At 46.6% G+C, this 72,089-nt stretch overlaps 3 long non-coding RNA genes across 3 annotated transcripts; 2 read left to right on the plus strand and 1 right to left on the minus strand.

Moving 5' to 3' along the window:
- Positions 1–18,540: 18,540 nt before the first annotated feature.
- LOC144590569 (uncharacterized) lies at positions 18,541–28,878 on the minus strand. The gene is made up of 3 exons (XR_013546443.1): positions 28,802–28,878; positions 24,220–24,286; positions 18,541–18,600 (listed from the first exon to the last, which is right to left on the minus strand). It is a non-coding gene; the product is annotated as an uncharacterized LOC144590569 (long non-coding RNA).
- A 25,091-nt stretch (positions 28,879–53,969) lies between these two features.
- LOC144590566 (uncharacterized) lies at positions 53,970–61,080 on the plus strand. Its single transcript, XR_013546441.1, has 3 exons — positions 53,970–53,995; positions 59,619–59,677; positions 61,026–61,080. It is a non-coding gene; the product is annotated as an uncharacterized LOC144590566 (long non-coding RNA).
- Positions 61,081–66,589: 5,509 nt separating this feature from the next.
- LOC144590567 (uncharacterized) lies at positions 66,590–71,585 on the plus strand. The gene is made up of 3 exons (XR_013546442.1): positions 66,590–66,639; positions 69,483–69,569; positions 71,552–71,585. It is a non-coding gene; the product is annotated as an uncharacterized LOC144590567 (long non-coding RNA).
- The last annotated feature ends 504 nt before the right edge of the window (positions 71,586–72,089 follow it).

A 72,089-nucleotide genomic window follows, 5' to 3' on the forward strand; every position in this document is an offset into this window, starting at 1 on the left:
TGGACAGGTTAGGCCGAAGCAGCTGTATCCATGCTGTAAGAGATAGATTGTAGGAAATGTTTCCCAATGGTACATGTGTCTAGGGACAGAGGGTGTTGGTCTAAGGAGGATCCGAGGAAGACCTTTATCCATTCAGAGGGTGATTGGAATCTGGAATGATCTCCTTGAAGGGATGGTGGAGGCAGAAATTTTCAGTGTTGAAGAAACATTTGCATGAGCTCCTGAATTACCAAGACTGAGTAGGGTGCGGACCAAGTGGTTGGAGTTGGATACCTAATGGTCAGCATGGACACAATGGACTGAGGGTTCTGTGTTGCATGATGTGGCCATAACCCTTGCATTTCTCTTTGCCACTCTTTCTTCTCTTCTCTATTTCCCTCTCCTTCCTCCCGGTCTACCTATCTGCCTCCCTCACACTCTCCCCCCAAACTATCTCTCCCCTGTACCCCTCTCATCTCACTCTGCCTTCCAGTTCTCTGTTTCACTTCTCTCACTCACTTCCTGTTCCACCCATTGTCCTGTCACCAACATCACTTCTCCCCACTAGCGCTTAGTTGCAGACACCTTCTCTGGATCGAGTGTTCGCTTTTATACTCAGGACTTGATACTCACTTTGTTTCCATTTACGTTTCCCCAGATTATTTGCTGTGAACAGAGAGCGGAAAGATAAGGTTACCAGGTACGGACGGATCTAAGTTAGGACATCAGGAGCAGAAATAAGGAGAGATTATCAACTACTGAACCGTGGAGAGGGAGAGCCAGGCACAGGGTGGGAACAAGTCCCACATCCCCTCCCCCTCTGGAATTCCAGATTGGATTTGAGAATCGGTGAATGACAGGAGTCCACTCAGCCCATCAGGCTTGTTCCAGCTTGATGGTGGAGCTCCTTGCTGAGTCTCACTCCCCATTCCTCCCCACAGTCCAGACTTTCTCCAGTTCCCTTTACCCAATGCTGTGAATCTACTGAGCTCCATTCAGGCAGCACATCCCAGATCACTGGAGTTCCTCGCCTGAAACATCTCTGCTGTTGTCAATCCCCTCCCCCCCCCCCCCCCCCCGTATCTTCTGCTCTCCCTCTCTCCTGCCATCCTCCATCTATTCAATCTCTGAGAGGGCTTTCAGGGGTTTGATGAAGTCCTACCCTCAAGGCTGTGTGAAACTGGGCCAGAGGGGGTTAAAGATTGGGTAGCAGCATGGACCGGCGGCTGAGAGTGGGGGATAATTGTATTTCAGACTGTAGGCAATGGAAACATCAAATTCATATCAAATCCAGTAAAAATTTGTGTTTCAATGAGATCACCTCTCATTCTTGGAACTAGAGTTTAGACCAAGTTTGTTCGTTCTCTCTACAGAGGAGCAGCCAGACCCCATCCCAACCCACCATTCAACCTGGTAAAGCAATGCGGCTCACCCTCCATTGAGGGTAATCTTTCCTCAGGCAGGTACAGCGGATCTGTACATATTTCAGGTGCTGTCTCACCAGTGCTCCATATAATTGGAGCAATCCTCTTAAAATAAAGCTCAACACACAACAAATAGCTCACTACCCTACATGTGAACTTTCAGTGGTTGGTGTGCAAGAACCCCATACTTGGACCTCTCCCAACACCAACACCGTTCAATTTCCCACCATTTAAAATTCTCCACCTTTCTCCACATTATTTTCCATCCGCCATGTTCTGCCCGATGTCTCTGCATAATCCTGGCTTGGTATCGTCAGCTACCTTGGATATATCATGCAGTGAGCTGGTGCAGGATCCTGACCCCAAACAGGCACCATCCCTCTGCCTCCACTGATGCTGAGTTCCTCCAGCAGTTTGTGTTTTGCTTGGACATATCCAACCTGATCTTCTAATACAATTCAGGGATATCAATTGTGAGCAGCTGGGCCCAGCATTAATCCAGCATCATTCCTGGTCACAGCCACCCAGTCCAAAAAATGACCCATTTTATCCCACTCCATCTTCTCTCAGTTGACCAAGTCCTGGCTCGTATATTATCCTCATGGCCGAGCATGTAAATTTTGTTTAATAACCTCCTATACTCCACTTTATTAAAGGCCTCTGAGTCCAAATACATATCAACTGGGTCCTCTTTTTCATTCCTGCCTGTTGCAACTTCGAAAGACATTAAGGTTTCAGGTTGGGACACTTCTTTGGACTGATTTTGGGGGTGGGTGGGGTGGGAAGGAAGTTGGATGAGAGGAGGGGCAGGACAAAGCCTATGAGTCACGGGTGGACACAGACAAAGGTTTTTTGATCAGCGAATGGTTGAACAAAGTCCAGAGGGTGAGTTGAAAATTGTGAATGAGCTGCCGGAGGTAGTAGAAGCAGGTAGTATCACAATGTTTAAGAAACATTTGGACAGGTGCATGGATAGGACAGGTTTAGAGAGATATGGGCCAAACATAGGCAGGTGGGGCCAGTGTAGATGGGACATGTTGGTTGGTGTGGGCAAGTTGGGCCGAAGGGCCTGTTTCCGCACGGTATGACTCTCCTCCTGTCGCCCTCAGTTCTCTCTCCAACGCCATTCTTGCGAAGTACATTAATGACTTGGATGAAGGGATTAAAAGTACCATTAGCAAATTTGCAGATGATACAAAGCTGGGTGGCAGTGTGAACTGTGAGGAAGATGCTATGAGGATGCAGGGTGTTTTGGACAGGTTGTGTAAGTGGGCAGATGCATGGCAGATGCAGTTTAAGGTGGATAAATGTGAGGTTATCCACTTTGGTGGAAAGAACAGGAAGGCAGATTATTGTCTGAATGGTGTCAAGTTAGGAAATGGAGAAGTACAAAGAGATCTGGGTGTCCTTGGTCATCAGTCACTTAAAGTTAGCATGCAGGTACAGCAGGCAGTGAAGAAAGCTAATGGCATGTTGGCCTTTATGACAAGAGGAGTTGAGTATGGAGCAAAGAGGTCCTTCTGCAGTTGTACAGGGCCCTAGTGAGACCACACCTGGAGTACTGTGTGGAATTTTGGTCTCCAAATTTGAGGAAGGACATTCTTGCTATTGAGGGCGTGCAGCATGGATTCACTAGGTAAATTCCCAAAACGGTGGGACTGTCGTATGTTGAAAGACTGGAGCGACTAGGCCTGTATACGCTGGAATTTAGGATGAGAGGCGGTCTTATTGAAACATATATTATTAAGGGATTAGACACATTAGAGGCAGAAAACATGTTCCCAATGTTGGGGGAGTCCAGAACCAGGGGCCACAGTTTAAGAATAAGGGGTAAGCCATTTAGAACGGATATGAGGAAATACTTTTTCATTCAGAGAGTTGTAAATCTGTGGAATTCTCTGCCTCGGAAGGCAGTGGAGGACAATTCTCTGGCTGCTTTCAAGATAGCGGAGTCAGGGGGTATGAGGAGAAGGCAGGTACGGGGTATTGATTGTGAATGATCAGCCATGATCACATTGAATGGCAGTGCTGGATCAAAGGGCCGAATGGCCTACTCCTGCACCTATTGTCTATTGTCTAAATTTGTTGTAATTTTAAGGGGTTGCAGCTCAGGGTGAACTTGTTGTGGTACATTTGGACCAGAGTGATTTTGTCCTGAGGAGAGATTAAGCAGAATGGGCCTGTCCTCTCGAGTGGAAAATAATGAGTAATAACCTCGTGATAATTTGCATATCCATTATAGGCATTGGGAGGGGATTTATTGCAATGTTGGTTCCTCTAGTTGAGAAGTGTAGAAGTAGGGGGTTGTTGGGATTGCAAGTTGGGACAGGCTGTTGAGCACTGAGATAAGAAAAAAATCCCCATCCTCATAGGTGGCGATTCTGTAGATTTCATCACACAGGGGTGTGGGAGCTCAGCCACTGAGGGCATTCACAACAGAGATTACTAGATTTCTGGATATCAAGGGGAACATGGATTATGGGCTGGTTGTGAGCTTTTTTCATCAGGACCTGATACTTACGCAATCTTTCACAATTGATAGCTTTCTGAAGCATTTTTCGGCTTTCTGTGAACAAAGGAAAGTGGAGGTTACCAGGAGTGGACTGACCAGCTATGATCCTTCAGACAGAAAAGACGATGACAAACTAATGAAACGCGGAGAGGGAAGTGCTCCGAGCACATTACATCAGCATGTATTACTGGATGACGGATTGGCTGGAAATCTAAATAAAATAGAAAACAATAAATAACCTCAGCAAGTCAGGTAACGTTTATGGGGAAAGAAACAGATTTAACATTTCAGGTTCAACATCCCACTACAGTATCGGCAAAGGAAAGCACAAAAGGTAATTGAAGTTGCAGAAACATCCTGAAAAGGTCAGGAAAAAGGAGGCTTGGATCAGGTCCAGGTGGCTGGGACAAAGCGTATCCCTGGAGAATGTAGCGGACTGGAGGGCATATTTATAGTAATGGAATCACACAGCACAGAAACAGGCCCATAGGCACAACCTGCCCATGCTGACCAATATGCCCCATCTATATTAGACAGTAGATAATAGGTGCAGGAGTAGGCCATTCGGCCCTTCGAGCCAGCACCGCCATTCAATGTGATCATGGCTGATCATTCTCAATCGGTACCCCGTTCCTGCCTTCTCCCCATACCCCCTGACTCCGCTATCCTTAAGAGCTCTAACTAGCTCTCTCTTGAATGCATTCAGAGAATTGGCTTCCACTGCCTTCTGAGGCAGAGAATTCCACAGATTTACGACTCTCTGACTGAAAAAGTTTTTCCTCATCTCCGTTCTAAATGGCCTACCCCTTATTCTTAAACTGGCCTCTGGTTCTGGACTCCCCCAACATTGGGAACATGTTTCCTGCCTCTAAGGTGTCCAACCCCTTAATAATCTTATATGTTTCGATAAGATCCCCTCTCATCCTTCTGAATTCCAGTGTATACAAGCCTAGCCACTCCAGTCTTTCAACATATGATAGTCCCGCCATTCCGGGAATTAACCTAGCAAACCTATGCTGCATGCCCTCAATAGCAAGAATATCCTTCCTCAAATTTGGAGACCAAAACTGCACACAGTACTCCAGGTGCGGTCTGACTTGGGCCCTGTACAACTGCAGAAGGACCTCTTTGCTCCTATACTCAACTCCTCTTGTTATGAAGGCCAACATTCCATTGGCTTTCACTGCCTGCTGTACCTGCATGCTTCCTTTCAGTGAATGATGCACTAGGACACCCAGATCTTGTTGTACGTCCCCTTTTCCTAACTTGACACCATTCGGATAATAATCTGCCTTCCTATTCTTGCCACCAAAGTGGATAACCTCACACATATCCACATTAAACTGCATCTGCCATGCATCCGCCCACTCACACAACCTGTCCAAGTCACCCTGCAACCTCATAGCATCTTCCTCACAGTTCACACTACCACCCAGCTTTGTATCATCTGCAAATTTGCTAATGGTACTTTTAATCCCTTCATCCAAGTCATTAATGTATATATTAAATAGCTGCGGTCCCAGCACCGAGCCTTGCGGTACCCCACTAGTCACTGCCTGCTATTCTGAAAGGGACCCATTTATCCCCACTCCTTGCTTTCTGTCTGCCAACCAATTTTCTATCCATGTCAGTACCCTACCCCCAAAACCATGTGCTCTAATTTTGCCCACTAATCTCCTATGTGGGACCTTGTCGAACGCTTTCTGAAAGTCACCACATCCACCGGCTCTCCCCTGTCAATTTTCCTAGTTACATCCTCAAAAAATTCCAGAAGATTAGTCAAGCATGATTTCCCCTTCGTAAATCCATGCTGACTCGGAACGATCCTGTTACTGCTATCCAAATGCTCCGCAATTTTATCTTTTATAATTGACTCCAGCATCTTCCCCACCACTGATGTCAGACTAACTGGTCTATAATTTCCTGTTTTCTCTCTCCCTACTTTCTTAAAAGTGGGATAACATTAGCTACCCTCCAATCCACAGGAACTTATCCTGAATCTATAGAACATTGGAAAAGGATCATCAATGCGTCCACAATTTCAAGAGCCACCTCCTTAAGTACCCTGGGATGCAGACCATCAGGCCCAGGGGATTTATCAGCTTTCAGTCCCATCAGTCTACCCAACACAATTTCCTGCCTAATGTTCCTTCAGTTCCTCTGTCACCCTAGGATCTCTGGCCACTAGAACATCTAGGAGATTGTTTGATTGTTATATTAGTCCCACCTACTTGCACTTGGCCCATATCCCTCCTTCATTATCCATGTACCCATCCATATACCCAACATTCCATTTACCCACCACCCTCTGTGTGAAAAAGTTGCCCCTTAGGTTCCTATTAAATCTTTCCCCTATCACCCTAATCCTATGGCTTCTGATTCTTGATTCCCCTACTCTGGGTAAAATACCTTATCTATTCCACTCATGATCTTATACTCACTCCTCTGTAAGTTCATTCCTCATCCTCCTGCATTCCAGGGAATAAAGTCCTAGACTGCCCAATCACTCCCTGTAGCTCAGGCCCTCAAGTCCTGGCAACATCCTTGTAAAGGATATTCGTAAAGGAAAACTAAAGGGCAAAAAAGAAGGCCTGGCAGACCTCTGGCAGATAAAATGCAAGAGACTCCAATGAGTCTTTGTAACATTTTATGTATGGGTGGGGGGTGGGACACACGACATGGGGGGGGGGGGGGGGGTGTGGGGGTGGGAGACACGACATGGGGGGGGGGAGATACGAAAAGGGGTGGGGGGGGGGAATACGGAAGCGACGGCGCCAAGGACTCCTGTACATTGGTAACATTAGGTCCCTGTCTCAGAACACAAACACCTTGCAACAAAGAACCATTAATTGAGCATGACTTACCTGTGGTGTTACTTTTTCACAATTATTCAGACGTCTGCAACAAAAACAAAGAAGTTTTGTTTCCGCTGCACATCAACATTCAACGCTCATAAGTAAATACAAATTCTTGTATCCCTTCCTCCCCCTCACCAACATACCGTCCCCACATTCCTCACCCTCTCTGCTTAATCCCCATTAAGCCATGCGCTCCCTCTCAGTATTCCCACCTCTCCACACACTCTCCCTCTCTGGCACACAATCACATTGGAGAGTAGCAACGATTTGTGACCGAAAACTGATCTGTGTTCCTGTTGCATTGTGCAGATCTCTGTCCATCTACACAGGTTCACAACCCAATGGTATGAACATTGAATTCACCAATATCAAGTAATACCCCCATGCCCTCTCTTGTTTCCGTTCCCCCTTCCCACACCCGGAGCAGCCCATTTATTTCACTATCTCCCATCTGCCCCTTCACACCCCACCATTTTCCTTCCTCAGTGTGCTCATCTCCCATCCCCAGATCCCTCATTTCTCTTTTATTCCCCCCTCTCCTCCCCCCACACAATACTGCACACAATACTCCAAATGTGCCCTGACCATAGTTTATAAAGCTGCAACATGATCACCTGATTCTAAAACCCACATCTGACTGATGAAGGTAAGCAAGCTGTCTGCCTTCTTTACCTCCCTATCCATGTTGTGCTTCCACTTTCAGTGAACTATAGACTTGCTCCTCAAGATTCCTCTGCAGATAATGCTACGGAGGGTTTAATTTATGACCAGACTCAAAAAGCAGAGGGCAAAGCTTTAAAGTGAGAGGGGCAAAGTTTAAAGGAGAGTGGTGGGTGCCTGGAACACACTGCTGAGGGTGGTGGTGGAGGCAGATACAATAGTGACATTTGAGGCCTTTAAATAAGTACATGGATATGCAGGGAATGGAGGGATGTGGATCATGTGCAGGTGGAGGAGATTAGTTTATCTTGGCATCATGAACAGCACTGACATTGTGGGCCAAAGGGCCTGTTCCTGTGCTGCATTGTACTGATAGGCCTGGAGCAATGCAGGGTGTAACACAGGGAACTTTGATCATGTGGATGATCACAGTCTTTTCCCAAGGGCGGGAGAGTGTCAAACTAGATTTTCAATGAGAGGGGAAAGATTTAAAAGGGATCTGAGGGTGGTGGGAGTATGAAATGAGCTGCCAGAAGAGGTAGGAGGAGCGAGTACAATAACAATATTTCAAAGTTATACGGACAGGTACATGGATTGGAAAGGTTTAGAGGAGTATGGGCCAAACGCAACCTAATGGGTGTAGCTCGAGGTGAACACTTTGGTTAGCATGGAAGAGGTGCTGAAGGCCCTGTTTCCATGCTGCATAGCTCTCTGTCTATATGATCTATATTCTGCCTCTCCCTCTACCCATCCATCTCTTTCTCCCTGCCTGTATAGCTCTCCATCTCTTCACATCTGTCCTCCTCCCCTCTTTTCACACATCTATCTGTAACTATCTATCTATCTTCCTGTGTCTGCCTCTCTTTCCCACATCTGTTTGTTTTGTCAGGCATCTGTGCATCTCCCCCTTCTCTCTCTCCCTCGCTGCATCCTTTATCTCCCACTCTCTCTCTGCCACTCATACTCTGTTGCTCTCTCCTTCCACTCTCCATCTTTTCCTTCCCATCTCTTTGTGCTCTGTCCTCAATCTCCTCTCCTTCTCATTGTCTCCCCCTCTGTCACTCTTACTCTCTCCATCACTTCTCCCTCAGACTCTCTCTCTGTCCGTCCTCCTCCTCTCCCTCCTTCCATCTCTCTCTCTCTCTCTCTCTCTCTCTCCATCTCCCTGCCTCTGTCTCTCTTCTTCCATATATTTGTCTCTCTGCCACCCTTCCTCATTTTGTCTCTCTCTCCTCCCGTGGATGGCGGTGGTGGGGCTGTATATCAGTGAGATACACACATCAGGTCCTCACCTGTAGTAGTTCAGACCTATGACAAAGTACCGATGCACTGTTAATCTCTGAGTAGCATACTTCCCATGTTCATACCACTCATGGGACCTGTGGAAAGAGATTAGGAACAGCAATGTTTCAATATGAAGAGTTTTCAAGAGTGCAGAGCTGAAAGATGGATTGAAGGAGAAACAGAAACTGTCTTTGAATGATATTGGTGGTGAGACCACACTTGGACTATTGTGCAGAGTTCCAGTCACCCAACTACTGGAATTATTCCAACTAAATATATAGGAATAATTTCAACTATGGGAACCCCGTCATTAAGTTGGAAAGGGTACAGAAGAGATTGATGAGGATGTAACAGGGACAGGAGGGATTGAATGATATGGAGGGACTGGACAGGCTGGGGCTGTTTTCACTGGAGCGAAGAAGGCAATAAAGTGACTGCTTTCCCAGGGTTGGGGTGTCTAAAACATGAGGGCATAGGTTTAAGGTGAGAGGGGAAAGATTTAAAGGGGATCTAAGGGGCAATCTTTTCCACACAGACGGTGCTACATTAATGGAATAAGCTGACAGAGGTCATGTAGAGATGGATTTAAAAGACATTTGAACAGGCATATGGATAGAAATGTTTAGAGGAAGTTAAAAACAAGTTGGTGGAGACCAGACAGTATCTGCAGGGAGAAAATGCACAGATGACCATTTTTTCCAGTCTGAAGATCAGGAACCAAAACATTATTTGTCCAGTTGGAAGGGGAGGGGAGGGGAGGGGATGGGGAGAGTGGGTGATGAAGGAGAGTGTCCATGGTGGGGGTGGGGGTGGGGAGAGTGGGTGATGAGGGAGAGTGTCCATGGTGGGGGTGGGGGTGGGGAGAGTGGGCGATGAAGGAGAGTGTCCATGGGAGGGGAGGGATGATGGGGGAGAATGTCCACAGGAGGGGTGGGGGCAGGGAGGGTGGGTGATGAGGCACAGTGTCCATGGGTGGGGAGGGGGTGGAGAGAGTGAGTGGTGGGGGAGAGTGTTCAGAGGAGGGGTGGGGTTGGGGAGAGTGGGTGATGAAGGAGAGTGTCCATGGTGGGGGTGGGGAGAGCAGGTGATGGGGGAGAGTGTCAGTGGGAGGGGTGGGGGTGGGGAGAGTGGGTGATGAAGGAGAGTGTCCATGGGAGGGGAGAGGTGGGGAGGGTGGGTGATGAGGGAGAGTGCCCGTGGGAGGGGAGGGATGATGGGGGAGAATGTCCACAGGAGGGGTGGGGTTGGGGAGAGTCGGTGATGAGGCACAGTGTCCATGGGTGGGGAGAGTGGGTGATGGGGGAGAGTGTCAGTGGGAGGGGTGTAGAGTGGGTGATGAGAGTGTACGTGGGAGGGGTGTAGAGAGTGGGTGGTGTGAGTGTCCGTTGAAGGCTGGGAAGGGGGTGGGGAGAGTGGGTGATTGGGGAGAGTGTCCATAGGAGGGGTGGGGATGGGGAGAGTGGGTGATGAGAATGTCCGTGGGAGGGGTGGGGATGGGGAGAGTGGGTGATGGGGGAGAGTGGGTGATGGGGCAGAGTGGTGGGGAGAGTGGGTGATGGGGCAGAATGGTGGGGAGAGTGTCCGTGGGAGGGGATCCAGTGGGTTGGAGATTTGACTGATATGAAGGTACAGCACAGCAGTCAGTTATTTGGCTTATTGAGTCTGCACTGACCACCAAGCACCCATTTTATGATCAATTGCCCCATAGATTCTCCCCCTTCATTTATAGCAGCCAATTAACGTAGCCCTCACACATTTTTTGAATATGGGAAGAATCCAGAGCACCCTTGGGAAGCCCACAGAATAACAGGGAGAATGTACAAACACAGGCAGCAGCAGATATCAGGATTGAACCAGGGGTTACTGGAGCCGTGGGTGGTAGCTTTACTAGTTGTGCCACTGTGCCACCTAAACCATTGAACAGACAAACTTTGGTGTTCAAACCCAAGGATTGCAGGTGTGCAGTACACAAGGTTGCCAGCACAGGTGTGCACAATATTTCCCTTCATTTGTCAGGCACTCAATAAGAACAGTGTTACAACTTTATCTATTGGTCAGGCCACACCTGGAGAACTGTATAATTCTGATCTAGGATTAGGCACCTGAATTATGAGGAACGACTGGATAGACAGCGTTAGCTTTCCCGGGAATTGAGGAGGCTGAAGGGGACCCGGTGGACATGCACAAAGATATGAGAGTAAGAGACAGAGCAGATAGTAGGAAACTAGATGGCTCACTTTTAGGAGAAGTGGGAAAAGATTTAGAGATCTGAAAATAACTTTTTCAAGAGAGGGTAGTTGGAATCTGAAACACACTGCTCGAGGCAGTGGAAGCAGTGACTCTCACAACATTTAGAAGTTAGAAGAGGATTGATGAGGGCAGTGTGGCCTGCTAAATTCAGCAAGGCCTTTGACAAGGTATCGCATTGTAAGCTCGGCTGGAAGGTTAGATCACATGGGATCCACGGCAAACTAGCCAATTGGTGAGAAAATTGGTTTGATGGCAAGAGCCAGAGGGTATAGTAAAGAGTTGTTATTCAGATTGGAGATCAGAAACCAGTGGTGTGCCACAGGGATCGATGCTGGGTCACTATTGTGGAATGACCGAATGGCCTAATTCTGCTCCAATCACTTATGACCTTGTCATGGCCCAGCTAATGTCCACATAGACAACGATCTTTAACCTCAATCAATCCTCTTGGTCACCTCTTTAAAAAACTGTCTGCTTTGTGAGATATGATTTCCTATGATTATCCCTGATCAGTCTTTATCTATCAACTGCTGGTAAATGATGTCCCTCAGAATCACCTGCAGTTACGTACCCACTACTGATGCAGGCTCACTCACCAGTGGTGCCCTGGCTTGTCCTTGGTGCCCTTAAATAACTGTACATTAGCCACCCTCCAGTCTACTGGAACTTCACCTGTGCCTAAAGATGATGGTAATATCTGTGCAAGGGCTCCACAATTTCTACCCTAGCTTTTCACAAGGTCAACTATACATTTGGTCAACCCCTGGGGATTTATCCACCTTAGGTACAAACCATTACCAAAGACTTCTATTGCCAGTCAGATCTGGCCAATTGTTGTTCAAACGTGGTAGTAAATCCTGAAAATAAACAAATTAACAGTTTGTGTCAGGACAAGAGTGAAATAAAAACTGAAAATACAAGAAGGAGAACATCACATACCCTACACAGCGATAGCAGCTGGATTGCAATCAAGTTGGTCAGCGATATGAAAACAGATGCAGGTATCTGGGAATAGGGTGGGATCTAATCCAGGGATTTGGGGGTTTGTAAATAAACAGATACTCAGGAATTACAGGTTGGAATCCAAGTGAGGATTTCCACATAATCTAACAGAAACCCAAAAGTTATGTGTAGACTTGAATATTGAATCGTAGATTTATAGTTATAGAGTCATAGAGTGGTACAGTGTGGAAACAGGCTCTTCAGCCCAACTCGCCCATACCGGCCAATAGTGGCCCAGCTACCCTAGTCCCACTTGCTTGGTCCATAATACTCCAAACCTGTCCTATCCATGTACTTGTCCAACTGTTTCTTAAACGATGGGATAGTCCCAGCCTCAACTACCTCCTCTGGCAGCTTGTTCCATACACCCACCACCCTCTGTGTGAAAATGTTACCACTCGGATTCCGATTAAATCTTTGCCCCTTCACCTTGAACCTATGTCCTCTGGTCCTTGATTCCCCTACTATGGGTAAAGGACTCTGTGCATCTACCCGATCTATTCCTCTCATGATTTTGTATACCTCTATAAGATCTCCTCTCATCCTCCTACGCTCCATGGAATAGAGACCCAGCCTAGTCAACCTCTCCCTATAGCTCACACCCTCTAGTCCTGGCAACATCCTTGTAAATCTTTTCTAAACCCTTTCAAGCTTGACAATATCTTTCCTATAACATGGTGACCAGAACTGAATACAATATTCTAAATGCGGTCTCACCAACATCTTATAAAACTGTAACATGACCTCCCAACTTCTACACTCAATACTCTGACTGATGACGGCCAAAGTGCTGAAAGCCTTTTTGATTACCTTATCTACCTGCGACGTGACCTTCAAGGAACCATGCACGTATTCCTAGATCCCTCTGCTCTGTAACACTACACAGAGGCCTACCATTTTACTGTGTAGGTCCTACCCTTGTTCGACGTCCCAAAATACAATACCTCACACTTCTCTGCATTAAATTCCATCAACCACTCCTCCGCCCACCTTGCCAATCGATCCAGATCCTGCTGCAATTGTTCACAACCATCTTCACTATCTGCAAACCACTAACTTTGGTATCATCAGCAAATTTGATAATCTTGCCCTGTATGTTCTCATCCAAATCATTGATGTAGATGACAAACAGTAATGGGCCCAGCACCAAACCCTGAGGCACACCACTAGTCACAGGCCTCCATTCTGAGAAGCCACCTTCCACCATCACCCTCTGCCTCCTTCCATGGAGCCAATTAGCTATCCTTTCAGCTATCTGTCCTTGGATCCCATGAGATCTAATCTTCCAGAGCAGCCTACCATGTGGAACCTTGTCGAACACCGTACTGAAGTCCATTAACACAACTTCTACAGCTCTGCTCACGTCTTCAAAAAAATCAATCAGAATTCAGAGACATGACCTCCCCACGTACAAAACCATGCTGACTATCCCTAATTAGCCCTTGCCCATCCAAATGCCTGTATATTCTATCCCTCAGAATACTCTCCAGTAACTTAGCAACTACAGATGTTAAGCTCACCGGCCTATAGTTCCCAACATTTTCCCTGCAGCCTTTCTTGAAAAGAGGCACAGCATTTGCCACCCTCCAATCTGGCACCTCTCCTGTATTTAAGGATGACTCATAAATTTCAACCAGGGCTCCCGCAATTTCCTCTCTAGTTTCCCGGAATGTCGTCGGATATAGACAATAGACAATAGGTGCAGGAGTAGGCCATTCAGCCCTTCGAGCCAGCACCGCCATTCAATGCGATCATGGCTGATCACTCTCAATCAGTACCCCGTTCCTGCCTTCTCCCCATACCCCCTCACTCCGCTATCCTTAAGAGCTCTATCCAGCTCTCTCTTGAAAGCATCCAACGAACTGGCCTCCACTGCCTTCTGAGGCAGAGAATTCCACACCTTCACCACTCTCTGACTGAAAAAGTTCTTCCTCATCTCCGTTCTAAATGGCCTACCCCTTATTCTTAAACTGTGGCCCCTTGTTCTGGACTCCCCCAACATTGGGAACATGTTTCCTGCCTCTAATGTGTCCAATCCCCTAATTATCTTATATGTTTCAATAAGATCCCCCCTCATCCTTCTAAATTCCAGTGTATACAAGCCCAATCGCTCCAGCCTTTCAACATACGACAGTCCCGCCATTCCGGGAATTAACCTAGTGAACCTACGCTGCACGCCCTCCATAGCAAGAATATCCTTCCTCAAATTTGGAGACCAAAACTGCACACAGTACTCCAGGTGCGGTCTCACCAGGGCCCGGTACAACTGTAGAAGGACCTCTTTGCTCCTATACTCAACTCCTCTTGTTATGAAGGCCAACATTCCATTGGCTTTCTTCACTGCCTGCTGTACCTGCATGCTTCCTTTCATTGACTGATGCACTAGGACACCCAGATCTCGTTGAACTCCCCCTCCTCCTAACTTGATCTGATCAGGCCCCGGAGATTTGTCTACCGTCATACACGACAGTACCTTCAGTACTTCCTTGACGGTAACAATGACTCTCATGACACTTCCAGTGACTGCTCCAATTTCCTCTGTCCTACTGTCTTTCTCCTCGGTAAATACAAAGGAGAAATACTCATTTGAGGACCTTGCCCATAACCTGTGGCTCCACACAGAGGTAACAGTTTTTATTCCTGAGATGTCCCACTCTCTCTCTAGTTACCCTTTTCTCCCTTAATTATTTATAAAATCTTTTGGAATTGTTCTTGAGGCTACTCGCAAGAGCTATCTCCTGGCCTCTTTTTAGCCTTTCTGTTCTCCTTTTTTTAGTTGCTCCTTAGTTCCCAAAACTCCTCCAGGGGTGCACTTGATCCCAGCTGCCTATACCTGTCCCATGTATCCTTCTTGTTTTTGACTAACATCTTAATTTCCCTCATCAGCCAAGCTGCCTTGTTTGCCTGCTATGCCTTTCACTCTAACGGGGACGTACACATCCTGAGCTCTCTTTAGTACACTTTTAAAAACATCCCACTTGGCCGATGTTCCTTTCCCCATCAAATAACCTGCTCCAGTCAACTTGAAGGTTCTCTCATACCCTCAAAGTTGGCCTTACCCCAGTTGAGCATTTTAACACATGGACCCTCTCCATTCCGATCCATAGCTTTCTTAAACCTCACCTGAACCCTTCATGCTATGATTTTCCCAGTCTATATTAGGAAAGTTAAAATCCCCTACAATAACAACCTTATTTGACCTGCAGCTGTCTGCAATCTCCTGGCACATTTGCTCTTCTAATTCCCGTTGACTATTTGGGCGTTTGTAGTACACCCCTTTCCTGATCATCCCTTTCTTGTTCCTCAGCTCCACCTATATAGTTTCACTAGACGAACCGTCCGTAATGTTACCTCTGAACTTAACCTCTGAACCTAGCCGTGCCATCCTCCTTAATCAACAATGCAACTCCCCCTCTGCTTTTTTCCTCACCCATGTCTCTCCTGAAGCTCCTGTACCCCGGATCATTGAGCTGCCAGTCCTGCCCCTCCCTTATCCATGTTTCAGTCATGGCTTGCATTTTACCCAACTACACTAATCCCATTTGCCCACATTAAGACAGTATCCCTCTCTGCCATGTCCTATTTAAGCATTTGTCTCAAAGCTTTTTAAACATAAGATTCAGATTAACATTCAGTGCGGAAACGTGCCCTTTGGCCCAAGTCCTCGCCAACCTGCAACCCCCGCACATTACCACTATCCTACACACACTAGAGATGATTTTTTAAACATTTACCAAGCTTACAACCCAAGAGTATGAACTTCGAATCCTCCAATTTTAGGTGACCTCTAACAACCCCCCCCCTCCCCCTTACCTGGCTCACGCCTATTTCTCCCTTCCCCCTCCTCTTACATCTCTTCCTATGGCTTCACAATTTGTAATCCCCCTCCTCTCTTCCAGCTTTCTTTCCCCCCACCTCTTACAATCAGTCTGAAGAAGTATCCTGACATGAAACGTCTCCAATCCACATTCCTCAGAGATGTTGCCAGACCCACTGAGTTACTCCAGCACTTTGTTTCTTTATTTAACACAGACCAGACTTAGACCCAACCAGTGACCCAACCAACACAATCACTGACTTGTCAGACCCTGGTCATCCTTCTCCCTGTTCCCTTCCAGCAGAAGGTACAGAAGCTTGAAAGCGTGCAACACTAGACTCCAGAACTGCTTCTTCCCCTCTGTTATCAAGCTTCTGAACGGTCCTTCCATTAACTAGGGTACTAAACCAATTCACCTCTACTGCATTGCAGACATTGGACTTTGTTTCTGGAACTAATGCACTACAAAGCTGAGAAACATATTCTCAGTTACTCCAGCACTCTGTATCTTCCCCTTTGTTCTATCTATTGCACTCGAGTTTGGCTTGATTGTTTTTATGTATAGTATTTTCTGATCTGATTGGAAAGCATGCAAAAGAATGCTGTATCATTGCTGTATCATTTCACTGTATCTCGGCACATGTGACAACAATAAACTTAAGCCGAACCTAAACCTAATATTGTGTAGGAAAGAACTGCAGATGCTGGTTTAAATTGAATGTAGACACAAAATGCTGGAATAACTCAGTGGGACAGGCAGCATCTCTGGAGAAAAGGACTGGATAACATTTCGGATAAGACTTCTTCAGACTGAAGGGTCTCGACCTGAAATGTCACCCAGTCCTTCTCTCCAGAGATGCCTCCTGTCCCGCTACACCTAATATTCACAGGTGAAATACTACAAGATTGGAAGGCTTGAGTTATTAGGTGACATTGGATCAGCTGTGGACACAAGAAACTGCAGGCACTGGAATCTTTAGCAAAAACAATGCTGGAGTAAGATGCTGGATTTAGGCAGCATCTGCAGAGGGAATGGATAGGAAACCTTTTGGGTTGGGAACCTTCTTCAGATTGATCAGACTGAACAGACAGGGACTGTTTTCCCTGGAGTGAAGGAGGCTGAAGGGTGATCTTATGGAGGTTTATGAAATCATGGGAAGCATAGAGAAGGCGCATGGTCACAGCCTATACTCCAGCATAGGGGAGTCTAAAACTAGAGGGCACAGCTTTAATGTGAGAGGGGAGAGACTTATTCCCACACAGGGTGCTGGGTATAAGGAAGAAGCTGCCAGAGACATTGGTAGGGATGGGTAGAATTATAACGTTTAAAAGACATTTGTACAGGTTTATGCATAGGAAGGGTTTAGAGGGATATGAGCCAAACAGGCAAAGCTCACTAGCTTTGGTAGACATCTTGATTGGCGTGGATAAGCTGACAGGTCTCTTTGCATGCTGCATGATTCTAATATCAGATATCTGTGGGGGAGTAACATGCTTGGATCTATGGCAGGAGTTCAGATAGTTTATGTGTGGAAATAACAGATACCAGAGTTACAGAGTGGGAAGTCATTCATTGTCTGTAGGAAGTCATTTACACGTTGAATAACAGATACTAGGAGTGGGTTACAAACTGAAGGTTTTCAATGGGTTTGTGTGTTTCTGTACACAATCTCAAATACTGCAGCTGAGGCCAATGTAAAATGCCCAGAGAACAGACCTGAGGACACTTCCTGCTGCTGTGTGATTTGAAAAGCCCACCCACCCTCTAGAGAAATTGACCAAAGGCCTGTGTGCCAGCGTGTCACCCCAGACCCAAAACCCACGATGGTCTTGAACCGTAAGTACTACTGACCTTTATTTTGTTGTAGTTATACGGATCCATATTCACATTGCGACCCTGGGGGGGCCTGGAAGATAAATGGATGGGATGAGTTACTACCTCCAAGCTGAAGAGTTCCTGCACTTTGCTGACAACTTCTTCACAGGGACAACACTTCCTGTTCTGTCTCAGTGCCAGAGACCAGGAGCTCCGTGGTACCTCCAGCGTTACAGAATCGGTGCTCCCACACTGCAGCTTGGAGCAATGACAGCAAATATACCCCGTCCCGGGTTTGCCGGGTGTGAAGTTAACCATGTTAACAAATATACGTGACCCACTCCACATTTCTTGCTATTAAATATGATATTAAAAGGTTGCATGCTCTGAGTCAGCAGAGCAGTCTCTGGCTTGACATGTTATTGTGAACAAAGAAGTTAATTGTCACTCACGTCTTGAATATATTATTCCAACAGAGGTCTGGCTTTGTCTCTGCAGACCTTTAGTGACATCACAACAGATTCTTGGTCTCTTTATTTAAAGAGAGGTATAGCTGCCATGGAAGCAGTTGGGTGAATGGTGAAAGGTTGAGTCCTGGGATGGGGTGCTGTATGAGAGATTGAGCAGGTTGGGCCGAAGCTCACTGGAGATTTTGGAATGGGAAGTGATCTTCATGAATTGTCTAAATTGTGAGGGGGACTGACAGGGTTGTGTCAGATTCAGGGGCGGCCATTTGAGGTGGAGCTGAAGACCTTTGCTCAGAATGCAGCCGTGCAGCTGCAGAACCAGCTGTTGTTCTGGTGCTGGTGCCCAGTGCCTGGGCTCAGTGGAGACCACAGCCCAGCACCACAGCCCGACACTACCACTGGAGACCCCCCTGTCAGCTCTCCCTGACAACTCCCATCTCTCACTAGAACCCATCTGAGTAACGAGACTTACCACCAGCCATGGATGGTCCACCAATTAAAATTACATTCTGAGCTGGTCCAGTTCTTCACCTGGAGAAAGAACAAAGAAAACCCATCACTGAAACAAAATGGATGAAAAAGGTTTAAAAAAAGATAGATCATTGGGGTCATTGTCAGGCAGAGAGTGGGCAGGCAATGGGAGGGTTTGGCAAAAGGACAGAGGGATGAGTGAACAAAGGGAGGGGTGGAAGAGACAGGTGGATGGGTCAAAGTGACTGTGGGATTGGTTGCTTCTCTCCAGGTGGATGTTTCTCTGCTTCTCAGGATATGAGTGAGAGGGTGCAGAGGAAAGTGGGACCCAGAACAAGTGGTACACATTGGTACCAATGTGGAGAAGGCAGCAATGGAAGTCTGTCAATGTTGCCAGAGGTGGACAGGTGGCAATCTCTGGGTTGCTGGCACGGCGAGGCTTCAGGGAGAACAGAATATGAAGAGAAGGTGGTGATAGACTGGTAACATCCATGGTGCATACAGGTACATTCAGATTCAGAGGCAGATGAAACCTGTATGAGATGGACGGGTCACAAGTTAATAGGATTGGGACAATGCCCAAGTCACGACAGTTGAATCAAGATCAGCAGGGTATGGGCATACCAGGCAATAACAGCAAAAATAAATAAGGTGAACAGAGGGTGTGAGTGTTGGATGATGACAGAGAAGGAATTGTTGGATAGGAGCAAATTGAGAGACACAATCTGGTGTCCACAATATACACAGAATGTGATGAGTAAGATTGGTGAGCTGCAGGTACAAAGAGCCATGTGTGATTATGATGTGCTGCTGATCACATGGCTCATTCTCGGCAGAACAGACCTCTTAATATTCAAAGATATGGTGGTCAGAAAAGGCAAGGATGGAAAACAGGAGATGGGAGGCAGAGGAAAATGGTATTATAGACTATCGATTAAACATTCCCTTCTCCAAACAAGACAGCATCAAAGCTTCACCGTCGCCTCTCGCCGATGGACGGATGCCAACTACTATAGACTGAAGAGAGGGGATGTCCTTGAGGCCATGCACAAACTCGCTTGGGCTGGAATTCACTTTGCAGAACTTCCTCTTCTTCCTGACGTCGTTCATGCCCATGTGCACAACCACTTCTGGCTGTTCACCCTTCCTCTTGAGGATGTTCTGAAGTCGGTCTGTGACATATTTAACCCTGGCACCAGGGAGGTAACAGACCATCCTGAAGTCCCGCCTGCCGCTACAGAATCTCCTGCCCACACTTCGGACAATGGAGTCACCTACTACTATGGCTCTGCCTGACGTCGGTCTCCCCAGTCGAGTCTCCTTGCCAGGATTGGAGCCACCGACCTGTTCACCGCTTGGACTGGAAGCGTCTTCTGCTCCGACAACTCCTAAGGGGGCATACCTGTTTTCATTCGGCACAGCCACCGGGGTCGCCTGCTCTCCACGTTTACTCCCTTTTCTCCCAGTCACCCACCTGCTCTCCTCCTGAATCACTGGCTTAACAACTTCACTTGTCCAGGAAACTCTCATTTTCCAGGATGGCCCTAAGGTCATCCAGCTGCTTCCCCAGTTCCCCAACACGTTCACTCAGGAGCTGCACCTGGACACAATTCCTGCAGGTGTAGTCTCCAGAAGCTCCATAGGCATCCTTGACCGCCCATAACCTGCAGGAAATACACTGCACCAACCTGCCTGCCATTTCTTCAGTGGACAAAAAATCACAAGTTTCAAAGATCTGGGATACCAAAAAAAATTAGAGATTGCCAAATTTTATTTGGAGAAAAAAATAAATGGACAGAACACTTTTCAACTCTTGTTTCCTTACGCAAGCATAGATAATGTGCTTTGTGTTAGTAAATCGCGAAATGGACTGCTCTCCCCAGTCCTCATGTATCACAAGTGTTGATATTGTGGCAGCTGGCACCGTCACTGAAGAATGGGGAATGTTTTATGTACAGACGAGGAGTATTCCCACACCAGGGAAAAGTAAAGGAACTCAGGTGCTCCCTGGATCACCCAGGAGGGAGTGAAGGAAGGAGTGAGCATGAGGAAGGTGAGACTTCAATGGAAACCCACCTGAATGTGGTGAGTTGGGAGAGGCAGTGAGTACAAAAGGAGAGAGGCTTTTCAAGGGAAAGTGGAACAAAGAGCCTTCCAAAGGCCTGTAAATGGGATGAGCGGAGTGTGGAGATCAGGGTATAACGGAGTGATCTGCATCAAGGTAGAGGCACAGCTGGAACATGGCTGAGGGCATTGTATCACCCGTTATCAGGAAATGGGAGCTGCCAGAAGCGGAGTGATGCAGATCTGGGAGAGGGGGTGGGGGTAACTGATGAGGAGGAGGAGGTAACACTAACAAGTCACTTGCACCGGAAGGGATAATCCCAGGTTGTTAAAGGATGCAAGGGTCATGGAGCAGGTGGCTGTAATCTATGTTGCCACCACCTTCTGTGTGAAGAAATTGACCCTCAGGTTCCAATCAAATCTTGCCCCACTCACCTTTAACCTAAGTCTTCTTGTTCATGATTCCCCCGCGTTCGGTAAAATACCCTATCTATTCCCCTCAAGACCTTATACTCCTTTATAAGATCATTGCTCATCTTCCTGCACTCCAAAGAATAACGTTCTCGCCTACACAACCTCTCTCTGTAGCACAGGCTCACAAGTCCTGGCAACATCCTCTTCAGCTTCTCTGTGCTCTTTAAGCTTAATGACATCCTTCCTATTGCAGAGTGACCAAAACTGAACACAATACTCCAAATGCAGCCTCAAAGTCTTGTGCAACTGTAACACAATATTGCAACTTCTTTACTTAACACCCTGATTAATGAAGGTACCAAAAGCCTTTACTACCCATTCCTCAAACCTCCCTGAGAGGATGTTAGTCCTTTTCCAGTTTTGATGCACCCTGTCCCTCTTGTACAGGTCACACCTGCCCAGAAGTTATCCCAGTGATCTCATCAGCTAAAGGCCTGCCTTCTGCACCAGTTCTTCAGCCATGCGTTCATCTATTCTAGTGTTACCATCGTTGGCATATGGCACTGAGAGGAATTTTGAGATTACACTCTGGAAGTTCTGCTTTGTAAACTTCTACCAAACTCTCTAAGTTCACCCTGTCGGATCTCACCTCTCGTTCTGCCTAGGTTGTCAGTACCATTGTGTACAGCAATCTCAGCTGTTTTCCCTCCCCTTTCACAATGTCCCGGATCCAATCCAAGACATCCCTGTCCTTGACACGAGAGAGGCAACAAACCATCCTGGGATCTCGCTCTGAGCCAAGGGGAAGTCCATCTCTTCCCCACACCACAGCTCACTGAGATGTTTCCTTGCCCTGCTGTGCATCACAGCCAACTGTGGTGCCACACCTTGGCTACTGCTGCAACTTTCCTCTGAGAGACCTACTCTGTCTGCGAGGGGAATGACCACAGGGCACTCACTCCTGCACGACCTGCCTGCACTTACTGCTCCTCCTGGTCATCCACCTCCTTCCTTTCTCTACCTGCAGTGTGACTAATTGCTAAATTCAGTCAACAAAGTTCTCCGTAAATCAAATTCTCCACGGCACTACACAGTGGGAAGCTGCAGCTGGACACAGCCTCCTGCAGGTGTAGTCAGACACACCAGAAATGTTCCCAAACTCCCACAGGAAGAGCAGACCACTGGCCTAACCTCCATAACCTTTCCTCTTGTTCTACCCTTATTAGACCTTTGATGTATATGGTCTCACTTCCACCTGACATTGCTCTGCCCATCTTATTAGATCAATATCACCATGTAACCAATCACTCTTCAGACAGAAATCCAGATACACACATTCTGTCCCAAATAAACCTCCTCACCATGGGTGGCACATTGGCGCAGTAGTACAGCTGCTGCCTCCCAATGCCAGAGACCCGGGTTTGATCCTGACTACGGGTGCTGTCTATATGGAGTTTGCACGTTCTTGCTGTGACTGCGTGTGTTTCCTCTGGATGCTCTGGTTTCCTCCCACATCCCAAAGACGTGTGGGTTTGTAGGTTAATTGTCCCTAGTGTGTATGATAGAACTAGTGTACTGGTGATTGCTGTTCAGCACGGACTCAATGGGCCTGTTCCACTCTATATCTCTGAAACTAAAAACATGTACACGTTACTGAAGGAATCACAGATCAGAGGAGCAGGACATGACACAAGAGGGTCTGATGTCAGAAGGCAGCTGTTTTATGGATCGCTGACTGAGGGCAAACGATCAGGTGGTGACAGAACAAGTTTCAGAGATGCTCGTACAGTATTCTTGAAGCCTTTCAACATCGACACACTCCATTGGTGACAACAAACAGTGGATTGTCTTATTTGGCATACCTGCATAAAGTGTGTGCTCGGTCGTAAAGAGTTATCATGGAAACAGCCCCATTGATCGAACTCGTCCATGCTGACCAAGGTGCCTCACCTAAGCTAGTCCCATTTCCTTAGGTATGGCCCATATCCCACTAAACCTTTCCTGTCCATGTGCCTGCCCAAATGTCTTTTAAATGCTGTTATTGTACGTGCCTCAATGATCTCCTCTGGCAGTTCATTTTCCATACCTACCACCCTTTGTGTGAAGAAATTCTTATTAATTCTTTCCCCTCTCACCTTAGGCCTATGCTCTCAGGTTCTTAATTCCACTATCCTGGGTAAAAAACTGTACATTCACCATATCCATTCCCTATGACTGATGAAAGCCAATACACTAAAACTCCTCTTTAATACCCAAACCACCCGTGATGCCACTTTCAGGGAACTACACTTTACACTAGCACTTTCACTGCTTAGTTTTTAGTTTAGTTTAGAGATACAACGTGGAAACAGGCCCCTCGGCCCACTGAGTGCGCAGATGAGCAATCCCCACACATTAACACTAATCTACACACACTAGGGACAAATTACAATTGTACCCCGCCAATTATCCAACAAACCTGTATGTCTTTGGGGTGTGGAAGGAAACCTAGAGAAAACCCACACAGGTCACGGGGAGAACTTACAAACACTGTACTGACAAGTACGTAGTCAGGATCGAACTTGGGTCTCTGGCGCTGTAAGGCAGCAACTCTACTACCGCACCACCGCCCGATCCCTCTGCTCTACAACACTCCACAGGCCCCTGCCATTCACTGCGAAGGTTCTACCTTGGTTTGACTTTACAAAATTTAACATCTTGCACTGATCTGCATAAAACTCCATTTGCCTCTCCTCGGCCCACTTGCCCAGCAGATCAAGACCCTGCTGTAATTTTTGATAACCCTCTTTGCAATCTGCGATACCACCTACTTTATTGTCATCTACAAACTTACTAATCAAGCCTTGTACACTCTCATCCAAATCAGTTGTAACCTGAGACAAGCCTCTTCATTGTCCACTATACCACCAATCTTCTCTCAACCTTATTGTTCCAAACGTGCGTTTCAAGGTAGATAAGGAAAGGTACAAGGATTAGAAATTAAGGATCTAAAGTGGGGAAGGATGATATGAATGTCATGAAACAGGACCTGGCAAAAGTTGACTGGGAGCAGGTACATCCATAAACCTACCAGTCATGCCATCCAGATTCTAATTATTAATATGGCAATATGATCTCTAAAGCAGCTTCTGTGATAATGACACTATTTGCATGCTCTCACAATCAAAGCACTCAGACTGGCACACAAATAATTCCATTTACCTTACAGACATTTTTCGGCCATTGAAGTGCCAGAATATTATCGGGAGGAACTTCCAAGTTAGATTTGCTATAAAACAAAAGTGTTTTCATTAACGGATCTGTGAACTGGCCACACGAGGAAGTGCTGATAGAGCAAATAGTAATTGGCGGTACAGCCCCCATTCACCTACTGCATATAAACCACCACAACACTCACTCACCTGGTAACTCCAGAGATGGGGGTAGAGATGTCAAAGGGAGGGAAAGAGTCAGAGTGGTCTAGGTGGGAGCAGAGTCAAAGTGGCAACAGGGATCATGAAATGTTTACATTCCATCTGAGTACACCAATCCAGTCATCTAGGTAGACAGAGCTCGGTTCAGTTTAGTTTATTGTCACATGTATCGAGGTACAGTGAAAAGCAGTGAAAAGTGACCAAAGGCAGCAGATCAAAACACCATCCACATTCCCCTCAGCCCCACACTTTCTGAACTTGGATGTTTCTCCTCACTTGCTTCCAATCCACTCACCACCCTCCCATTCATCTAGGCTTAATCAATGTAAATGCTGCATTCTCCAAGTTTATAATGTGAAGGTGTTTCTGGGGCTGCTTGGATTATGAATCCAAATCAGGTCTTACATTGTTCAATCCATGGTCTATAAAGAATATCAAGACAATAATGAATACTCTCCACATTCCTAGATGCGTGCACTTCCAATGACACTCGGAATGCTTGACTCATGTCTAGATGACCAAGGCGAATAACGCATTTAATGAGCACCCAGTCTATTCACACCCTCCACAGTGATACACCATGGCTGCAGTGTGTCCAGATTAAACTTCATCAGTCGTTTCTCTGCACATATTTTCAACCTATCTATATCCTGCTGAATCATTCGACAAGCCTCCTCACTATCCATAACTGCACCAATTAGGCAGCATCTCTGGAGAAAAGGAATAGATGATGTTTCAGGCTGAGTGAGAGTGTCAGTCCGAAGAAGGATTCCGACACGATACGTGACCTAGACGTTTCTCCGGAGATGCTGCCAGACCAGCTCAGTCTTTGCATATGCATGGGCGCAATCCCTTGTTAGGACAGGACGAGGCACTGGCACCTCAGGCTTGCCCCGGCCACTTGGCCTTAGTCTCAGTGGAAGTGCTGGCTGTCTCGGATTTTTTCCTGACAGCCCAGTCTTGACCACACAATGGTACTGGCAGACTCAGTTTTGTCCCAGTAACTCAGTCTTCCTCGGACTTGTGACAGGGGAACACAGCTAGCAGGGAGCCCTGCGCCTTGCCCCTTGCCTTTCCCTTTCCAACACTCTCTCTTTTCGCTAGAATGCCTAGGTTTATAGGGAACAGGCTGAAAAGGTTCTGGTGACCAAACCAATATAAGCTAATTGCCCCCCGCTGTTACCAATGATGCTGAGAATTGCCTCTCCTGGCCTGTCAGCCAATGAGAGGGATCAGAGCGGCATCTGAAGGAGGGGTCCCTCTCACATTGTGCACATCAACTTTGAATTCAATCTATCAAGTCTCTGTGGATCTCATGTACTTTAGCCTTTACATCAGCCTACCATGAAGGCCTGTGTTGAAAACTTTACTAAAATCCATTTATTCAACACCCATTGCCCTACGTTCAATTATCTTTGTCACCTCCTCAAAAAAATCAACCAATTTTTTAAGTTATCATCTCTGCCTCCCAAAGTCATGTTGACTATCCCTAAAAAGACTTATTATGGATAGATTAGGATTCTATCCCTAAAAATCTTCTCCACCAATTTTTCTACCACAGGCTCACCATCCTATGAATTACCTGTTTTGTCTTTATTTCCTGCCTCAAATGAAAGAATTGCAATGGGGTACCTGCAGAACTTTGGGATCTTGCATGTGGCTAAAGAGCATACAAAGATCTTTGTCAAGGCCCCAGCAGTCTCCACTCTTGTATTTTCAATGATCTGGGATAGATCCCATGAGGCCCTGGGGAGTTACCCACTATATTATTCTTCTAGAAAACAATACCTGTGCCACAGTGGCCCAAGGGTGATACAGTGACACAGCTGGTAGAGCTGCTGCCTCACAGTGCCTAGGACCAAAGTTTGATCCTGACCTTGGATGCTGACAGTGTTGAGTTTGCCTATTCTCCCTGTTCCTACATCCCAAAGACATGCGGGTTTGTAGGTTATTTGGCTTCCGTAAATTGCCCCTGATGTGTAGGAAGTCCATGAGAAAGCAGGATAGCATGGAATTAGTGTGTATTGGTGATCAATGGTCGGAATGGACATGGAGAGCCAACGAGCCTGTTTCCATGCTGTATCTCTGAACTAAAGCAGAGTAAACCTCCTCCTTCTTGATCACATGTCCCTAGAATATCAATATACCCCTCCCTGATCGCACTATTCTCTCCTTGGTGAATGCAGGTGCAAAGTACTCATTTAGTACCTCACCCATTTCCAGATCCAAGCATCAATTTATCCTTGACTGGTCCAATCCTCTATCTAGTTACCCACTTGTTTGTCAACAATGGGTAAAATATCTTGGGATTCTCCTTAATCCTACTTGCCATGGGAGTTTCATTTTCCTCCTATTGTCTATACATTTCTCAAAGGGCCCAATTTCAGCTTCCTCAAACTTCCTTTTTCTTTTTGACTAAACTTGCAGCATCTCTTGACATCCAAGGATCCTGAGCCTTGCTATTCTTGCCTTCCGTCCTCTCTCCCCAGCACGTGCCTAATACTGATGTCATTAGCCTCACCTCAATGTAGCACATTCCCCGAAGGTCCAGGCTTATCCTTGTCCGTAACTTACTGCAAATATATGGAGTTGTGTTTGCTGATCCCAATATGCTCATGCATTGAAACTCCAATCAGCTGGCCAGGCGCATTTCCCAATACAAGGTCCAGTATGGTCCCTTCCCTGGTTGGATCTAGATATTGTCAAGAAACCCTCCTAGATGCACCTACAAAAATTCTGCCTCATCTAAGCTTTTGGCACCACCGGAGACCGAGTCCATATTGGGAAAATTAAAGTCACCCACTACAACTCACCCTCTGCTTTTACATCTTTCCCATATATCTGTTCCAGGGGTTTACTTGGACACTATAACATGACACAGTTGCATCAGTCACTTCTCCAGCTGTGATTTTTGTTTGATATAAAGGGTGTCAGGGGAAAGTTCAGAGCAACTTGCAATGAAACTGGACAGGATTGGTGCGTAAGATTCAAAATGGTGGCGGTTGCAGTAAAAGAACGGTGCTGCTGGGGTCTTTCCTCCCACACCTTCGGCAGCACTCTGTGCTCAAGGTTGATTGCGGGGTGGCACCCTGGGGATCGAAGGCTGAGCAGTGGCCGTGTGAGGCGAGGGACGACATGTTTATGGGTGGATGTCCCCTGGTCAAAGTGTCGGTGGAGTGGGCCACTGGAGGCCCTGCAGCAGCCGGGGGCTCGAGTGGCTCAGGTGCCGCTCTAAGAGGCCGAGTGCGTGGATCAGAACCAGCCTGCTGCAGCACAGAGTGGCGGAGCAGGGGTGGAGGACTTTGATAACATCGTCTGGCCAGATCGGCCGCTGCAACTCCAATGCAGTGCCGCCACTAGGACAACTGGCCTTTATGGCCAAGTTCGGACTCAACATTTTAAACAACCTTGGACTTCAATCTTACAAATAGCGCTGGAAATGTGGTGTGCCTTGTGTAATGCCTGTAACAGTGTAATCTACTATTCCTACACTCTTGTACTTAAGTATGTTTGTGTCTTTGTATAGTAAGATTCTTACTCAAGTGTACGTACCTAGTTACATGTGACAATAAAGTACCATTTAACCACTGGATCAGTAAACATTGAGGTGAGCTGCATTCTGAGTTGGAGACTTAAAGTTAAGAATTAAAGCTGTGCAAACCCATTAGGGCACAGAGGAATGGTCAGTGCATTGTATTTTGTAACATTTTATCTTGCATCATTTTAACTTTCTTGTAAAATTTAATCGCACATTTTATTACGTATTTTATGCCATAATAGTTTTTGATATTTACTTCCAATAAACATTTTAAAGACTAACATCTATAAGTTGAGTACTTTGAGAGTGTTGGCTGGTTTTACCGCCCAGACCGCACTGAGCCTGCACTCCCTGGAATTTAGAAGGATGTGGGGGGGACCTGATTGAAACATCGAATAGTGAAAGGATTGGATAGAGTAGATGTGGAGAGGATGTTTCCACTAGTGAGAGAGTCTAGGAACAGAGGTCGTAGCCTCAGAATAAAAGGACGTCCATTTAGGAAGCTGAGGAGGAATTTCTTTACTCAAAGGGTGGTGAATCCATGGAATTCTTTGCCATAGAAGGCTGTGGAGGCCAGGTCGATGAATATTTTTAAGGTGGAGGTAGATAGACTCTTGATTAGTACGAGTGACAGGCTTATGAGGATAAGGCAGGAGAATGGGTTTGAGAGGGAGCCATGATTGAATGGCAGTTGATCAGCCATGATTGAATGGCAGAGTGGGCTTTATGGGCTTAATAGCCTCATTCAGCTATCACTCATGAACAGATGGGATTAATCCAGACACAATGGAAAGAAAAAGCTCCCCTTACCAGTAATCCTGACTGTACTCACCCAGAACAGCTGGCTGCCACCAGGAAGAGGAGCAGGAGGAATGGCAGACCCATGTCACGGCGGAGACAGTTGTAGGCTATTGTAGCTGTAATGCACAGTGGGATGCTCAGGCTTTATACATCCCCAGGCTGCAGGCTCATGAGATCAGATGGGGCTGTGGTCACACAGGCTTCCTATACGACATGTTCCAACCACAAGTTCTTGCAACTACCAGAGGTACACTCCCTGCTCTTACCACAGGCACCAGAGCCTGCAGCAGAATAGGACAATAATGATAAACAGTCAAAATGATCAACATGCCCTAGAATATCAATATACACCTCCGTGATTGCACTATTCTCTCCTTGATGAATACAGGTGCAAAGTACTCATTTAGTAACTCACCCATTTTCGGGGAATCCATGCATAAATTCTCTTATTTACCTTTGACTGTTCCAATCCCCTCCTTAGTTACCCACTTATTTGTCAACAATGAATAAAATATCTTGGGATTCTCCTTAATCCAACTTGCCATGGAAGTTTTGTTTTCTTCTTATTGTCTACATTTCTCAAGGGCCCAATTTCAGTTTCCTCATCCTTTCATATGCTTCTTTTTTTCTTTTTGACTAAACTTGTCATCGAAGGTTCGTGAGCCTTGCCATTCTTGCCTTTCATCCTGTCTCCCCAGCTCATGCCTAATACTGATGTCATTGGCATCTTCTCAACTTAGCACTCTCCTCCAAGGTCCAGATTTATCCTTATCCGTAACTTTCAGAAAACATATGGAGTTGTGTTTACTGTTCCTGCATTGAAACTCCAATCAGCAGGCCAGGCTCATTTCCCAATACAGGGTCCAGTATGGTCCCTTCCCTGGTTGGATCTAGATATTGTCAAGAAACCCTCCTAGATGCACCTACAAAAATTCTGCCCAATCTAAGTTTGTGGCACCAAGGTGAGTTAAGTCCATATTGGAAAAATTAAAGTCACCCACTGCAACTCCTCTGTTGCTTTTACATTTTTCCCATATATCTGTTCCGGGAGTTTTCTTGGACACAATATTATTCTTCTAGAAAACAATACCTGTGCCACAGTGGCCCAAGGGCGACACAGTGACACAGCTGGTAGAGCTGCTGCCTCACAGTGCCCAGGACCAAAGTTTGATCCTGACCTTGGATGCTGCCAGTGTTGAGTTTGCCTATTCTCCCTTTACCTACATCCCAAAGACATGCGGGTTTGTAGGTTATTTGGCTTCCGTAAATTGCCCCTGATGTGTAGGAAGTACATGAGAAAGCAGGATAGCATGGAATTAGTGTGTATGGGTGATCAATGGTCGGAATGGACATGGAGAGCCAACGAGCCTGTTTCCATGCTGTATCTCTGAACTAAAGCAGATTAAACCTCCTCCTTCTTGATCACATGTCCCTAGAATATCAATATCCCCTCCATGATCGCACTATTCTCTCCTTGCTGAATGCAGGTGCAAAGTACTCAGGAGGAATGGCAGACCCATGTCACGGCGGAGGCAGTTGTAGGCTATTGTAGCTGTAATGCACAGTGGGATGCTCAGGCTTTATACATCCCCAGGCTGCAGGCCTGAGATCATGAGATCAGACAGGCTTCCTATACGACATGTTCCAACCACAAGTTCTTGCAACTACCAGAGGTACACTCCCTGCTCTTACCACAGGCACCAGAGCCTGCAGCAGAATAGGACAATAATGATAAACAGTCAAAATGATCAACATGCCCTAGAATATCAATATACCCCTCCGTGATTGCACTATTCTCTCCTTGATGAATACAGGTGTGTAAGGGGTTTCTGCGCCGAGCTTTCGCCCGACCTAAGGTCCCCGTGCCTTGCTCTGATCCCTTGACCAGGCCGTGCACACTGGTTCCCCGTGAGTGGTTCGACCCACTCACCCCTTACGGTTCTAGACACTGGGCTTAGATGCAGGAGCTCTTATAGTGCAGAAAAAATTAAACCAGACCAGATTTCAAAACCAGGGTTGAAATGAAAAGGCTTTTATTCAGCACTTGGGACTATTGTCCATGAATATATTTATACAGTTCTATAAGACATATCTATAATACACATACCGAATACAAGAATACCTTTGATTTATTAATCACGAAACGCACAGTTCACAAGACATATACCCGAATACCCTTTTCGCTGAAAACTTAAAAACACACAGTTCCACGAGACATATATCCGAATACCTTCTTCGCTGAATTCTTGAAACACACAGTTCCACAAAACATATACACGAATACCCTTTTACTTATAATAATAATAATAATAATAATACATTTTATTTATATAGCGCTTTTCATATACTCAAAGACGCTTTACAGAGATTTTGAGAACATAGGGAAATTAATAAATAGATAAATAAGTAAATAAATAAATGAACAGAGAAAGGAGACAGTAGGTGAGGTGACCTTCAGTGGTTCTTATGAATTCTTAAACACAGTTCTGCAAGACACATACACGACTGTAAGATGGGGAACGTACGACGCATCGCAACCTTGACCAACCCATATTTTAATACACACCCAACGTTTATTCACAACCACCCTCCCCTCTACACTAAACTATGTCCAGGATATGTAGGATTTGGAGTGCATGCTCACCATGGGGCTATTACTGGGGTTACTGGCTGTTCGTTTTGCAGTATTTCTTCTCCAGTTGCGTGCCTGTTCCTCCCTCTTGCATCCGTTCTTCTTTCCGACTTTCTTCTTGACTTCAGTTGACTTCGAACCCGGTTTTCTCTGCGCTTCTTGACTGTGTCTGTCTTGACTGCTTGCGTTCCCTGCAGGTTTTCTTCTCGAGTTGACTTCACTTATTCACCCAAAAGTAGTGGCCAGTTATACTGTTTCTGACCCGTCCTATCTCCCGCCAGATCTTGGAATCTCTTTGTTCAAAAAGATATGTATGAGGTTTTCTTCTGATCTGCGCTTATGTTCGGGGATACCGGGGATGGCCAGACGGTGTTAATTGGGATTTCGTTGTGAGGTGATGGGTGTTAACTGGTTTCCCATCACCTACCAGGTAGTTTTCTATGGGCTATTGTGCCCCCTCACTGAGATGAACTGTTTAGGTCGGCTTGGGGCATTGTGAGTATGCTGATGTCAGCGCCCCAGTGTCTGGACTCCGACCTGGTTTCGTAGGTTTCTGCATGGCCAATACCCATCCTTTGTTCTGGCCGTAGCTTTGCAGAAACCTAGAGACTGGGTTGCAAGGTTTTTTACCTTTTGTGGCTGGTCACGAGATCCTGCAGCCATTTTAGGACCCACAGATTGTGACATCCTTTGGTAAACTGACTGCAGCCTTTCTCCGCTATCAGCCCCAGTCTCCCGTTTAAAATGTCCAAACTGCAGCTCTTTGGTTTTGTGTTGATTTCAGAATGAGGGAAAACTTCTCAAATCTTACAGGTGCAAAGTACTCATTTAGTAACTCACCCATTTTCGGTGAATCCATGCATAAATTCTCTAATTTACCTTTGACTGTTCCAATCCCCTCCTTAGTTACCCACTTATTTGTCAACAATGAATAAAATATCTTGGGATTCTCCTTAATCCAACTTGCCATGGAAGTTTTGTTTTCTTCTTATTGTCTACATTTCTCAAGGGCCCAATTTCAGTTTCCTCATCCTTACATATGCTTCTTTTTTTCTTTTTGACTAAACTTGTCATCGAAGGTTCGTGAGCCTTGCCATTCTTGCCTTTCATCCTGTCTCCCCAGCTCATGCCTAATACTGATGTCATTGGCATCTTCTCAACCTAGCACTCTCCTCCAAGGTCCAGATTTATCCTTATCCGTAACTTTCAGAAAACATATGGAGTTGTGTTTACTGTTCCCAATATGTTCCTGCATTGAAACTCCAATCAGCTGGCCAGGCTCATTTCCCAATACAGGGTCCAGTATGGTCCCTTCCCTGGTTGGATCTAGATATTGTCAAGAAACCCTCCTAGATGCACCTACAAAAATTCTGCCCCATCTAAGTTTGTGGCACCAAGGGGAGTTATGTCCATATTGGAAAAATTAAAGTCACCCACTGCAACTCCTCTGTTGCTTTTACATTTTTCCCATATATCTGTTCCGGGAGTTTTCTTGGACACAATATTATTCTTCTAGAAAACAATACCTGTGCCACAGTGGCCCAAGGGCGACACAGTGACACAGCTGGTAGAGCTGCTGCCTCACAGTGCCCAGGACCAAAGTTTGATCCTGACCTTGGATGCTGCCAGTGTTGAGTTTGCCTATTCTCCCTGTTCCTACATCCCAAAGACATGCGGGTTTGTAGGTTATTTGGCTTCCGTAAATTGCCCCTGATGTGTAGGAAGTACATGAGAAAGCAGGATAGCATGGAATTAGTGTGTATGGGTGATCAATGGTCGGAATGGACATGGAGAGCCAACGAGCCTGTTTCCATGCTGTATCTCTGAACTAAAGCAGAGTAAACCTCCTCCTTCTTGATCACATGTCCCTAGAATATCAATATACCCCTCCCTGATCGCACTATTCTCTCCTTGGTGAATGCAGGTGCAAAGTACTCAGGAGGAATGGCAGACCCATGTCACGGCGGAGACAGTTGTAGGCTATTGTAGCTGTAATGCACAGTGGGATGCTCAGGCTTTATACATCCCCAGGCTGCAGGCTCATGAGATCAGATGGGGCTGTGGTCACACAGGCTTCCTATACGACATGTTCCAACCACAAGTTCTTGCAACTACCAGAGGTACACTCCCTGCTCTTACCACAGGTACCAGAGCCTGCAGCAGAATAGGACAATAATGATAAACAGTCAAAATGATCAACATGCCCTAGAATATCAATATACCCCTCCGTGATTGCACTATTCTCTCCTTGGTGAATACAGGTGCAAAGTACTCATTTAGTAACTCACCCATTTTCGGTGAATCCATGCATAAATTCTCTTATTTACCTTTGACTGTTCCAATCCCCTCCTTAGTTACCCACTTATTTGTCAACAATGAATAAAATATCTTGGGATGCTCCTTAATCCAACTTGCCATGGAAGTTTTGTTTTCTTCTTATTGTCTACATTTCTCAAGGGCCCAATTTCAGTTTCCTCATCCTTACATATGCTTCTTTTTTTCTTTTTGACTAAACTTGTCATCGAAGGTTCGTGAGCCTTGCCATTCTTGCCTTTAATCCTGTCTCCCCGGCTCATGCCTAATACTGATGTCATTGGCATCTTCTCAACTTAGCACTCTCTTCCAAGGTCCAGATTTATCCTTATCCATAACTTTCAGAAAACATATGGAGTTGTGTTTACTGTTCCCAATATGCTCCTGCATTGAAACTCCAATCAGCTGGCCAGGCTCATTTCCCAATACAGGGTCCAGTATGGTCCCTTCCCTGGTTGGATCTAGATATTGTCAAGAAACCCTCCTAGATGCACCTACAAAAATTCTGCCCCATCTAAGTTTGTGGCACCAAGGGGAGTTAAGTCCATATTGGAAAAATTAAAGTCACCCACTGCAACTCCTCTGTTGCTTTTACATTTTTCCCATATATCTGTTCCGGGAGTTTTCTTGGACACAATATTATTCTTCTAGAAAACAATACCTGTGCCACAGTGGCCCAAGGGCGACACAGTGACACAGCTGGTAGAGCTGCTGCCTCACAGTGCCCAGGACCAAAGTTTGATCCTGACCTTGGATGCTGCCAGTGTTGAGTTTGCCTATTCTCCCTGTTCCTACATCCCAAAGACATGCGGGTTTGTAGGTTATTTGGCTTCCGTAAATTGCCCCTGATGTGTAGGAAGTACATGAGAAAGCAGGATAGCATGGAATTAGTGTGTATGGGTGATCAATGGTCGGAATGGACATGGAGAGCCAACGAGCCTGTTTCCATGCTGTATCTCTGAACTAAAGCAGAGTAAACCTCCTCCTTCTTGATCACATGTCCCTAGAATATCAATATACCCCTCCCTGATCGCACTATTCTCTCCTTGGTGAATGCAGGTGCAAAGTACTCAGGAGGAATGGCAGACCCATGTCACGGCGGAGACAGTTGTAGGCTATTGTAGCTGTAATGCACAGTGGGATGCTCAGGCTTTATACATCCCCAGGCTGCAGGCTCATGAGATCAGATGGGGCTGTGGTCACACAGGCTTCCTATACGACATGTTCCAACCACAAGTTCTTGCAACTACCAGAGGTACACTCCCTGCTCTTACCACAGGTACCAGAGCCTGCAGCAGAATAGGACAATAATGATAAACAGTCAAAATGATCAACATGCCCTAGAATATCATTATACCCCTCCGTGATTGCACTATTCTCTCCTTGGTGAATACAGGTGCAAAGTACTCATTTAGTAACTCACCCATTTTCGGTGAATCCATGCATAAATTCTCTTATTTACCTTTGACTGTTCCAATCCCCTCCTTAGTTACCCACTTATTTGTCAACAATGAATAAAATATCTTGGGATGCTCCTTAATCCAACTTGCCATGGAAGTTTTGTTTTCTTCTTATTGTCTACATTTCTCAAGGGCCCAATTTCAGTTTCCTCATCCTTACATATGCTTCTTTTTTTCTTTTTGACTAAACTTGTCATCGAAGGTTCGTGAGCCTTGCCATTCTTGCCTTTAATCCTGTCTCCCCGGCTCATGCCTAATACTGATGTCATTGGCATCTTCTCAACTTAGCACTCTCTTCCAAGGTCCAGATTTATCCTTATCCATAACTTTCAGAAAACATATGGAGTTGTGTTTACTGTTCCCAATATGCTCCTGCATTGAAACTCCAATCAGCTGGCCAGGCTCATTTCCCAATACAGGGTCCAGTATGGTCCCTTCCCTGGTTGGATCTAGATATTGTCAAGAAACCCTCCTAGATGCACCTACAAAAATTCTGCCCCATCTAAGTTTGTGGCACCAAGGGGAGTTAAGTCCATATTGGAAAAATTAAAGTCACCCACTGCAACTCCTCTGTTGCTTTTACATTTTTCCCATATATCTGTTCCGGGAGTTTTCTTGGACACAATATTATTCTTCTAGAAAACAATACCTGTGCCACAGTGGCCCAAGGGCGACACAGTGACACAGCTGGTAGAGCTGCTGCCTCACAGTGCCCAGGACCAAAGTTTGATCCTGACCTTGGATGCTGCCAGTGTTGAGTTTGCCTATTCTCCCTGTTCCTACATCCCAAAGACATGCGGGTTTGTAGGTTATTTGGCTTCCGTAAATTGCCCCTGATGTGTAGGAAGTACATGAGAAAGCAGGATAGCATGGAATTAGTGTGTATGGGTGATCAATGGTCGGAATGGACATGGAGAGCCAACGAGCCTGTTTCCATGCTGTATCTCTGAACTAAAGCAGAGTAAACCTCCTCCTTCTTGATCACATGTCCCTAGAATATCAATATACCCCTCCCTGATCGCACTATTCTCTCCTTGGTGAATGCAGGTGCAAAGTACTCAGGAGGAATGGCAGACCCATGTCACGGCGGAGACAGTTGTAGGCTATTGTAGCTGTAATGCACAGTGGGATGCTCAGGCTTTATACATCCCCAGGCTGCAGGCTCATGAGATCAGATGGGGCTGTGGTCACACAGGCTTCCTATACGACATGTTCCAACCACAAGTTCTTGCAACTACCAGAGGTACACTCCCTGCTCTTACCACAGGTACCAGAGCCTGCAGCAGAATAGGACAATAATGATAAACAGTCAAAATGATCAACATGCCCTAGAATATCATTATACCCCTCCGTGATTGCACTATTCTCTCCTTGGTGAATACAGGTGCAAAGTACTCATTTAGTAACTCACCCATTTTCGGTGAATCCATGCATAAATTCTCTTATTTACCTTTGACTGTTCCAATCCCCTCCTTAGTTACCCACTTATTTGTCAACAATGAATAAAATATCTTGGGATGCTCCTTAATCCAACTTGCCATGGAAGTTTTGTTTTCTTCTTATTGTCTACATTTCTCAAGGGCCCAATTTCAGTTTCCTCATCCTTACATATGCTTCTTTTTTTCTTTTTGACTAAACTTGTCATCGAAGGTTCGTGAGCCTTGCCATTCTTGCCTTTAATCCTGTCTCCCCGGCTCATGCCTAATACTGATGTCATTGGCATCTTCTCAACTTAGCACTCTCTTCCAAGGTCCAGATTTATCCTTATCCATAACTTTCAGAAAACATATGGAGTTGTGTTTACTGTTCCCAATATGCTCCTGCATTGAAACTCCAATCAGCTGGCCAGGCTCATTTCCCAATACAGGGTCCAGTATGGTCCCTTCCCTGGTTGGATCTAGATATTGTCAAGAAACCCTCCTAGATGCACCTACAAAAATTCTGCCCCATCTAAGTTTGTGGCACCAAGGGGAGTTAAGTCCATATTGGAAAAATTAAAGTCACCCACTGCAACTCCTCTGTTGCTTTTACATTTTTCCCATATATCTGTTCCGGGAGTTTTCTTGGACACAATATTATTCTTCTAGAAAACAATACCTGTGCCACAGTGGCCCAAGGGCGACACAGTGACACAGCTGGTAGAGCTGCTGCCTCACAGTGCCCAGGACCAAAGTTTGATCCTGACCTTGGATGCTGCCAGTGTTGAGTTTGCCTATTCTCCCTGTTCCTACATCCCAAAGACATGCGGGTTTGTAGGTTATTTGGCTTCCGTAAATTGCCCCTGATGTGTAGGAAGTACATGAGAAAGCAGGATAGCATGGAATTAGTGTGTATGGGTGATCAATGGTCGGAATGGACATGGAGAGCCAACGAGCCTGTTTCCATGCTGTATCTCTGAACTAAAGCAGAGTAAACCTCCTCCTTCTTGATCACATGTCCCTAGAATATCAATATACCCCTCCCTGATCGCACTATTCTCTCCTTGGTGAATGCAGGTGCAAAGTACTCAGGAGGAATGGCAGACCCATGTCACGGCGGAGACAGTTGTAGGCTATTGTAGCTGTAATGCACAGTGGGATGCTCAGGCTTTATACATCCCCAGGCTGCAGGCTCATGAGATCAGATGGGGCTGTGGTCACACAGGCTTCCTATACGACATGTTCCAACCACAAGTTCTTGCAACTACCAGAGGTACACTCCCTGCTCTTACCACAGGTACCAGAGCCTGCAGCAGAATAGGACAATAATGATAAACAGTCAAAATGATCAACATGCCCTAGAATATCAATATACCCCTCCGTGATTGCACTATTCTCTCCTTGGTGAATACAGGTGCAAAGTACTCATTTAGTAACTCACCCATTTTCGGTGAATCCATGCATAAATTCTCTTATTTACCTTTGACTGTTCCAATCCCCTCCTTAGTTACCCACTTATTTGTCAACAATGAATAAAATATCTTGGGATGCTCCTTAATCCAACTTGCCATGGAAGTTTTGTTTTCTTCTTATTGTCTACATTTCTCAAGGGCCCAATTTCAGTTTCCTCATCCTTACATATGCTTCTTTTTTTCTTTTTGACTAAACTTGTCATCGAAGGTTCGTGAGCCTTGCCATTCTTGCCTTTAATCCTGTCTCCCCGGCTCATGCCTAATACTGATGTCATTGGCATCTTCTCAACTTAGCACTCTCTTCCAAGGTCCAGATTTATCCTTATCCATAACTTTCAGAAAACATATGGAGTTGTGTTTACTGTTCCCAATATGCTCCTGCATTGAAACTCCAATCAGCTGGCCAGGCTCATTTCCCAATACAGGGTCCAGTATGGTCCCTTCCCTGGTTGGATCTAGATATTGTCAAGAAACCCTCCTAGATGCACCTACAAAAATTCTGCCCCATCTAAGTTTGTGGCACCAAGGGGAGTTAAGTCCATATTGGAAAAATTAAAGTCACCCACTGCAACTCCTCTGTTGCTTTTACATTTTTCCCATATATCTGTTCCGGGAGTTTTCTTGGACACAATATTATTCTTCTAGAAAACAATACCTGTGCCACAGTGGCCCAAGGGCGACACAGTGACACAGCTGGTAGAGCTGCTGCCTCACAGTGCCCAGGACCAAAGTTTGATCCTGACCTTGGATGCTGCCAGTGTTGAGTTTGCCTATTCTCCCTGTTCCTACATCCCAAAGACATGCGGGTTTGTAGGTTATTTGGCTTCCGTAAATTGCCCCTGATGTGTAGGAAGTACATGAGAAAGCAGGATAGCATGGAATTAGTGTGTATGGGTGATCAATGGTCGGAATGGACATGGAGAGCCAACGAGCCTGTTTCCATGCTGTATCTCTGAACTAAAGCAGAGTAAACCTCCTCCTTCTTGATCACATGTCCCTAGAATATCAATATACCCCTCCCTGATCGCACTATTCTCTCCTTGGTGAATGCAGGTGCAAAGTACTCAGGAGGAATGGCAGACCCATGTCACGGCGGAGACAGTTGTAGGCTATTGTAGCTGTAATGCACAGTGGGATGCTCAGGCTTTATACATCCCCAGGCTGCAGGCTCATGAGATCAGATGGGGCTGTGGTCACACAGGCTTCCTATACGACATGTTCCAACCACAAGTTCTTGCAACTACCAGAGGTACACTCCCTGCTCTTACCACAGGCACCAGAGCCTGCAGCAGAATAGGACAATAATGATAAACAGTCAAAATGATCAACATGCCCTAGAATATCAATATACCCCTCCGTGATTGCACTATTCTCTCCTTGGTGAATACAGGTGCAAAGTACTCATTTAGTAACTCACCCATTTTCGGTGAATCCATGCATAAATTCTCTTATTTACCTTTGACTGTTCCAATCCCCTCCTTAGTTACCCACTTATTTGTCAACAATGAATAAAATATCTTGGGATGCTCCTTAATCCAACTTGCCATGGAAGTTTTGTTTTCTTCTTATTGTCTACATTTCTCAAGGGCCCAATTTCAGTTTCCTCATCCTTACATATGCTTCTTTTTTTCTTTTTGACTAAACTTGTCATCGAAGGTTCGTGAGCCTTGCCATTCTTGCCTTTCATCCTGTCTCCCCAGCTCATGCCTAATACTGATGTCATTGGCATCTTCTCAACTTAGCACTCTCCTCCAAGGTCCAGATTTATCCTTATCCGTAACTTTCAGAAAACATATGGAGTTGTGTTTACTGTTCCCAATATGCTCCTGCATTGAAACTCCAATCAGCTGGCCAGGCTCATTTCCCAATATAGGGTCCAGTATGGTCCCTTCCCTGGTTGGATCTAAATATTGTCCAGAAACCCTCCTAGATGCACCTACAAAAATTCTGCCCCATCTAAGTTTGTGGCACCAAGGGGAGATAAGTCCATATTGGAAAAATTAAAGTCACCCACTGCAACTCCTCTGTTGCTTTTACATTTTTCCCATATATCTGTTCCGGTAGTTTTCTTGGACACAATATTCTTCTTCTAGAAAACAATACCTGTGCCACAGTGGCCCAAGGGCGACACAGTGACACAGCTGGTAGAGCTGCTGCCTCACAGTGCCCAGGACCAAAGTTTGATCCTGACCTTGGATGCTGCCAGTGTTGAGTTTGCCTATTCTCCCTGTTCCTACATCCCAAAGACATGCGGGTTTGTAGGTTATTTGGCTTCCGTAAATTGCCCCTGATGTGTAGGAAGTACATGAGAAAGCAGGATAGCATGGAATTAGTGTGTATGGGTGATCAATGGTCGGAATGGACATGGAGAGCCAAAGAGCCTGTTTCCATGCTGTATCTCTGAACTAAAGCAGAGTAAACCTCCTCCTTCTTGATCACATGTCCCAAGAATATCAATATACCCCTCCCTGATCGCACTATTCTCTCCTTGGTGAATGCAGGTGCAAAGTACTCAGGAGGAATGGCAGACCCATGTCACGGCGGAGACAGTTGTAGGCTATTGTAGCTGTAATGCACAGTGGGATGCTCAGGCTTTATACATCCCCAGGCTGCAGGCTCATGAGATCAGATGGGGCTGTGGTCACACAGGCTTCCTATACGACATGTTCCAACCACAAGTTCTTGCAACTACCAGAGGTACACTCCCTGCTCTTACCACAGGCACCAGAGCCTGCAGCAGAATAGGACAATAATGATAAACAGTCAAAATGATCAACATGCCCTAGAATATCAATATACCCCTCCGTGATTGCACTATTCTCTCCTTGGTGAATACAGGTGCAAAGTACTCATTTAGTAACTCACCCATTTTCGGTGAATCCATGCATAAATTCTCTTATTTACCTTTGACTGTTCCAATCCCCTCCTTAGTTACCCACTTATTTGTCAACAATGAATAAAATATCTTGGGGTTCTCCTTAATCCAACTTGCCATGGAAGTTTTGTTTTCTTCTCATTGTCTACATTTCTCAAGGGCCCAATTTCAGTTTCCTCATCCTTTCATATGCTTCTTTTTTTCTTTTTGACTAAACTTGTCATCGAAGGTTCGTGAGCCTTGCCATTCTTGCCTTTCATCCTGTGTCCCCAGCTCATGCCTAATACTGATGTCATTGGCATCTTCTCAACTTAGCACTCTCCACCAAGGTCCAGATTTATCCTTATCCGTAACTTTCAGAAAACATATGGAGTTGTGTTTACTGTTCCTGCATTGAAACTCCAATCAGCTGGCCAGGCTCATTTCCCAATACAGGGTCCAGTATGGTCCCTTCCCTGGTTGGATCTAGATATTGTCAAGAAACCCTCCTAGATGCACCTACATAAATTCTGCCCAATCTAAGTTTGTGGCACCAAGGTGAGTTAAGTCCATATTGGAAAAATTAAAGTCACCCACTGCAACTCCTCTGTTGCTTTTACATTTTTCCCATATATCTGTTCCGGGAGTTTTCTTGGACACAATATTATTCTTCTAGAAAACAATACCTGTGCCACAGTGGCCCAAGGGCGATACAGTGACACAGCTGGTAGAGCTGCTGCCCCACAGTGCCCAGGACCAAAGTTTGATCCTGACCTTGGATGCTGCCAGTGTTGAGTTTGCCTATTCTCCCTTTTCCTACATCCCAAAGACATGCGGGTTTGTAGGTTATTTGGCTTCCGTAAATTGCCCCTGATGTGTAGGAAGTACATGAGAAAGCAGGATAGCATGGAATTAGTGTGTATGGGTGATCAATGGTCGGAATGGACATGGAGAGCCAACGAGCCTGTTTCCATGCTGTATCTCTGAACTAAAGCAGATTAAACCTCCTCCTTCTTGATCACATGTCCCTAGAATATCAATATCCCCTCCATGATCGCACTATTCTCTCCTTGCTGAATGCAGGTGCAAAGTACTCAGGAGGAATGGCAGACCCATGTCACGGCGGAGGCAGTTGTAGGCTATTGTAGCTGTAATGCACAGTGGGATGCTCAGGCTTTATACATCCCCAGGCTGCAGGCCTGAGATCATGAGATCAGACAGGCTTCCTATACGACATGTTCCAACCACAAGTTCTTGCAACTACCAGAGGTACACTCCCTGCTCTTACCACAGGCACCAGAGCCTGCAACAGAATAGGACAATAATGATAAACAGTCAAAATGATCAACATGCCCTAGAATATCAATATACCCCTCCGTGATTGCACTATTCTCTCCTTGATGAATACAGGTGTGTAAGGGGTTTCTGCGCCGAGCTTTCGCCCGACCTAAGGTCCCCGTGCCTTGCTCTGATCCCTTGACCAGGCCGTGCACACTGGTTCCCCGTGAGTGGTTCGACCCACTCACCCCTTACGGTTCTAGACACTGGGCTTAGATGCAGGAGCTCTTATAGTGCAGAAAAAATTCAACCAGACCAGATTTCAAAACCAGGGTTGAAATGAAAAGGCTTTTATTCAGCACTTGGGACTATTGTCCATGAATATATTTATACAGTTCTATAAGATATATCTATAATACACATACCGAATACATGAATACCTTTGATTTATTAATCACGAAACGCACAGTTCACAAGACATATACCCGAATACCCTTTTCGCTGAAAACTTAAAAACACACAGTTCCACGAGACATATATCCGAATACCTTCTTCGCTGAATTCTTGAAACACACAGTTCCACAAAACATATACACGAATACCCTTTTACTTATGAATTCTTAAACACAGTTCTGCAAGACACATACACGACTGTCAGATGGGGAACGCACGACGCATCGCAACCTTGACCAACACATATTTTAATACACACCCAACGTTTATTCACAACCACCCTCCCCTCTACACTAAACTATGTCCAGGATATGTAGGATTTGGAGTGCATGCTCACCATGGGGCTATTACTGGGGTTACTGGCTGTTCGTTTTGCAGTATTTCTTCTCGAGTTGCGTGCCTGTTCCTCCCTCTTGCATCCGTTCTTCTTTCCGACTTTCTTCTTGACTTCAGTTGACTTCGAACCCGGTTTTCTCTGCGCTTCTTGACTGTGTCTGTCTTGACTGCTTGCGTTCCCTGCAGGTTTTCTTCTCGAGTTGACTTCACTTATTCACCCAAAAGTAGTGGCCAGTTATACTGTTTCTGACCCGTCCTATCTCCCGCCAGATCTTGGAATCTCTTTGTTCAAAAAGATATGTATGAGGTTTTCTTCTGATCTGCGCTTATGTTCGGGGATACCGGGGATGGCCAGACGGTGTTAATTGGGATTTCGTTGTGAGGTGATGGGTGTTAACTGGTTTCCCATCACCTACCAGGTAGTTTTCTATGGGCTATTGTGCCCCCTCACTGAGATGAACTGTTTAGGTCGGCTTGGGGCATTGTGAGTATGCTGATGTCAGCGCCCCAGTGTCTGGACTCCGACCTGGTTTCGTAGGTTTCTGCATGGCCAATACCCATCCTTTGTTCTGGCCGTAGCTTTGCAGAAACCTAGAGACTGGGTTGCAAGGTTTTTTACCTTTTGTGGCTGGTCACGAGGTCCTGCAGCCATTTTAGGACCCACAGATTGTGACATCCTTTGGTAAACTGACTGCAGCCTTTCTCCGCTATCAGCCCCAGTCTCCCGTTTAAAATGTCCAAACTGCAGCTCTTTGGTTTTGTGTTGATTTCAGAATGAGGGAAAACTTCTCAAATCTTACAGGTGCAAAGTACTCATTTAGTAACTCACCCATTTTCGGTGAATCCATGCATAAATTCTCTTATTTACCTTTGACTGTTCCAATCCCCTCCTTAGTTACCCACTTATTTGTCAACAATGAATAAAATATCTTGGGATTCTCCTTAATCCAACTTGCCATGGAAGTTTTGTTTTCTTCTTATTGTCTACATTTCTCAAGGGCCCAATTTCAGTTTCCTCATCCTTACATATGCTTCTTTTTTTCTTTTTGACTAAACTTGTCATCGAAGGTTCGTGAGCCTTGCCATTCTTGCCTTTCATCCTGTCTCCCCAGCTCATGCCTAATACTGATGTCATTGGCATCTTCTCAACTTAGCACTCTCCTCCAAGGTCCAGATTTATCCTTATCCGTAACTTTCAGAAAATATATGGAGTTGTGTTTACTGTTCCCAATATGCTCCTGCATTGAAACTCCAATCAGCTGGCCAGGCTCATTTCCCAATATAGGGTCCAGTATGGTCCCTTCCCTGGTTGGATCTAAATATTGTCCAGAAACCCTCCTAGATGCACCTACAAAAATTCTGCCCCATCTAAGTTTGTGGCACCAAGGGGAGATAAGTCCATATTGGAAAAATTAAAGTCACCCACTGCAACTCCTCTGTTGCTTTTACATTTTTCCCATATATCTGTTCCGGGAGTTTTCTTGGACACAATATTCTTCTTCTAGAAAACAATACCTGTGCCACAGTGGCCCAAGGGCGACACAGTGACACAGCTGGTAGAGCTGCTGCCTCACAGTGCCCAGGACCAAAGTTTGATCCTGACCTTGGATGCTGCCAGTGTTGAGTTTGCCTATTCTCCCTGTTCCTACATCCCAAAGACATGCGGGTTTGTAGGTTATTTGGCTTCCGTAAATTGCCCCTGATGTGTAGGAAGTACATGAGAAAGCAGGATAGCATGGAATTAGTGTGTATGGGTGATCAATGGTCGGAATGGACATGGAGAGCCAAAGAGCCTGTTTCCATGCTGTATCTCTGAACTAAAGCAGAGTAAACCTCCTCCTTCTTGATCACATGTCCCAAGAATATCAATATACCCCTCCCTGATCGCACTATTCTCTCCTTGGTGAATGCAGGTGCAAAGTACTCAGGAGGAATGGCAGACCCATGTCACGGCGGAGACAGTTGTAGGCTATTGTAGCTGTAATGCACAGTGGGATGCTCAGGCTTTATACATCCCCAGGCTGCAGGCTCATGAGATCAGATGGGGCTGTGGTCACACAGGCTTCCTATACGACATGTTCCAACCACAAGTTCTTGCAACTACCAGAGGTACACTCCCTGCTCTTACCACAGGCACCAGAGCCTGCAGCAGAATAGGACAATAATGATAAACAGTCAAAATGATCAACATGCCCTAGAATATCAATATACCCCTCCGTGATTGCACTATTCTCTCCTTGGTGAATACAGGTGCAAAGTACTCATTTAGTAACTCACCCATTTTCGGTGAATCCATGCATAAATTCTCTTATTTACCTTTGACTGTTCCAATCCCCTCCTTAGTTACCCACTTATTTGTCAACAATGAATAAAATATCTTGGGATGCTCCTTAATCCAACTTGCCATGGAAGTTTTGTTTTCTTCTTATTGTCTACATTTCTCAAGGGCCCAATTTCAGTTTCCCCATCCTTACATATGCTTCTTTTTTTCTTTTTGACTAAACTTGTCATCGAAGGTTCGTGAGCCTTGCCATTCTTGCCTTTCATCCTGTCTCCCCAGCTCATGCCTAATACTGATGTCATTGGCATCTTCTCAACTTAGCACTCTCCTCCAAGGTCCAGATTTATCCTTATCCGTAACTTTCAGAAAACATATGGAGTTGTGTTTACTGTTCCCAATATGCTCCTGCATTGAAACTCCAATCAGCTGGCCAGGCTCATTTCTCAATACAGGGTCCAGTATGGTCCCTTCCCTGGTTGGATCTAGATATTGTCAAGAAACCCTCCTAGATGCACCTACAAAAATTCTGCCCCATCTAAGTTTGTGGCACCAAGGGGAGTTAAGTCCATATTGGAAAAATTAAAGTCACCCACAGCAACTCCTCTGTTGCTTTTACATTTTTCCCATATATCTGTTCCGGGAGTTTTCTTGGACACAATATTCTTCTTCTAGAAAACAATACCTGTGCCACATTGGCCCAAGGGCGATACAGTGACACAGCTGGTAGAGCTGCTGCCTCACAGTGCCCAGGACCAAAGTTTGATCCTGACCTTGGATGCTGCCAGTGTTGAGTTTGCCTATTCTCCCTGTTCCTACATCCCAAAGACATGCGGGTTTGTCGGTTATTTGGCTTCCGTAAATTGCCCCTGATGTGTAGGAAGTACATGAGAAAGCAGGATAGAATGGAATTAGTGTATATGGGTGATCAATGGTCGGAATGGACATGGAGAGCCAACGAGCCTGTTTCCATGCTGTATCTCTGAACTAAAGCAGAGTAAACCTCCTCCTTCTTGATCACATGTCCCTAGAATATCAATATACCCCTCCCTGATCGCACTATTCTCTCCTGGGTGAATGCAGGTGCAAAGTACTCAGGAGGAATGGCAGACCCATGTCACGGCGGAGACAGTTGTAGGCTATTGTAGCTGTAATGCACAGTGGGATGCTCAGGCTTTATACATCCCCAGGCTGCAGGCTCATGAGATCAGATGGGGCTGTGGTCACACAGGCTTCCTATACGACATGTTCCAACCACAAGTTCTTGCAACTACCAGAGGTACACTCCCTGCTCTTACCACAGGCACCAGAGCCTGCAGCAGAATAGGACAATAATGATAAACAGTCAAAATGATCAACATGCCCTAGAATATCAATATACCCCTCCGTGATTGCACTATTCTCTCCTTGGTGAATACAGGTGCAAAGTACTCATTTAGTAACTCACCCATTTTCGGTGAATCCATGCATAAATTCTCTTATTTACCTTTGACTGTTCCAATCCCCTCCTTAGTTACCCACTTATTTGTCAACAATGAATAAAATATCTTGGGGTTCTCCTTAATCCAACTTGCCATGGAAGTTTTGTTTTCTTCTTATTGTCTACATTTCTCAAGGGCCCAATTTCAGTTTCCTCATCCTTACATATGCTTCTTTTTTTCTTTTTGACTAAACTTGTCATCGAAGGTTCGTGAGCCTTGCCATTCTTGCCTTTCATCCTGTCTCCCCAGCTCATGCCTAATACTGATGTCATTGGCATCTTCTGAACTTAGCACTCTCTTCCAAGGTCCAGATTTATCCTTATCCATAACTTTCAGAAAACATATGGAGTTGTGTTTACTGTTCCCAATATGCTCCTGCATTGAAACTCCAATCAGCTGGCCAGGCTCATTTCCCAATACAGGGTCTAGTATGGTCCCTTCCCTGGTTGGATCTAGATATTGTCAAGAAACCCTCCCAGATGCACCTACAAAAATTCTGCCCCATCTAAGTTTGTGGCACCAAGGGGAGTTAAGTCCATATTGGAAAAATTAAAGTCACCCACTGCAACTCCTCTGTGGCTTTTACATTTTTCCCATATATCTGTTCCGGTAGTTTTCTTGGACACAATATTCTTCTTCTAGAAAACAATACCTGTGCCACAGTGGCCCAAGGGCGATACAGTGACACAGCTGGTAGAGCTGCTGCCTCACAGTGCCCAGGACCAAAGTTTGATCCTGACCTTGGATGCTGCCAGTGTTGAGTTTGCCTATTCTCCCTGTTCCTACATCCCAAAGACATGCGGGTTTGTAGGTTATTTGGCTTCCGTAAATTGCCCCTGATGTGTAGGAAGTACATGAGAAAGCAGGATAGCATGGAATTAGTGTATATGGGTGATCAATGGTCGGAATGGACATGGAGAGCCAACGAGCCTGTTTCCATGCTGTATCTCTGAACTAAAGCAGAGTAAACCTCCTCCTTCTTGATCACATGTCCCTAGAATATCAAGATACCCCTCCCTGATCGCACTATTCTCTCCTTGGTGAATGCAGGTGCAAAGTACTCAGGAGGAATGGCAGACCCATAGAAACATAGACATAGAAAATAGGTGCAGGAGTGGGCCATTCGGCCCTTCGAGCCTGCACCGCCATTCAATATGATCATGGCTGATCATTCAGCTCAGTAGCCTGTACCTGCCTTCTCTCCATACCCCCTGATCCCTTTAGCAAAAAGGGCCACATCTAACTCCCTCTTAAATATAGCCAATGAACTGGCCTCAACTACCTTCTGTGGCAGAGAATTCCACAGACTCACCACTCTCTGTGTGAAGAAATGTTTTGTTTTCCCATGTCACGGCGGAGACAGTTGTAGGCTATTGTAGCTGTAATGCACAGTGGGATGCTCAGGCTTTATACATCCCCAGGCTTCAGGCTCATGAGATCAGATGGGGCTGTGGTCACACAGGCTTCCTATACGACATGTTCCAACCACAAGTTCTTGCAACTACCAGAGGTACACTCCCTGCTCTTACCACAGGCACCAGAGCCTGCAGCAGAATAGGACAATAATGATAAACAGTCAAAATGATCAACATGCCCTAGAATATCAATATACCCCTCCGTGATTGCACTATTCTCTCCTTGGTGAATACAGGTGCAAAGTACTCATTTAGTAACTCACCCGTTTTCGGTGAATCCATGCATAAATTCTCTTATTTACCTTTGACTGTTCCAATCCCCTCCTTAGTTACCCACTTATTTGTCAACAATGAATACAATACTTGGGATTCTCCTTAATCCAACTTGCCATGGAAGTTTTGTTTTCTTCTTATTGTCTACATTTCTCAAGGGCCCAATTTCAGTTTCCTCATCCTTACATATGCTTCTTTTTTTCTTTTTGACTAAACTTGTCATCGAAGGTTCGTGAGCCTTGCCATTCTTGCCTTTCATCCTGTCTCCCCAGCTCATGCCTAATACTGATGTCATTGGCATCTTCTCAACTTAGCACTCTCCTCCAAGGTCCAGATTTATCCTTATCCGTAACTTTCAGAAAACATATGGAGTTGTGTTTACTGTTCCCAATATGCTCCTGCATTGAAACTCCAATCAGCTGGCCAGGCTCATTTCCCAATACAGGGTCCAGTATGGTCCCTTCCCTGGTTGGATCTAGATATTGCCAAGAAACCCTCCTAGATGCACCTACAAAAATTCTGCCTCATCTAAGCTTGTGGCACCACCGGAGACCGAGTCCATATTGGGAAAATTAAAGTCACCCACTACAACTCACCCTCTGCTTTTACATCTTTCCCATATATCTGTTCCAGGGGTTTACTTGGACACTATAACATGACACAGTTGCATCAGTCACTTCTCCAGCTGTGATTTTTGTTTGATATAAAGGGTGTCAGGGGAAAGTTCGCACATACAGGACTTCTCAGCTAGCCTGGAGGGGGCTACAATTTTTTCTAAGATTGATTTGGTGCGAGGATATCATCAGATCCCGGTCCACCCGCCGGAAATTCCAAAGACGGCTACCATTACTCCGTTCGGATTGTTTGAGTGGTTGCGCATGCCTTTCGGCCTTAAAAACGCAGCTCAGGCATTCCAGCGTCTGATGGACCGTGTGGGTCGAGGTTTGCCGTTCGTGTTTATTTATCTCGATGACATTTTTATTGCCAGCCGTTCGGTCCAGGAGCACTTAGTCCACCTCCGCACTATATTCCAGAGGCTGCAGGACCACGGCCTGATTCTCCATCCGTCCAAATGCCAATTCGGCCTGTCGGTGGTAGATTTTTTGGGTCACCGGGTTACATCGGCCGGAGCCACCCCTTTGCCAGCTAAGGTGGAGGCGGTCCGCTCTTTTCCACGCCCTACTACCATCAAGGGTTTGCAGGAATTCGTAGGCATGGTGAAATTTTACCACCGGTTCGTGCCTGCAGCAGCTCGGGTCATGCGCCCCCTTTTTCTATGCCTCGCGGGTAACCCCGCAGAGTTGGTATGGTCCGCATCTGCAGAGACGGCTTTTGTCGCGGTCAAACAGGCCTTCGCCAACGCCACCATGCTGGTGCACCCGCGCTCCTCCGCCCCCACGGCGCTGACGGTGGACGCCTCGGACGTGGCGGTGGGTGGGGTTTTGGAGCAGCAGGTCGAAGGTCAATGGCAGCCCCTGGTGTTTTTCAGCCGGCAGCTCTCGCGAGCCGATCTCAAATATAGTGCGTTTGATAGGGAGCTCCTGGCCCTCTATTTAGCAGTCCGCCACTTCCGTTATTTTTTGGAAGGCCGTTCTTTTGTGGCCTACACGCATCACAAACCTCTAACATTCGCTTTTGCTAAGGTTTCTGACGCGTGGTCGGCTCGCCAGCAGCGGCACCTCACCCTGATTTCGGAGTTTACCACCGATGTCCCTCATATTGCGGGTAGGCTTAATACTGTTGCTGATGCCCTGTCCCAGCCGGCCATTCCCTCCGTAGCCGCGGTAGGTGGACAGGTGGATTTCCAGGAGCTAGCGGAGGCTCAGCGCCTGGAAGGAACTGCCGCGGTGTACGCCTCCACAGCCTCGGGACTGCGTCTGGAGCATGTGGCGTGTGGCCCAACAGGTACCAAGTTGTGGTGTGACGTTTCCCTTCCACGCCCTCGCCTGGTGGTGCCTGCCGCCCTGCGGCGTAAGGTTTTTGAGGTCATTCACGGCCTGGCACATCCGTCCATCAGGGCGACTTCGGCCATGGTGGCCGCCCGGTTTGTCTGGCACGGCCTGCGGAAGCAGGTGGCAGCCTGGGCATGTGCCTGTATTCCGTGCCAAACCTCCAAAGTTCATCGCCATGTCCAACCCCATACCAGAGTTTCGAGGTTTCCCCAGTCCGTTTTTTCCACATCCACGTGGATTTGGTGGGTCCATTGCCTTATTCCAGGGGTTATCCTCATCTGCTGACGGTGGTGGATCGGTTTACACGTTGGCCGGAGGCGCTCCTATTGACGGACACCTCGGCGGCCTCCTGTGCACGGGCCCTGGCGTTGCATTGGGTGGCCCGTTTCGGCGTCCCGGCTATCATCACCACAGATCGGGGAGCCCAGTTCACCTCCTCCCTCTGGGCCGCGCTGGCACAGTTGTATGGGTCTCGTTTACAGCAGACCACCGCCTACCATCCCCAATCCAACGGGATGGTTGAGCGCTTCCATCGGCAGCTGAAGGCGTCCCTCTGTGCCCGACTGACCGGCCACGATTGGGCTGACCAGCTGCCTTGGGTCCTCCTCGGCATTCGTACGGCCCCGAAGGCTGAGCTAGGCACATCCTCGGCCGAGCTCGTCTACGGTTCGCCCCTGCGGGTACGAGGTGACATCCTCCCTTCCAGCCCCCGCTTTGCCACCACCCGTTACGTCGGTGTTGGGTTCCCTCCGGGCACGGGTAGGTTCTCTGGCTCCAGTTCCGACCTCCTGGCACGGAAGCATGGCGGTCCACGTCCCGTCGGACTTGCGGGACTGTGATTTCGTGTTCCTGCGGAAAGATTCCCACCGCCCCCCTCTTCAGCCGATTTATCAGGGCCCGTTTCAGGTACTGAAGAGAGGGGCTGTCACTTTTACCTTACAGGTGGGTAATCGCCAGGAACTCGTTTCCGTATCCCGGCTCAAGCCGGCCCATTTGGACCAGGACCTCCCGGTGTCGGTGGCTCAACCTCCGCGCCGGGGCCGGCCTATGGCCGCCCCCCTGCTGCCGCCAGCGGTGCCTTGGTTGCCACCCCTCAGCCCCCCGCCGCCTATGGTTGGGCCCGGGCCCCCGTTCCCGATCAAGCGCTCTCCGTCGCCTACGCCCTCCACTTCCGTGGCCCCTCCATCGCCTCCGGCGGCGGCGACCTCACCGCCTCCCGTCACATTGGCGGTATCGGGTTCCCCCCTCCGTACGCGTTCCAGGAGGGAGGTCCGGGCACCCGTGAGGTACGGTTTCGAGGGTTCTGGGGGGGGGGGGGGTCATGTAGGGACATACGGATTAGCGGGGGGGTCTCGAACCCTCGGTTGGGCTAACGAGGCACGAGATGCGGGAGCGCGAGGTATAGTTGTGTCACTGGCAGCATCCAAGGTCAGGATCAAACTTTGGTCCTGGGCACTGTGAGGCAGCAGCTCTACCAGCTGTGTCACTGTGTCGCCCTTGGGCCACTGTGGCACAGGTATTGTTTTCTAGAAGAATAATATAGTGGATAACTCCCCAGCGCCTAATGGGATCTATCCCAGATCATTGAAAATACAACAGTGGAGACTGCTGGGGCCTTGACAAAGATCTTTGTATCCTCTTTAGCCACATGCAAGATCCCAAAGTTCTGCAGGTACCCCATTGCAATTCCTTCATTTGAGGCAGGAAATAGAGACAAAACAGGTCATTCATAGGATGGTGAGGCTGTGGTAGAAAAATTGGTGGAGAAGATTTTTAGGGATAGAATCCTAATCTATCCATAATAAGTCTTTTAAGGGATACTCATCATGACTTTGGGAGGGGGAGATGATATCTTAAAAAATTGGTTGAGTTTTTTGAGGAGGTGACAAAGATGATTGAACGTAGGGCAATGGGTGTTGAATAAATGGATTTTAGTAAAGTTTTCAACACAGGCCTTCATGGTAGGCTGATGTAAAGGCTAAAGTACATGAGATCCACAGAGACTTGATAGATTGAATTCAAAGTTGATGTGCACAATGTGAGAGGGACCCCTCCTTCAGATGCCGCTCCTGTCCCTCTCATTGGCTGACAGGCCAGGAGAGGCAATTCTCAGCATCATTGGTAACAGCGGGGGGCAATTAGCTTATATTGGTTTGGTCACCAGAACCTTTTCAGCCTGTTCCCTATAAACCTAGGCATTCTAGTGAAAAGGAGAGTGTGGGAAAGGGAAAGGCAAGGGGCAAGGGGCAAGGGGCAAGGGGCAAGGGGCAAGGGGCAAGGGGCAAGGGGCAAGGGGCAAGGGGCAAGGGGCAAGGGGCAAGGCGCAAGGCGCAAGGCGCAAGGCGCAGGGCTCCCTGTTGGCTGTGTTCCCCTGTCACACGTCCGAGGAAGACTGAGTTACTAGGACAAAACTGAGACTGCCAGTACCATTGTGTGGTCAAGACTGGGCTGTCAGGAAAAAATCCGAGACAGCCAGCACTTCCACTGAGACTAAGGCCAAGTGGCCGGGGCAAGCCTGAGGTGCCAGTGCCTCGTCCTGTCCTAACAAGGGATTGCGCCCATGCATATGCAAAGACTGAGCTGGTCTGGCAGCATCTCCGGAGAAACGTCTAGGTGACGTATCGGGTCGAAATCCTTCTTTGGACTGACACTCTCACTCAGCCTGAAATATCATCTATTCCTTTTCTCCAGAGATGCTGCCTAATTGGTGCAGTTATGGATAGTGAGGAGGCTTGTCGAATGATTCAGCAGGATATAGATAGGTTGAAAATATGTGCAGAGAAACGACTGATGGAGTTTAATCTGGACACACTGCAGCCATGGTGTATCACTGTGGAGGGTGTGAATAGACTGGGTGCTCATTAAATGCGTTATTCGCCTTGGTCATCTAGACATGAGTCAAGCATTCCGAGTGTCATTGGAAGTGCACACATCTAGGAATGTGGAGAGTATTCATTATTGTCTTGATATTCATTATAGACCATGGATTGAACAATGTAAGACCTGATTTGGATTCATAATCCAAGTAGCCCCAGAAACACCTTCACATTATAAACTTGGAGAATGCAGCATTTACATTGATTAAGCCTAGATGAATGGGAGGGTGGTGAGTGGATTGGAAGCAAGTGAGGAAACGTCCAAGTTCAGAAAATGTGGGGCTGAGGGGAATGTGGATGGTGTTTTGATCTGCTGCCTTTGGTCACTTTTCACTGCTTTTCACTGTACCTCGATACATGTGACAATAAACTAAACTGAACCGAGCTCTGTCTACCTAGATGACTGGATTGGTGTACTCAGATGGAATGTAAACATTTCATGACCCCTGCTGCCACTTTGACTCTGCTCCCACCTAGACCACTCTGACTCTTTCCCTCCCTTTGACATCTCTACCCCCATCTCTGGAGTTACCAGGTGAGTGTGTGTTTTGGTGGTTTATATGCAGTAGGTGAATGGGGGCTGTACCGCCAATTACTATTTGCTCTATCAGCACTTCCTCGTGTGGCCAGTTCACAGATCCGTTAATGAAAACACTTTTGTTTTATAGCAAATCTAACTTGGGAGATCCTACCGTTAATGTTCTGGCACTTAAGTGGTGAAAAATGTCTGTAAGGTAAATGGAATTATTTGTGTGCCAGTCTGAGTGCTTTGATTGTGAGAGCATGCAAATAGTGTCATTATCACAGAAGCTGCTTTAGAGATCATATTGCCGTACTAATAATTAGAATCTGGATGGCATGACTGGTAGGTTTATGGATGTACCTGCTCCCAGTCAACTTTTGCCAGGTCCTGTTTCATGACATTCATATCATCCTTCCCCACTTTAGATCCTTAATTTCTAATCCTTGTACCTTTCCTTATCTACCTTGAAACGCACGTTTGGAACAATAAGGTTGAGAGAAGATTGGTGGTATAGTGGACAATGAAGAGGCTTGTCTCAGGTTACAACTGATTTGGATGAGAGTGTACAAGGCTTGATTAGTAAGTTTGTAGATGACAATAAAGTAGGTGGTATCGCAGATTGCAAAGAGGGTTATCAAAAATTACAGCAGGGTCTTGATCTGCTGGGCAAGTGGGCCGAGGAGAGGCAAATGGAGTTTTATGCAGATAAGTGCAAGATGTTAAATTTTGTCAAGTCAAACCAAGGTAGAACCTTCGCAGTGAATGGCAGGGGCCTGTGGAGTGTTGTAGAGCAGAGGGATCGGGCGGTGGTGCGGGAGTAGAGTTGCTGCCTTACAGCGCCAGAGACCCACCTTTGATCCTGACTACGTACTTGTCAGTACAGAGTTTGTAAGTTCTCCCCGTGACCTGTGTGGGTTTTCTCTAGGATCTCCGGTTTCCTTCCACACCCCAAAGACATACAGGTTTGTTGGATAATTGGCGGGGTATAATTGTAATTTGTCCCTAGTGTGTATAGATTAGTGTTAATGTGTGGGGATTGCTCATCTGTGCACTCAGTGGGCCGAGGGGCCTGTTTCCACGTTGTATCTCTAAACTAAACTAAAAACTAAGCAGTGAAAGTGCTAGTGTAAAGTGTAGTTCCCTGAAAGTGGCATCACGGGTGGTTTGGGTATTAAAGAGGAGTTTTAGTGTATTGGCTTTCATCAGTCATAGGGAATGGATATGGTGAATGTACAGTTTTTTACCCAGGATAGTGGAATTAAGAACCTGAGAGCATAGGCCTAAGGTGAGAGGGGAAAGAATTAATAAGAATTTCTTCACACAAAGGGTGGTAGTTATGGAAAATGAACTGCCAGAGGAGATCGTTGAGGCACGTACAATAATAGCATTTAAAAGACATTTGGGCAGGCACATGGACAGGAAAGGTTTAGTGGGATATGGGCCATACCTAAGGAAATGGGACTAGCTTAGGTGAGGCACCTTGGTCGGCATGGACGAGTTTGATCAATGGGGCTGTTTCCATGATAACTCTTTACGACCGAGCACACACTTTATGCAGGTATGCCAAATAAGACAATCCACTGTTCATTGTTACCAATGGAGTGTGTCGATGTTGAAAGGCTTCAAGAATACTGTACGAGCATCTCTGAAACTTGTTCTGTCACCACCTAATCGTTTGCCCTCAGTCAGCGATCCATAAAACAGCTGCATTCTGACATCAGACCCTCTTGTGACATGTCCTGCTCCTCTGATCAGTGATTCCTTCAGTAACGTGTACATGTTTTTAGTTTCAGAGATACAGAGTGGAACAGGCCCATTGAGTCCGTGCTGAACAGCAATCACCAGTACACTAGTTCTATCCTACACACTAGGGACAATTAACCTACAAACCCACACGTCTTTGGGATGTGGGAGGAAACCAGAGCATCCAGAGGAAACACACGCAGTCACAGCAAGAACGTGCAAACTCCATATAGACAGCACCCGTAGTCAGGATCAAACCCGGGTCTCTGGCATTGGGAGGCAGCAGCTGTACTACTGCGCCAATGTGCCACCCATGGTGAGGAGGTTTATTTGGGACAGAATGTGTCTATCTGGATTTATGTCTGAAGAGTGATTGGTTACATGGTGATATTGATCTAATAAGATGGGCAGAGCAATGCCAGGTGGAAGTGAGACCATATACATCAAAGGTCTAATAAGGGTAGAACAAGAGGAAAGGTTATGGAGGTTAGGCCAGTGGTCTGCTCTTCCTGTGGGAGTTTGGGAACATTTCTGGTGTGTCTGACTACACCTGCAGGAGGCTGTGTCCAGCTGCAGCTTCCCACTGTGTAGTGCCGTGGAGAATTTGATTTACGGAGAACTTTGTTGACTGAATTTAGCAATTAGTCACACTGCAGGTAGAGAAAGGAAGGAGGTGGATGACCAGGAGGAGCAGTAAGTGCAGGCAGGTCGTGCAGGAGTGAGTGCCCTGTGGTCATTCCCCTTGCAGACAGAGTAGGTCTCTCAGAGGAAAGTTGCAGCAGTAGCCAAGGTGTGGCACCACAGTTGGCTGTGATGCACAGCAGGGCAAGGAAACATCTCAGTGAGCTGTGGTGTGGGGAAGAGATGGACTTCCCCTTGGCTCAGAGCGAGATCCCAGGATGGTTTGTTGCCTCTCACGTGTCAAGGACAGGGATGTCTTGGATTGGATCCGGGACATTGTGAAAGGGGAGAGAAAACAGCTGAGATTGTTGTACACAATGGTACTGACAACCTAGGCAGAACGAGAGGTGTGATCCGACAGGGTGAACTTAGAGAGTTTGGTAGAAGTTTACAAAGCAGAACTTCCAGAGTGTAATCTCAAAATTCCTCTCAGTGCCATATGCCAATGATGGTAACACTAGAATAGATGAACGCATGGCTGAAGAACTGGTGCAGAAGGCAGGCCTTTAGCTGATGAGATCACTGGGATAACTTCTGGGCAGGTGTGACCTGTACAAGAGGGACAGGGTGCATCAAAACTGGAAAAGGACTAACATCCTCTCAGGGAGGTTTGAGGAATGGGTAGTAACGGCTTTTGATACCTTCATTAATCAGGGTGTTGAGTAAAGAAGTTGCAATATTGTGTTACAGTTGCACAAGACTTTGAGGCTGCATTTGGAGTATTGTGTTCAGTTTTGGTCACTCTGCAATAGGAAGGATGTCATTAAGCTGTAAAGAGCACAGAGAAGCTAGAAGAGGATGTTGCCAGGACTTGTGAGCCTGTGCTACAGAGAGAGGTTGTGTAGGTGAGAATGTTATTCTTTGGAGTGCAGGAAGATGAGCAATGATCTTATAAAGGAGTATAAGGTCTTGAGGGGAATAGATAGGGTATTTTACCGAACGTGGGGAATCAAGAACAAGAAGACTTAGGTTAAAGGTGAGTGGGGCAAGATTTGATTGGAACCTGAGGGTCAATTTCTTCACACAGAAGGTGGTGGCAACATAGATTACAGCCACCTGCTCCACGACCCTTGCCTCCTTTAACAACCTGGGATTATCCCTTCCAGTGCAAGTGACTTGTTAGTGTTACCTCCTCCTCCTCATCAGTTACCCCCACCCCCTCTCCCAGATCTGCATCCCTCCGCTTCTGGCAGCTCCCATTTCCTGATAACGGGTGATACAATGCCCTCAGCCATGTTCCAGCTGTGCCTCTACCTTGATGCAGATCACTCCGTTATACCCTGATCTCCTCACTCCGCTCATTCCATTTACAGGCCTTTGGAAGGCTCTGTTCCACTTTCCCTTGAAAAGCCTCTCTCCTTTTGTACTCACTGCCTCTCCCATCTCACCACATTCAGGTGGGTTTCCATTGAAGTCTCACCTTCCTCATGCTCACTCCTTCCTTCACTCCCTCCTGGGTGATCCAGGGAGCACCAGAGTTCCTTTACTTTTCCCTGGTGTGGGAATACTCCTCGTCTGTACATAAAACATTCCCCATTCTTCAGTGACAGTGCCAGCTGCCACAACATCAACACTGGTGATACATGAGGACTGGGGAGAGCGGTCCATATCGCTATCTACTAACACAAAGCACATTATCTATGCTTGCGTAAGGAAACACGAGTTGAAAAGTATTCTGTCCATTTATTTTTTTCTCCAAATAAAATTTGGCAATCTCTAATTTTCTTTGGTATCCCAGATCTTTGAAACTTGTGATTTTTTGTCCACTGAAGAAATGGCAGGCGGGTTGGTGCAGTGTATTTCCTGCAGGTTATGGGCGGTCAAGGATGCCTATGGAGCTTCTGGAGACTACACCTGCAGGAATTGTGTCCAGGTGCAGCTCCTGAGTGAACGTGTTGGGGAACTGGAGAAGCAGCTGGATGACTTTAGGGCCATCCTGGAAAATGAGAGTTTCCTGGACAAGTGAGGTTGTTACGCCAGTGATTCAGGAGGAGAGCAGGTGGGTGACTGGGAGAAAAGGGAGTAAACGTGGAGAGCAGGCGACCCCGGTGGCTGTGCCGAATGAAAACAGGTATGCCCCCTTAGGAGTTGTCGGAGCAGAAGACGCTTCCAGTCCAAGCGGTGAACAGGTCGGTGGCTCCAATCCTGGCAAGGAGACTCGACTGGGGAGACCGACGTCAGGCAGAGCCATAGTAGTGGGTGACTCCATTGTCCGAAGTGTGGGCAGGAGATTCTGTAGCGGCAGGCGGGACTTCAGGATGGTCTGTTACCTCCCTGGTGCCAGGGTTAAAGATGTCACAGACCGACTTCAGAACATCCTCAAGAGGAAGGGTGAACAGCCAGAAGTGGTTGTGCACGTGGGCATGAACGACGTCGGGAAGAAGAGGAAGTTCTGCAAAGTGAATTCCAGCCCAAGCGAGTTTGTGCATGGCCTCAAGGACATCCCCTCTCTTCAGTCTATAGTAGTTGGCATCCGTCCATCGGCGAGAGGCGACGGTGAAGCTTTGATGCTGTCTTGTTTGGAGAAGGGAATGTTTAATCAATAGTCTATAATACCATTTTCCTCTGCCCCCCATCTCCTGTTTTCCATCCTTGCCTTTTCTGTCCACCATATCTTTGAATATTAAGAGGTCTGTTCTGCCGAGAATGAGCCATGTGATCAGCAGCACATCATAATCACACATGGCTCTTTGTACCTGCAGCTCACCAATCTTACTCATCACATTCTGTGTATATTGTGGACACCAGATTGTGTCTCTCAATTTGCTCCTATCCAACAATTCCTTCTCTGTCATCATCCAACACTCACACCCTCTGTTCCCCTTATTTATTTTTGCTGTTATTGTCTGGTATGCCCATACCCTGCTGATCTTGATTCAACTGTCATGACTTGGGCATTGTCCCAATCCGATTAACTTGTGACCCGTCCATCTCATGCAGGTTTCATCTGCCTCTGAATCTGAATGTACCTGCATGCATCATGGATGTTACCAGTCTACCACCTTCTCTTCATATTCTGTTCTCCCTGAAGCCTGGCCGTGCCAGCAGCCCAGAGATTGCCACCTGTCCACCTCTGGCAACATTGACAGACTTCCATTGCTGCCTTCTCCACATTGGTACCAATGTGTATCGCTTGTTCTGGGTCCCACTTTCCTCTGCACCCTCTCACTCATATCCTGAGAAGCAGAGAAACATCCACCTGGAGAGAAGCAACCAATCCCACAGTCACTTTGACCCATCCACCTGTCTCTTCCACCCCTCCCTTTGTTCACTCACCCCTCTGTCCTTTTGCCAAACCCTCCCATTGCCTGCCCACTCTCTGCCTGACAATGACCCCAATGATCTATCTTTTTTTTAAACTTTTTCATCCATTCTGTTTCAGTGATGGGTTTTCTTTGTTCTTTCTCCAGGTGAATCACTGGACCGGCAAAGGATGTAAATTTGAGTGGTGGACCATCCATGGCTGGTGGTAAGTCTCGTTACTCAGATGGGTTCTAGTGAGAGATGGGAGTTGTCAGGGAGAGCTGACAGGGGGGTCTCCAGTGGTAGTGTCGGGCTGTGGTGCTGGGCTGTGGTCTCCACTGAGCCCAGGCACTGGGCACCAGCGCCAGAACAACAGCTGGTTCTGCAGCTGCACGGCTGCATTCTGAGCAAAGGTCTTCAGCTCCACCTCAAATGGCCGCCCCTGAATCTGACACAACCCTGTCAGTCCCCCGCACAATTTAGACAATTCATGAAGATCACCTCTCATTCCAAAATCTCCAGTGAGCTTCGGCCCAACCTGCTCAATCTCTCATACAGCACCCCATCCCAGGACTCAACCTTTCACCATTCACCCAACTGCTCCAGAACAAGGGGCCACAGTTTAAGAATAAGGGGTAGGCCATTTAGAACGGAGATGAGGAAGAACTTTTTCACAGAGAGTGGTGAAGGTGTGGAATTCTCTGCCTCAGAAGGCAGTGGAGGCCAGTTCGTTGGATGCTTTCAAGAGAGAGCTGGATAGAGCTCTTAAGGATAGCGGAGTGAGGGGGTATGGGGAGAAGGCAGGAACGGGGTACTGATTGAGAGTGATCAGCCATGATCGCATTGAATGGCGGTGCTGGCTCGAAGGGCTGAATGGCCTCCTCCTGCACCTATTGTCTATTGTCTATTGCTTCCATGGCAGCTATACCTCTCTTTAAATAAAGAGACCAAGAATCTGTTGTGATGTCACTAAAGGTCTGCAGAGACAAAGCCAGACCTCTGTTGGAATAATATATTCAAGACGTGAGTGACAATTCACTTCTTTGTTCACAATAACGTGTCAAGCCAGAGACTGCTCTGCTGACTCAGAGCATGCGACCTTTTAATATCATATTTAATAGCAAGAAATGTGGAGTGGGTCACGTATATTTGTTAACATGGTTAACTATTGTGATCCAGAATTCTCCTCTTTCCCTTATCAGCCTTAACATTAAAGATCAAAAGTACAAGGTCAGACATGTTCAACCTATGAGACACTTCACTAAAATAAAGTTCTATTTCCACGGTACGAAGTGCTCATAAGACAGAGAGCAGTTCAGTTCTTCCCACAATTCCCACACCTCCTCACTATTACACTTCACACCCGGCAAACCCGGGACGGGGTATATTTGCTGTCATTGCTCCAAGCTGCAGTGTGGGAGCACCGATTCTGCAACGCTGGAGTTACCACGGAGCCCCTGGTCTCTGGCACTGAGACAGAACAGGAAGTGTTGTCCCTGTGAAGAAGTTGTCAGCAAAGTGCAGGAACTCTTCAGCTTGGAGGTAGTAACTCACCCCTTCCATTTATCTTCCAGGCCCCCCCAGGGTCGCAATGTGAATAGGGATCCGTATAACTACAACAAAATAAAGGTCAGTAGTACTTACGGTTCAAGACCATCGTGGGTTTTGGGTCTGGGGTGACACGCTGGCACACAGGCCTTTGGTCAATTTCTCTAGAGGGTGGGTGGGCTTTTCAAATCACACAGCAGCAGGAAGTGTCCTCAGGTCTGTTCTCTGGGCATTTTACATTGGCCTCAGCTGCAGTATTTGAGATTGTGTACATTAACACACAAACCCATTGAAAACCTTCAGTTTGTAACCCACTCCTAGTATCTGTTATTCAACATGTAAATGACTTCCTACAGACAATGAATGACTTCCCACTCTGTAACTCTGGTATCTGTTATTTCCACACATAAACTATCTGAACTCCTGCCATAGATCCAAGCATGTTACTCCCCCACAGATATCTGATATTAGAATCATGCAGCATGCAAAGAGACCTGTCAGCTTATCCATGCCAATCAAGATGTCTACCAAAGCTAGTGAGCTTTGCCTGTTTGGCTCATATCCCTCTAAACCCTTCCTATGCATAAACCTGTACAAATGTCTTTTAAACGTTATAATTCTACCCATCCCTACCAATTTCTGTGGCAGCTTCTTCCTTATACACAGCACCCTATGTGGGAATAAGTCTCTCCCCTCTCACATTAAAGCTACGCCCTCTAGTTTTAGACTCCCCTATGCTGGAGTATAGGCTGTGACCATGCGCCTTCTCTATGCTTCCCATGATTTCATAAACCTCCATAAGATCACCCCTCGGCCTCCTTCACTCCAGGGAAAACAGTCCCAGTCTGTTCAGTCTGATCAATCTGAAGAAGGTTCCCAACCCAAAAGGTCTCCTGTCTATTCCCTCTGCAGATGCTGCCTGAATCCAGCATCTTACTCCAGCATTGTTTTTGCTAAAGATTCCGGCGCCTGCAGTTTCTTGTGTCCCCAGCTGATCCAATGTCACCTAATAACTCAAGCCTTCCAATCTTGTAGTATTTCACCTGTGAATATTAGGTGTAGCGGGACAGGAGGCATCTCTGGAGAGAAGGACTGGGTGACATTTCAGGTCGAGACCCTTCAGTCTGAAGAAGCCTTATCCGAAATGTTATCCATTCCTTTTCTCCAGAGATGTTGCCTGTCCCACTGAGTTACTCCAGCATTTTGTGTCTACATTCGATTTAAACCAGCATCTGCAGTTCTTTCCTACACAATATTAGGTTTAGGTTCGGCTTAAGTTTATTGTTGTCACATGTGCCGAGATACAGTGAAAAGCTTTCTTTTGCATGCTTTCCAATCAGATCAGAAAATACTATACATAAATACAATCAAGCCAAACTCGAATGCAATAGATAGAACAAAGGGGAAGATACAGAGTGCTGGAGTAACTGAGAATATGTTTCTCAGCTTTGTAGTGCATTAGTTCCAGAAACAAAGTCCAATGTCTGCAATGCAGTAGAGGTGAATTGGTTTAGTACCCTAGTTAATGGAAGGACCGTTCAGAAGCTTGATAACAGAGGGGAAGAAGCAGTTCTGGAGTCTAGTGTTGCACGCTTTCAAGCTTCTGTACCTTCTGCTGGAAGGGAACAGGGAGAAGGATGACCAGGGTCTGACAAGTCAGTGATTGTGTTGGTTGGGTCACTGGTTGGGTCTAAGTCTGGTCTGTGTTAAACAAAGAAACAAAGTGCTGGAGTAACTCAGTGGGTCTGGCAACATCTCTGAGGAATGTGGATTGGAGACGTTTCAAGTCAGGATACTTCTTCAGACTGATTGTAAGAGGTGGGGGGAAAGAAAGCTGGAGAGAGGAGGGGGATTACAAATTGTGAAGCCATAGGAAGAGATGTAAGAGGAGGGGGAAGGGAGAAATAGGCGTGAGCCAGGTAAGGTGGGGGGGGGGGGGGTTGTTAGAGGTCACCTAAAATTGGAGAATTCAATGTTCATACTCTTGGGTTGTAAGCTTGGTAAATGTTAAAAACCCCATCTCTCGTGTGTGTAGGATAGTGTTAATGTGCGGGGGTCGCTGGTTGGCGAGGACTTGGGCCAAAGGGGCCGTTTCCGCGCTGAATGTTAATCTGAATCCTATGTTTAAAAAGCTTTGAGTCAAATGCTTAAATAGGACTTGGCAGAGAGGGATACTGTCTTAATGTGGGCAAATGGGATTAGTGTAGTTGGGTAAATTGCATGAACCCAGTATGCCAAAGAGCTCAATTCGATGCTTATAGAGTTGTAGAGTAGTGCAGCACAGAAACGTTTCCTTCAGGTAACCTTGTCTATGCTGATCATGATCCTCATCTGCATGACCCCATTTGACCACATTGGGATCTCATCTCTCTATTCCTTTCCTACCCATGTATCTGGACATTCCTACCCTGGGGAAAGGACTCCAACTATCTATGCTGTCAATGCCCCTCATGATCTTATTATCCTTTATCAACCTCCTTTTCAGGCAACATCCTGGTGAATTTTCTTTTGTCCAACTCCGTGAAGAGTTTGTGCAGGGGGCAGGGATTCGGATTTCAGGATCTTTCGGATCTCTTCCAGAGCAGGGGTGACCTGTATAAAAGGGACGGGTTGCACCTAAACTGGAGGGGGACCAGCATCCTAGCGGGAAGGTTTGCTAATGCTACATGGGAGGCTTTAAACTAGATTGGCAGTGGGGTGGGATCTCGTGCAGGACAGAGGCACAGGAGAGGTTAGAATGGAGGGTGGTGTAGGAAAGGTTGATGGACAGAAGAGGGAAAAAGCCGGAGAGTGTGGAAGGAGGGATGGTTTAAACTGCATGTATTTTAATGCAAGGGCTTGATGGGTAAGGCATATGAGCTTAGGACGTGGTTAGGTTCGAACGACTGGGACGTTGTAGCCATGACTGAAACCTGGAAAAGGGAGGGGCAGGACTGGCAGCTCAATGATCCGGGGTACAGAAACTTCAGGAGAGACATGGGTGACGAAAAAAGCAAAGGGGGAGTTGCATTGTTGATTAAGGAGGATGGCACGGCTAGGTTCAGAGGTTAAGTTCAGAGGTAACATTACGGGCGGTTCGTCTATTGAAACTATATAGGTGGAGCTGAGGAACAAGAAAGGGATGATCAGGAAAGGGGTGTACTACAAACGTCCAAATAATCAACGGGAATTAGAAGAGCAAATGTGCCAGGAGATTGCAGACAGCTGCAGGTCAAATAAGGTTGTTGTAGTAGGGGATTTTAACTTTCCTAATATAGACTGGGAAAATCATAGCATGAAGGGTTCAGATGAGGTTTAAGAAAGCTATGGATCGGGATGGAGAGGGTCCATGTGTTAAAATGCTCAACTGTGGCAAGGCCAACTTTGAGGGTATGAGAGAACCTTCACGTTGACTGGAGCAGGTTATTTGATGGGGAAAGGAACATCGGCCAAGTGGGATGTTTTTAAAAGTGTACTAAAGAGAGCTCAGGATGTGTACGTCCCCGTTAGAGTGAAAGGCATAGCAGGCAAACAAGGCAGCTTGGCTGATGAGGGAAATTGAGATGTTAGTCAAAAACAAGAAGGATACATGGGACAGGTATAGGCAGCTGGGATCAAGTGCACCCCTGGAGGAGTTTCGGGAACTAAGGAGCAACTAAAAAAAGGAGAACAGAAAGGCTAAAAAGAGGCCAGGAGATAGCTCTGGCGAGTAGCCTCAAGAACAATTCCAAAAGATTTTATAAATAATTAAGGGAGAAAGGGTAACTAGAGAGAGAGTGGGACATCTCAGGAATAAAAACTGTCACCTCTGTGTGGAGCCACAGGAGATGAGCAAGGTCCTCAAATGAGTATTTCTCCTTTGTATTTACCGAGGAGAAAGACAGTAGGGCAGAGGAAATTGGAGCAGTCACTGGAAGTGTCATGAGAGTCATTGTTACCGTCAAGGAAGTACTGAAGGTACTGTCATGTATGAAGGTAGACAAATCTCCGGGGCCTGATCAGATATATCCGACGACATTCCGGGAAACTAGAGAGGAAATTGCGGGAGCCCTGGTTGAAATTTATGAGTCATCCTTAAATACAGGAGAGGTGCCAGATTGGAGGGTGGCAAATGTTGTGCCTCTTTTCAAGAAAGGCTGCAGGGAAAATGCTGGGAACTATAGGCCGGTGAGCTTAACATCTGTAGTTGGTAAGTTACTGGAGAGTATTCTGAGGGATAGAATATACAGGCATTTGGATGGGCAAGGGCTAATTAGGGATAGTCAGCATGGTTTTGTACGTGGGAGGTCATGTCTCAGAATTCTGATTGATTTTTTTGAAGACGTGAGCAAAAAGGTTGATGAGGGCAGAGCTGTAGAAGTTGTGTTAATGGACTTCAGTACGGTGTTCGACAAGGTTCCACATGGTAGGCTGCTCTGGAAGATTAGATCTCATGGGATCCAAGGAGAGACAGCTGAAAGGATAGCAAATTAGCTCCATGGAAGGAGGCAGAGGGTGATGGTGGAAGGTGGCTTCTCAGAATGGAGGCCTGTGACGCGTGGTGTGCCTCAGGGTTTGGTGCTGGGCCCATTACTGTTTGTCATCTACATCAATGATTTGGATGAGAACATACAGGGCAAGATTATCAAATTTGCTGATGATACCAAAGTTAGTGGTTTTGCAGATAGTGAAGATGGTTGTGAACAATTGCAGCAGGATCTGGATCGATTGGCAAGGTGGGCGGAGGAGTTGTGATGGAATTTAATGCAGAGAAGTGTGAGGTGTTGTATTTTTGGACGTCAAACAAGGGTAGAACCTACACAGTAAAATGGTAGGCCTCTGTGTAGTGTTACAGAGCAGAGGGATCGAGGAGTACAGGTGCATGGTTCCTTGAAGGTCACGTCGCAGGTAGATAAGGTAATCAAAAAGGCTTTCGGCACTTTGGCCTTCATCAGTCAGAGTATTGAGTATAGAAGTTGGGAGGTCATGTTACAGTTTTATAAGACGTTGGTGAGACCACATTTAGAATATTGTGTTCAGTTCTGGTCACCATGTTATAGCAAAGATATTGTCAAGCTTGAAAGGGTTTAGAAAAGATTTACAAGGATGTTGCCAGGACTAGAGTGTGTGAGCTATAGGAAGAGGTTGACTAGGCTGGGTCTCTATTCCATGGAGCGTAGGAGGATGAGGGGAGATCTTATAGAGGTAAACAAAATCATGAGAGGAATAGATCGGGTAGATGCACAGAGTCTTTTACCCAGAGTAGGAGAATCAAGGACCAGAGGGCATAGGTTCAAGGTGAAGGGACAAAGATTTAATCGTAATCCGAGTGGTAACCTTTTCACACAGAGGGTGATGAGTGTATGGAACAAGCTACCAGAGGAGGTAGTTGAGGATGGGACTATCCCATTGTTTAAGAAACAGTTGGACAAGTACATGGATAGGACAGGTTTGGAGTATTATGGACCAAGCAAATGGGACTAGGGTAGCTGGGCCACTGCTGGCCGGTATGGACCAACTTGTTTGCAATCCAGCTGCTATTGTGATGTGATGTTCTCTTTCTTGTATTTTCAGTTTTTATTTCACTCTTGTCCTGACACAAACTTAATTTGTTTATTTTCAGGATTTAATAGAAGAGTTGACCGTCGTTTGGCCCGATCTGTCTAGCCATAACGCTCTTTGGTAATGGTTTGTACCTCAGGTGGATAAATCCCCAGGGGTTGACCAAATGTATACTTGCACCTTGTGAAAAGCTCGGGTAGAAATTGTGGAGCCCTTGCACAGATATTACCATCATCTTTAGGCACAGGTGAAGTTCCAGTAGACTGGAGGGTGGCTAATGTACAGTTATTTAAGGGCACCAAGGACAAGCCAGGGCACCACTGGTGAGACCGCATCAGTAGTGGGTACGTAACTGCAGGTGATTCTGAGGGACATCATTTACCAGCAGTTGATAGATAAAGACTGATCAGGGATAATCATAGGAAATCATATCTCACAAAGCAGACAGTTTTTTAAAGAGGTGACCAAGAGGATTGATTGAGGTTAAAGATCGTTGTCTATGTGGACATTAGCTGGGCCATGACAAGGTCATAAGTGATTGGAGCAGAATTAGGCCATTCGGTCATTCCACAATAGTGACCCAGCATCGATCCCTGTGGCACACCACTGGTTTCTGATCTCCAATCTGAATAACAACTCTTTACTATACCCTCTGGCTCTTGCCATCAAACCAATTTTCTCACCAATTGGCTAGTTTGCCGTGGATCCCATGTGATCTAACCTTCCAGCCGAGCTTACAATGCGATACCTTGTCAAAGGCCTTGCTGAATTTAGCAGGCCACACTGCCCTCATCAATCCTCTTCTAACTTCTAAATGTTGTGAGAGTCACTGCTTCCACTGCCTCGAGCAGTGTGTTTCAGATTCCAACTACCCTCTCTTGAAAAAGTTATTTTCAGATCTCTAAATCTTTTCCCACTTCTCCTAAAAGTGAGCCATCTAGTTTCCTACTATCTGCTCTGTCTCTTACTCTCATACCTTTGTGCATGTCCACCGGGTCCCCTTCAGCCTCCTCAACTCCCGGGAAAGCTAACGCTGTCTATCCAGTCGTTCCTCATAATTCAGGTGCCTAATCCTAGATCAGAATTATACAGTTCTCCAGGTGTGGCCTGACCAATAGATAAAGTTGTAACACTGTTCTTATTGAGTGCCTGACAAATGAAGGGAAATATTGTGCACACCTGTGCTGGCAACCTTGTGTACTGCACACCTGCAATCCTTGGGTTTGAACACCAAAGTTTGTCTGTTCAATGGTTTAGGTGGCACAGTGGTACAACTAGTAAAGCTACCACCACACGGCTCCAGTAACCCCTGGTTCAATCCTGATATCTGCTGCTGCCTGTGTTTGTACATTCTCCCTGTTATTCTGTGGGCTTCCCAAGGGTGCTCTGGATTCTTCCCATATTCAAAAGATGTGTGAGGGCTACGTTAATTGGCTGCTATAAATGAAGGGGGAGAATCTATGGGGCAATTGATCATAAAATGGGTGCTTGGTGGTCAGTGCAGACTCAATAAGCCAAATAACTGACTGCTGTGCTGTACCTTCATATCAGTCAAATCTCCAACCCACTGGATCCCCTCCCACGGACACTCTCTCCACCATTCTGCCCCATCACCCACTCTCCCCACCCACTCTGCCCCATCACCCACTCTCCCCCATCACCCACTCTCCCCCATCACCCACTCTCCCCCATCACCCACTCTGCCCCATCACCCACTCTCCCCCATCACCCACTCTCCCCATCCCCATCCCTCCCATGGACACTCTCATCACCCACTCTCCCCATCCCCACCCCTCCTATGGACACTCTCCCCCATCACCCACTCTCCCCACCCCCTTCCCACCCTTCAACGGACACTCGCACCACCCACTCTCTACACCCCTCCCACGGACACTTTCATCACCCACTCTACACCCCTACCACGGACACTCTCCCCCATCACCCACTCTCCCCACCCATGGACACTGTGCCTCATTACCCACTCTCCCCAACCCCACCCCTCCTGTGGACATTCTCCCCCATCACCCCTCCCCTCCCATGGACACTCTCCCTCATCACCCACTCTCCCTGCCCCCACCCCTCCTCTGAACACTCTCCCCCACCACTCACTCTCTCCACCCCCTCCCCACCCACGGACACTCTCCCTCATCACCCACCCTCCCTGCCCCCACCCCTCCTATGGACATTCTCCCCCATCATCGCTCCCCTCCCATGGACATTCTCCTTCATCACCCACTCTCCCCACCCCCACCCCCACCCCCACCATGGACACTCTCCTTCATCACCCACTCTCCCCACCCCCTCCCCTCCCCTCCCCTTCCAACTGGACAAATAATGTTTTGGTTCCTGATCTTCAGACTGGAAAAAATGGTCATCTGTGCATTTTCTCCCTGCAGATACTGTCTGGTCTCCACCAACTTGTTTTTAATTTCCTCTAAACATTTCTATCCAAATGCCTGTCCAAATGTCTTTTAAATCCATCTCTACATGACCTCTGTCAGCTTATTCCATAAATGTAGCACCGTCTGTGTGGAAAAGATTGCCCCTTATGTCCCCTTTAAATCTTTCCCCTCTCACCTTAAACCTATGCCCTCATGTTTTAGACACCCCAACCCTGGGAAAGCAGTCACTTTATTGCCTTCTTCGCTCCAGAAAACAGCCCCAGCCTGTCCAGTCCCTCCATATCATTCAATCCGTCCTGTCCCTGTTACATCCTCATCAATCTCTTCTGTACCCTTTCCAACTTAATGACGGGGTTCCCATAGTTGAAATTATTCCTATATATTTAGTTGGAATAATTCCTGTAGTTGGGTGACTGGAACTCTGCACAATAGTCCAAGTGTGGTCTCACCACCAATATCATTCAAAGACAGTTTCTGTTTCTCCTTCAATCCATCTTTCAGCTCTGCACTCTTGAAAACTCTTCATATTGAAACATTGCTGTTCCTAATCTCTTTCCACAGGCCCCAACAGTGGTATGCACACGGGAAGCCTGCTACTCAGACATTAACAGTGCATCGGTACTTTGAGAAAGGTCTGAACTACTACAGGTGAGGACCTGATGTGTGTATCTCACTGACATACAGCCCCACCACCACCATCCACGGGAGGAGAGAGAGACAAAATGAGGAAGGGTGGCAGAGACACAAATATATGGAAGAAGATAGACAGAGGCAGGGAGATGGAGAGAGAGAGAGAGAGAGAGAGAGAGAGAGAGAGAGAGAGAGAGAGAGAGAGAGAGAGAGAGAGAGAGAGAGAGAGAGAGAGAGAGAGAGAGAGAGAGATGGAAGGAGGGAGAGGAGGAGGACGGACAGAGAGAGAGTCTGAGGGAGAAGTGATGGAGAGAGTAAGAGTGACAGAGGGGGAGACAATGAGAAGGAGAGGGGAGATTGAGGACAGAGCACAAAGAGATGGGAAAAGATGGAGAGTGGAAGGAGAGAGCAACAGTGTATGAGTGGCAGAGAGAGAGTGGGAGATAAAGGATGCAGCGAGGGAGAGAGAGAAGGGGGAGATGCACAGACGCCTGACAAAACAAACAGATGTGGGAAACAGGCAGACACAGGAAGATAGATAGATAGTTACAGATAGATGTGTGAAAAGAGGGGAGGAGGACAGATGTGAAGAGATGGAGAGCTATACAGGCAGGGAGAAAGAGATGGATGGGTAGAGGGAGAGGCAGAATATAGATCATATAGACAGAGAGCTACGCAGCATGGAAACAGGGCCTTCAGCACCTCTTCCATGCTAACCAAAGTGTTCACCTCGAGCCACACCCATTAGGTTGCGTTTGGCCCATACTCCTCTAAACCTTTCCAATCCATGTACCTGTCCGTATAACCTTGAAATATTGTTATTGTACTCGCTCCTCCTACCTCTTCTGGCAGCTCATTTCATACTCCCACCACCCTCAGATCCCTTTTAAATCTTTCCCCTCTCATCGAAAATCTAGTTTTACACTTTCCCGCCCTTGGGAAAAGACTGTGATCATCCACATGATCAAAGTTCCCTGTGTTACACCCTGCATTGTTCCAGGCCTATCAGTACAATGCAGCACAGGAACAGGCCCTTTGGCCCACAATGTCAGTGCTGTTCATGATGCCAAGATAAACTAATCTCCTCCACCTGCACATGATCCACATCCCTCCATTCCCTGCATATCCATGTACTTATTTAAAGGCCTCAAATGCCACTATTGTATCTGCCTCCACCACCACCCTCAGCAGTGTGTTCCAGGCACCCACCACTCTCCTTTAAACTTTGCCCCTCTCACTTTAAAGCTTTGCCCTCTGCTCTTTGAATCTGGTCCTTATAAATTAAACCCTCCATAGCATTATCTGCAGAGGAATCTTGAGGAGCAAGTCCATAGTTCACTGAAAGTGGAAGCACAACATGGATAGGGAGGTAAAGAAGGCAGACAGCTTGCTTACCTTCATCAGTCAGATGTGGGTTTTACAATCAGGTGATCATGTTGCAGCTTTATAAACTATGGTCAGGGCACATTTGGAGTATTGTGTGCAGTATTGTGTGTGGGGGGAAGAGGGGGGAATAAAAGAGAAATGAGGGATCTGGGGATGGGAGATGAGCACACTGAGGAAGGAAAATGGTGGGGTGTGAAGGGGCAGATGGGAGATAGTGAAATAAATGGGCTGCACCAGGTGTAGGAGGGGGGAACGGAAACGAGAGAGGGCATGGGGGTATTACTTGATATTGGTGAATTCAATGTTCATACCATTGGGTTGTGAACCTGTGTAGATGGACAGAGAGCTGCACAATGCAACAGGAACACAGATCAGTTTTTGTTCACAAATCGTTGCTACTCTCCAATGTGATTGTGTGCCAGAGAGGGAGAGTGTGTGGAGAGGTGGGAATACTGAGAGGGAGCGCATGGGTTAATGGGGATTAAGCAGAGAGGGTGAGGAATGTGGGGACGGTATGTTGGTGAGGGGGAGGAAGGGATACAATAATTTGTATTTACTTATGAGCGTTGAATGTTGATGTGCAGCGGAAACAAAACTTCTTTGTTTTGTTGCAGACGTGTGAAAGGTTGTGTAGACCAAGACCCAGAGGTAAGTCATGCTCAATTAATGGTTCTTTGTTACAAGGTGTTTATGTTATGAGACAGGGACCTAATGTTACCAATGTACAGGAGTCCTCGGCGCCGTCTCTTCCGTATCCCCCCCCCCCCCCGTGTCATATCTCCCCCCCCACCCCGTGTCATATCCCCCCCCCCCGTGTCATATCTCCCCCCCCCCATGTCGTGTCTCCCACCCCCAACCCACGCATAAAATGTTACAAAAACTCATTGGAGTCTCTTGCATCTTATCTGCCAGAGGTCTGCCAGGCCTTATTTTTTTGCCCTTTAGTTTTCCTTTACGAACATCCTTTACAAGGATGTTGCCAGGACTTGAGGGCCTGAGCTACAGGGAGTGATTGGGCAGTCTAGGACTTTATTCCCTGGAATGCAGGAGGATGAGGAATGAACTTACAGAGGAGTGAGTATAAGATCATGAGTGGAATAGATAAGGTGAATGCACAGTCTTTTACCCAGAGTAGGGGAATCAAGAATCAGA

The sequence above is a fragment of the Rhinoraja longicauda genome, unplaced genomic scaffold (assembly GCF_053455715.1).
Source record: "Rhinoraja longicauda isolate Sanriku21f unplaced genomic scaffold, sRhiLon1.1 Scf000212, whole genome shotgun sequence".
Lineage (NCBI taxonomy): Eukaryota > Metazoa > Chordata > Chondrichthyes > Rajiformes > Arhynchobatidae > Rhinoraja > Rhinoraja longicauda.